Source organism: Miscanthus floridulus, chromosome 8 (assembly GCF_019320115.1).
Source record: "Miscanthus floridulus cultivar M001 chromosome 8, ASM1932011v1, whole genome shotgun sequence".
Lineage (NCBI taxonomy): Eukaryota > Viridiplantae > Streptophyta > Magnoliopsida > Poales > Poaceae > Miscanthus > Miscanthus floridulus.
In genome coordinates this window covers 103,296,829-103,368,917 of record NC_089587.1, presented here as the reverse complement: position 1 = coordinate 103,368,917, position 72,089 = coordinate 103,296,829, and the positions used below count along the sequence as shown (strand labels likewise).

Genomic DNA, 72,089 nt, shown 5'->3' with positions numbered 1-72,089 from the left:
TCCCCAAAGGTGATGGACCGATCAATCTACCCAAGTGGCACAGCCTGCTTTCTAGGCATGATGACATGGAAAGGCGCTCCAGTCAGTCAGATACGTGATCGGTCGATGCCCATGGCATCAAGTGTTTCGGCATACATGATGTTGAGGCCACTGCCTCCGTCCATCAGTACCTTGGTGAGATGCTTTGTGCCAATGATCGGGTTGACCATGAGCGGATATCTCTCTTGTTGTGGGACGCTCTCTGAGTGGTTGGTCTGATCAAAGGTTATGGTGGACTCTGGCCACCAGAGGAAGACAGGCACGGCCAGTTCAGCCGTATAGACCTCATGGCATGCGAGCTCCTAGCGGCGCTTGGAGTCGTAGGTTGCCAACCCTCTGAAGATCATGAGGCAACCATCTAGTGTTAGAAAGCCGCTGTCCCTCCCTTGGTGTTGTCTACGGTTGGCTCAGGGTCCTTCCCATGCCCTCCCTTATTGAAGCCTCTAGACAAGAACTGCTTCATGAGGCCAGAGTCCTTGCATAGATGCTTGACGAGGATGGAATGGTTTAGGCATTACCCTTTGAGCAGCTTCTCGAAGTGGTTCGGGGTACCCTCTATGGGCTTCTGGCCCCCCTTGTGGTTGGCGATGGCCATGAGTGAGCCCTCGTGCCGCTGCTTGTTCTTCTTCTTGATGGGACGATTGGAGGCGCCTTCGCCGACGTCCTCATCCCGCTTTGCCTTGCCTTTGAGGCGGTCCCGTGGCATGGCTGATGATGATGTTGAGGAGCTCCTTGGTGGTTTGTGGGCCCTTACATCCTAGCTTGTGAACTAGGGACTTGTAGGTGATCCTAGACAGGAAAACTCCTATAACATCGACATCGGTGACATTAGGCAGCTCGTTGAACTGCCGGGAGAAGCACTGGATGTACCCATGGAGGGTTTCTCTGGCCATCTATCGGGAGTTTTTTAGATCCCATGAGTTCCCAAGACGCTTGTACATACCCTGGAAGTTCAACACGAAGATCTCTTTCAGGTCCACCCAACTTTGGATTCTGTTGGGTGGAAGGTGTTCCAACCATGTTCATGCCGAATCAGCCAAGAACAATGGAAGGTTGTGGATAATGAAGTCATCATTATTTGCTCCACCGGCTTGGCAAGCAAGCTAATAATCTTCGATCCATAGTCCGGGGTTTGTTTCCCTAGAGTATTTTAGGATGTTGGTTGGAGGTTGGTACCGTGGTAGGAAGGTGGCGTTAAGGATGTGTCGGCCGAAGGCCTAAGGTCCCGGTAGGCCAATGAAAGGTCCTAATGGCTAGAGCGGGGGTGAATAGCCTATTAAAATTTTTTACAACCATACAAAGACAAATGATTAGTCAATAAAATGGCGAAGCAAATTTTGCACTAGCACTATGCTTGGGGTTGCAAGCCACCTACCCAATTCTATTTTGTATAGTCTCTATCCACACAATTGCTATGTTGCTACACTAAGTTAGTGTGCTCTCAAAAGCTAACTAAAGAGCCACACTAACCAGACTAACAAGCTATCATGACTAGCTACACTAAAGAGCTTGATAACTAGTTTGCGGTAATGTAAAGAGATAGGGCAAGATGGATATACCGCCAAGTCAAGGAATGAACCAATCAATCACAAGGATGAATACCAATCACCTTAGAATAAAATGATGACACAATGATTTTTTTTTATCATGGTTCACTTGCTTGCCGCAAGCTAGTCCTCATTGTGGTGATTCACTCACTTGGAGGTTCATGCGCTAATTGGCATCACATGCCAAACCCTCAATAGGATGCCACACAACTAACACAAGATGAGGATCACACAAGCCACGAGCAATTTACTAGAGTACCTTTTGGCTCTCCGCCGGGAAAAGGTCAAGAACCCCTCACAATCACCACGATCGGAGCCAGAGATAATCACCAACCTCTACTCGATGATCCTTGCTACTCTAAGCCATTGAAAGCATCTAGGCCCCTAGTTGGATTTCGGTGATTAATGTCAATACAAGATTACTATGACTAACATGTGTTTTGCAGAGGCAATTATGTTAGGTCATGGTAATGGAGATCGATTGGGCAATCGAGGTTGTCATGCCCCTACGATGGAAATCGTTTCGGTTTTCAAAGGATGGACGACAAGGTTAAGGATGACTAGTTCTAAGTGTCGATTGGAGTTGGAGAGACACTTAGAGTAGTTTAGGACTTTGTTTTTCCTTTGGCCATACTATGAAGGGGGGTATGAACGGGTAGCTTGACCTAGTTGAGTCTAGTGAGTTAGGTGTGGTGCACACTTGTTAAAACTAGCTCTAGGTAGCTCCTATGAATGCCTAAGATCCTTTGGAGCAAACTTCATTCACATATGTTCGGAAGTTGGAAGTGAATGGAGGGTCAAATACTGACCGGACGCTGGCTCCGGTGCGACCGGACGCTGGCCGCAGGGTCCGGTCAGTTCATTTGACCGAGAAGATCAAGTCTGGTGTGACCGGACGCTGGGAGGTCATGTGACCGGACGCTGAGGGCCAGCGTCCGGTCAACTCCAGTAAGGGTCCAGACTTGGAAAAGTGTGACCGGACGCGTCCGGTCAGTGTGACCGGACCCTGAGTATCCAGCGTCCGGTCGTTTATAGTAAGCATCCAAGAGCGACCGGACGCGTCCGGTCGGTACTGACCAGACCCTGACAGCGTCCGGTCATCACTTGAATGCTAGTTCGCGGGTTGAACTGACCGGAGCGTCCGGTCATCACGACCGGAGCGTCCGGTCATCCCGCAGAAGCTCATAACGGTTAGTTTTTCAGGCTGGCTTATAAATAGAAGCTCCACTCGTGAGTGGAGCATCCTTTGCTCATTCCAACAGCTGAGAAACACATTTGTGAGTGCCAAGAAGAGCAAGATCCTAGTGAGGTGTTTGTGATTTGAGAATCCAAGAGAGTAGCCTCACTAGCAAATCAAGAGTAGCAAAGTGTGCATCCATCTTCTCATTAGGCTTCGCGTGGTCAAGTGAGAGTTCGTGCTTGTTACTCTTGGTGATCGCCATCACCTAGACGGCTTGGTGGTGATTGGGAGTTTGGTGTTCACCCGGCGGAGTTTGTGGGTGACCCAACTCAAGTTGTGAGCGGCTTTGGGTGATTCGCCGCGACGGAGTGTCGAAGAATCAACCCGTAGAGAGCACTTGATCCTTGCGCGGATCAAGGGGGAGCTACACCCTTGCGCGGGTGCTCCAACGAGGACTAGTGGGGAGTGGCGACTCTCCGATACCTCGGCAAAACATCGTCGCGTTCCTCTCTCTCTCTACTTACTTTGAGCACTTACTTTGAGTATTTACTTTGAGCAATTCAATACTTGTTTTACATCCATAGAATTGCTTGCTAGAGTAAGTTTGGAACATAGGTTGAGAGGTTGTTGTGCATTAGTTTGATATAAACACTTTCCTAGGCACAAGGGGTTAATTGGGCTATCCGTAGGATTTGATTATTGCAAGAGAATTTAGAATTAGCCCAATTCACCCCCCCTCTTGGGCATCTTGATCCTTTCAATTGGTATCAGAGCCTCATGCTCACGTTTTTAAGCTTAATTGCTTAGAGCAAGATGTCTCACGGGGATGGACCTCCTCCTATCTTTGAGGGAGATGATTTTCCATATTGGAAAATCCGCATGGAGGCATACTTAGAAGCTCTAGATGTTGGAATTCTTAGAGCCGCCTCTCAAGGGTTCCCCGCACCTAGGAATGCCGCACAACTTCAAGGCGATGAAGTGAATTATGAGAAATGGAATGCAAAGGCTCGCAACACCATTTTTAGAGGCCTTTGCAAAGAGGTGTTCAATCGTGTAAGGAACCACAAAGACGCCCATGCTCTATGGTCGGACGTTTGTGCGCTCCATGAGGGAACCAAGAGTGAGCGTGAGGAACGCTATCATCTTGTGATTAAAAAGCTAAATTCTTTTGAGATGTTTCCCAAAGAAAGTGCTAATGAGATGTATTCTCGATTAAATGTTCTTGTAGAGGAAGTCAATGGGCTTGGACTTACTCAAATGTCACCATCCGATGTTGTGAGAAAAATCTTGAGTGTCCTCCCCATTGATAAATATGGGCACATTGTGACCATGCTACATCAAGGTGATCTTTCCACCGCTACACCGACACAAATCTTGGGAAAGATCAATGCTCATGAGATGTACATGCACATCACACCACAAGATGGCTCATCCTCTACAAAGAAGAAAGAGAAGGACCTAGCATTCAAAGCTAGCCAAGACAAGGGCAAAGCAAGACTTGAGTATGAGAGCTCAAGTGATGAAGATGATGAAGAAAGCCTTGCCCTCATGGTGAAGAAGACCACCAAGATGCTAAAAAGGCTAAACAAGAGTGGCATCAAGTTTGATGGTAAGAAGAAGAAGTTCTTCACTAGCTCAAGAAGAAAGCCAATCTCCGAGATGGATTGCTACAATTGTGGCGAACTTGGTCATCTAGCTCATCAATGCACAAAGCCCAAGAAAGACAAGTTCAAGAACAAGGGCAAGAAAGATGATTCAAGTGATGAAGATGAAAAGAAGAAGAACAAGCCATACAAGAAGAGAGATGGCAAAAAGAGGGAGTTCTACAAGAAGAAGAAGAGTGGCAAGGCCTATATTGTCGGTGATTGGCTCACGGACATTGATTCATCAAGTGGATCATCCGATGATGATAGTGACGATGAAAAGGTGGCCGCCATTGCTATTGATCTTGCATCTTCACCACCACCATCGCCATCATCCTCTACACACCTATGTCTTATGGCCAAAGGTGAACGCAAGGTAACTAAGAGTGATGATAGTAGTGATGATGAACATGCTAGTGATGATGATAGTGATAGCGATGATGATGACTCACCTACCTATGATGATCTTGTCAAAATACTAAGAAAATATACTAAGATCATTAGAAAGAGTAGAGCTACAAATGAAAAACTTGATGCTAAAAATGACTCACTCTTAGCTAAATGTGACACATTAGAAAAGGCTAATGATGAGCTCAAAGAAACAAATAATTCTATATCATCCAAACTCAAGGAGCTCAAATCTTCTAAGAAAGAGCTTAAAGATAAAAATGATAAACTTGAGTGGGTGCACAATGAGCTTATCACTAGTCACAATAAGCTAAAAGATGAATATGCAACTCTAAAGATCAATTATGATACCCTTATTATTGCACAAGAATTCTTACCAAATGAGCCACATGATGCTACTAACCATGTTGTTAAGATTGATATAACTACCTCATGTGATGATTTAATTGATGAAAGCATTGAGCATGGATCTAGTAGCAAGGGCAAGCAAGTGGTTGAGTGCAATGACTATGATGAGTATGTCAAGCTCAAGAGTAACAATGAGAAGCTCATGAAAGATCTTGAAGAAATGAAAAGTCACAACACCATTGTGCTAGAAACTCTTGATCATGACAAAGAGGTGATCCTTGAGAATGAGAAGCTAAAAGAAGAAATCAAGAAACTCAAGGAGGAGAAGAACAATGATATTCTCAAGGAAGAGAACAAGAAGCTCAAGATGGAGAAAGAGCATCTCAAAGTGGGATTGAGCAAGTTTGCTAGAGGCAAGCATCTCCAAAGTGAGCTACTCATGAATACCGTCATGAAGATGGATAGAAGTGGCATTGGATATATGGCAAGTGTAGAGAAGAAGAAGGCTCAAGCTCAACACCAACAATCAAAGCCAAAGCCAAAGCCAAAGAGATGTTTTGAGTGTGGACAAGAAGGTCACTTTGCTCATGAGTGTCAAACTCCACCACCACAACCCTTGCCCAAGCATGCTAGACCCTTTGCTTTCAATGCTCACTACATGCTTAGAAAAGATTCGAGTGGAAAGATGAAAGTCATGTTCTTAGGTCCCCCCAACAAGAGTAGGCCTAAGAAAGTTTGGGTGGCTAAGTCACTTGTTGAGAAGGTGAAGGGCCCTCAACAAGCTTGGATCCCTAAAGCTTGAATCTCTTGTGTGTAGGTGAACTACAAGACCGGTGGAAGTCATTGGGTTATTGATAGTGGTTGCACTCAACATATGACCGGTGATCCTCGTATGTTCACCTCACTAGATGAAGAGGTAGATGGACAAGAGAAAATAACATTTGGAGATAATTCAAAGGGCAAGGTTAAAGGATTAGGCAAAGTGGCAATATCAAATGATCATTCCATCTCCAATGTACTCTATGTTGCTTCATTGAGCTTCAACTTGCTATCCGTTGGGCAATTGTGTGATCTTGGCTTTCAATGCTTATTCACCGAGAAGGAGGTGGTTGTGTCCAAGGTAGATGACAATCAAGTGATATTCAATGGATTTAGATACAACAACTTATATCTAGTTGACTTCACCTCCGAAGATGCAAACTTGAAGACTTGCCTATTCACCAAAACAACACTTGGGTGGCTATGGCATAGAAGACTTGCTCATGTTGGGATGAGCTCACTCAAGAAGCTTATGAAGAATGATTTGGTGAGAGGGTTGAAGGATGTGAAGTTTGAGAAGGACAAGCTTTGTAGTGCATGTCAAGCCGGCAAGCAAGTTGCAAACACTCATCCAACCAAAGCTTTCATGTCAACCACAAGAGTGCTAGAACTCCTACACATGGATTTATTTGGACCAACAACATACAAGAGTTTGGAAGGAAATCTCTATTGTCTTGTGATTGTGGATGACTATTCAAGATATACATGGGTGTTCTTCCTTCATGACAAATCCGAAGTTGCATCTTGCTTCAAGAAGTTTGCCAAGAGAGCTCAAAATGAATTTGAAGTGAAGCTCAAGAAGATAAGGAGTGACAATGGCAAAGAGTTTGACAACACAAATATAGAAGCTTATTGTGATGAAGTTGGAATCAAACATGAAGTCTCCGCAACCTATACTCCTCAACAAAATGGTGTAGTTGAGAGGAAGAACCGGACTTTGATCACTCTTGCAAGGACAATGCTAGATGAGTACAACACCCCCGAAGCTCTATGGGCGGAAGCAATCAACACCGCATGTTATGCATCCAACCGCCTATTTCTTCAAAAGTTCCTTGTCAAGACTCCATATGAGTTGCTCAATGGGAAGAAGCCAGACGTCTCCTTCTTTAGGGTGTTTGGTTGCAAGTGCTACATCTACAAGAAGCGGCAACACCTAGGGAAGTTTCAAAGGCGTTGTGATATAGGTTTTCTTGTTGGTTACTCATTGAAGTCCAAAGCATATAGAGTATTCAATCATGCCACCGGCTTGGTTGAAGAAACATATGATGTGGAATTTGATGAATCTAACGGCTCCCAAGGAGCACATGAGAATCTTGATGATGTAGGTGATGAACCATTGAGGGAGGCTATGAAGAATATTCCGGTGGGAGACATCAAGCCAAAAGATGATAAAGATGATGTACAAGTCATTAATCAACCCTCTTCATCAAATGTACCACAAGATGGTGAAAAAGTTGGGAGAGTAGAAAATGAAGATACTCATATCTCCCATGAGCAAATGGTGGTACAAGCACAAGATGTTGATGCTCCACAACCTCCTCCTCAAGTGGTCAATAGAAGAAATACACCTCTCCTACAAGATCATCCACAAGATCTCATCATAGGGAGTCCAACAAAGGGGGTGATGACTCGATCTCAAAAACTTACTTCATTTATTACTCATCACTCTTTTGTCTCTTGCTATGAGCCTACCAAGGTAGAAGATGCTCTTAAAGATCCGGATTGGATCAATGCCATGCATGAAGAGTTGAACAACTTCACTCGCAATGAAGTTTGGAATCTTGAAGAGCGACCAAAAGATGCAAGAGTCATTGGAACAAAGTGGGTGTTCCGCAACAAGCAAGATGATCAAGGTGTTGTTGTGAGGAACAAGGCAAGACTAGTGGCAAAGGGGTTCTCTCAAGTTGAAGGTTTAGATTTTGGAGAAACCTTTGCACCGGTTGCAAGATTAGAAGCCATCCGTATCCTTCTTGCATATGCATCACATCATGAAATGAAACTATATCAAATGGATGTGAAAAGTGCATTCTTAAATGGCTTTATTAATGAACTAGTCTATGTTGATCAACCTCCCGGGTTTGAAGACCCTAGATATCCTAATCATGTTTATAGGTTGTCTAAGGCACTATATGGGCTTAAGCAAGCCCCAAGAGCTTGGTATGAGCGCCTTCGGGACTTCCTTATTGAGAAGGGCTTCACCATTGGGAAGGTCGACACCACACTATTCACCAAGAAGCTTGATGGGCATATCTTCATTTGTCAAGCATATGTTGATGATATCATCTTTGGATCATCAAATGAAGACTCATGCAAAGAATTTGGTGAATTGATGTCTAAGGAGTTCGAGATGTCAATGATTGGTGAGCTTACATTCTTTCTTGGTTTTCAAGTCAAGCAAATGAAAGAAGGCATCTTCATCTCTCAAGAGAAATACACAAAAGATCTTCTCAAGAGATTCAAGATGGATGAATGTAAGCCAATCAAGACCCCAATGCCTACCAATGGACATCTCGACCTAGATGAGGGAGGTAACTCGGTTGATCAAACTCTCTACCGTTCCATGATTGGTAGCTTGTTATATTTAACCGCATCTAGGCCCGACATCATGTTTAGTGTGTGTATGTGTGCTAGATTTCAAGCTAGTCCTAAGGAAACTTATTTAATTGCCGTAAAAAGAATCCTTAGGTATCTTAAGCACACACCAAGCATTGGCCTTTGGTATCCCAAAGGAGCTTTATTTGAATTAATTGGCTATTCTGATTCGGATTACGCCGGATGCAAAGTTGATAGAAAGAGCACATCCGGAGGGTGCCATTTGCTTGGTAGATCACTTGTGTCTTGGTCCTCCAAGAAACAAAATAGTGTGGCTTTGTCCACCGCCGAAGCGGAATACATTGCCGCGGGTGCTTGTTGTGCACAAATATTATACATGAAACAAACTTTACTAGACTATGGAGTAGTTCTAGAGAAAGTACCTCTTTTGTGCGACAATGAAAGTGCGGTAAAACTTGCAAATAATCCGGTTCAACACTCTTGCACCAAGCATATAGATATCCGCCATCACTTTCTAAGAGATCATGTAGCTAAAAATGATATATCACTAGAAGGTGTAAGATCCGAAGATCAATTAGCGGATATCTTCACTAAACCGCTAGATGAGGCTACATTTTGTAGATTGCGGAACGAGCTCAATGTACTTGATTTTAGTAACTTCACTAAAAATTGAGCTTGTGTTGTCCCTTGCATTCATTGTAATATACAACATGTTTAATTTGTGGCAATGCATATAGGGCTTGTCTAACATGGTTAAGATAACCGCCGAAAAGCGTGTGAAGAAGCTTAACCTTGGATCAAACTTGACAAGCAACTAGATTTACTTACAAGCATTACATATGCATGAATGTTTGTTTGTCGTTTTGTTCCATTTGCCCTCTTGTTGCCTATTTTCTTAAAAAGAATTATAGCCTAAGGAAAAATATTTTGAAAAATATGAGGGTTTGAGAGAGGTCACTCACATCAGTCCCAATTGGTGTTTATTTGGATCTTATTCAAGTTGGGACTTGATTGGGAACAGGCAGCGCAAAGGAAGGTTGAAGAATTGCTGAAAAAGGTGCACCGGACGCTGCACCGGACGCTGCTGTCCAGCGTCCGGTCAGTTCACAGGAGGTGAACTACTGTTGAAGGAGTGACCGGACGCTGCGTCTGTGCGTCCGGTCAGAAAGGGCTCAGCGTCCGGTCGATCGAAGGATGACAAAGTTAAACTGACCGGACCCTGCCTGTGTCCGGTCATGGACCACCGGACGCGTCCGGTCGTGATTTCAGAGGATTTGGACCTCTCTGGAATCGACCGGACGTTGGGTGGTAGCGTCTAGTCGTTACCACCGGAGCGTCCGGTCAGTGGATCTCGCGCGTCAAGGACTCTTTTCCCCTTTCCTTTTCTGTCGTGTTTTGGGGGTTATTTATCCGAACCTTCATTCTTCTTCCTGCCTCTCTCCTGACCTAGCCCCGCCGCCAGCCCAGCCACCGCGCCGCATCGCCGAGTCGGCCGTCGTCCCTCGCGCCACCCCATGCGCTCGGTCCCCCGCCCAAGTGCCACCCGACGACGTCCCGCGGGCCTCCGCGCCTGCTCAGTGCCGAGCTCTATAGCGCCCCAGGGCCCGCTGCCGAGTCTGCGCGCCCCTGCCTCGCGCGTCACCGTGCCCCGCGCCTGCTCGCCTCCATGCCGTGCTCCAGGCTTCTCGCGCCCTAGCTCATCGCTCCATCGTTGCCTCTTGCGCTGATCTGTTGATCATCAATTTGTGAGCCCTAGCCCTACTATCTCCTTTGTTTAGTACGAAATCTTTTTCTCAATCTTGATCTCTACAATGGTGACCTAGATCAAATTCTAATTACATTGATTCACCATTGCATTCAGGGCGTTTGACCTAACCCTAACCGGTTCCGAGATCCCCCACGTGTCGTCTTATCTATTCTCGGATCGCTGATCGTCAGGTAGAAAGCCACTCGATTCAATTTCGCATCTACATTGCTTTCTCTATTAGGGTTTCATATCTATTAGCAATATGGTATTTATTTGTATATCCATCTATTCTATCGTGCAGCGAGTCGATTCCGTTATGGTTCAATTGGCAGTTGGCAGTCAACTCGGAGCCAAGCTCGCGAGTAAGGATCGAGGCCAAGCCTCAAAAGCGACAGTTTGACAGTTGATCTTCATCAGCGACAGTTCACCATCTTGTCAATTCAGATGGCTCGCACCAAGAATGTTGGTGGTGGTCTAGGTGATGATGATCGGAGGCCCCCGCCTCGTCAGCCAGCCGGATCCAAGGGCAAATCAACCAAGCAAGTAACATCCAAGAAGCGGAAGTACCCCGACGCAGAGACAGCCAGAGCAGCAGCTGTTGCAGAGGCCGCAGAGCATGCCGAGAGAGGTGGCACCCGTAGGGGAATTGTCATTGCAGATCAGCCAGTTTCACCCGCAGTCAGAGCTGCGATTGAGGAGGTTGAGCATCATCATGGTAGTCTAGCTGGGACTGCCACGTTTGTAGGACGACGGGTTGCCATTGAGGAGGGTCCGTCAGCACAGCAGCAGCCTCCACCAGCAGAGCCTCAGCTAGCCCAGGAGACTCAGGAGAGTTAGGAGACCGAGCCGGCACCTCAGCTACACCGCTCGAGTCGTACCAGTGCTTCAGTTCCACCGAGGCTAGGTACACGGCGCAGGGGTTCACGCCCTCCGCCCAGACCACAGGGTCCGCCTCTAGTGGTTCACCTCGACTTGAGGGCCGCTACAGCCAGGCAGGTTCAGCAGCTGCGGTTTGTTGAGTTTGAGGTTTGGTTCCCTCCGAGGAGGGATGAGAGAGTAGCTGAGGGGTTCTACACGCCACTGCAGGAGGATTTCTATAATGCATATCTAAACAGTGGGGCAGTGTTCAGATCACAGAGGGTCTGTCCGATAGAGTCCATTGTGGCAGCAGCCGGAGAGGGCATTCGGCAATACTTGTCATATTTGCCAGGACTGTCAGATCTGATTGGACGGACAGGGATATATGTACCTTCTTGGGTTCGTCAGTTTTATGCCTCGCTCTACATCGATCCTCATCACAGATTCATTCACTTTGCCTTCAACGGCAAAGACTATAGAGTGACGAGTAGCAGGGCCAGAGAGATACTGAGACTACAGGAGCAGCCTGTAAGGATGCATGAGGTTTGCTATGGACATCAGGAGCCTCCCAGGCGTCCTCATGGAGGGTTGGTGCCCCCTACAGACTTAGTGCGCCATTGTTTCAAGGAGCCGTTTGGTGAGGGGTCAAGCAGGAACCCCAGTGACTTGACTCCTACAGCGAGGATACTAGAGGCCATCATCAGGAGGACATTGCTTCCCAGGTTGGGATACAGGGAGGGCCTGACTCGCTTACAGCTCTGGCTTCTCAATGCCATCATGCAGATGACAGTGTTTGACATCTAGGACCTCCTTCTTTCAGAGATGGAGGATACTATAGCTGAGGGATTCAAGGGTCACAGGTAGCTTCCCTATGCTCACTGGATCACGTTCCTCATCCGCAGAGTTGTGATTGATAAGCCCCCTGGCATGATGGATGAGTATACAGGTGCCACTACAGAGTTCCCAGCTTACAACCTGTCACAGAGGATCAGACACGCCACTCCTTAGGCACCCAGTCAGCCTAGCCGTCGCCCCGATGTGCCAGAGTCTGCAGCTCAGCAGGATGAGATCATCAGAGGGATTGCAGCCACTGAGGAGGCGGAGCTAGAGGCACAGCAGGAGGTGAGTGAGTACAGTGACAGCTCCGACGACGACTACCAGCCTATACCTTAGATGCCTCCACGTAGACACGATGCAGAGGCCGGTAGCTCCAGTTCTGCTCCACCTGCTCCACAGACAGACCCCGCTCTCATTGCTATTCTTGAGCGGATGCAGCAGGATCAGACACGACAGGCACAGGAGACAGCTACAAACTTCGCACAGTTTCAGGCTCGTCAGGACGAATTTCAGCGGCAGCAGCAGCTCCTTCAGCACCAGCAGTTACTTATGCAGTAGCAGCTCATGGGATTCATGCAGCATGTAGTGACAGCCATTGGGATCCCACTGCCACAGACTTCGCCTCAGCTTGCACAGCCTCCTACCACTTCGACGACTCCAGCAGTACAGCCCATCGGGCTTCAGAGTCAGGGACAGCCTCCAGCTCAGTTTACTTCACCTCCTGTACAGGTGTCCTAGTGGTTAGCTTCACCTGGTGTAGCCCCGCAGTTCACTCCTTATCACACGGGTTTCTCACCAGAGCAGACTTCCTCGCTATTCGTGCCTGAGTCGTCAGTCTCCAGGAGTCTTGGAGCATCATTCAGCGAGTTGACCGGCATGCCTACTCCTCCTCACATGCATACTGCCGGTCCATCTACAGCAGCTCCAGCTATCATGACTACTCAGAGGCTCCCCTCGTCTGTCGCCTCGTCAGATCCTACGACAGACATTCTTGCAGCTTCACAGGCAGCACCAGCTCAGACCCAGACCGCTTCAGCGACACTTCCTGCTTCAGAGGGTCAGTCAGTTTAGAGCTCAGGGTCAGATGATGATGGCGCCCAGTTCCACCTTGCTCCACGTACTTCAGCGCCTGACTCGTCCGCTGCAGCCCCGCCGACCGACCCTTAGGTTTTGGTGTTTGACGCCAAAGGGGGAGAGGGTTTGAGTATGTAGACTTAGGGGGAGCGAGTTTTAGGGGGAGCTAGTTATCTAGTATTAGCTTATTATATACATTTGGAGTTTTATTTGTGTGATACACTATTTCTTATGCATTCGTGTGTTTTCTTTCATGCATACTATTATATATACATGTGATAGTGCTATCTACTTGATTGTGATATTTGACATGTGTGATTTCTACTTTGCTTTATCTATATGTCATATCACTTGTGGAATGCTCATTTGCTTTTGCTTCCGCGTTTTTACTTCGAAGCAAATGAGCCTTTGTTATTTGTACTCATGCTTAATTCATATCCTTTGAGTACATTATGTTGGCTTGGGTCATATAAGCTTGACTAACTCTTTTGTTCTTATTGACAAAAGCTTATATGAACCAAGCCCGTCAAAAACCTCAATCCATAACATACTCGAGGTGGTATTGTCATCAATCACCAAAAAGGGGGAGATTGAAAGCATCTAGGCCCCTAGTTGGATTTCGGTGATTAATGTCAATACAAGATTACTATGACTAACGTGTGTTTTGCAGAGGCAATTATGTTAGGTCATGGTAATGGAGATCGATTAGGCAATCGAGGTTGTCATGCCCCTATGATGGAAATCGTTTCGGTTTTCAAAGGATGGACGACAAGGTTAAGGATGACTAGTTCTAAGTGTCGATTGGAGTTGGAGAGACACTTAGAGTAGTTTAGGACTTTGTTTTTCCTTTGGCTGTACTATGAAGGGGGGTATGAATGGGTAGCTTGACCTAGTTGAGTCTAGTGAGTTAGGTGTGGTGCACACTTGTTAAAACTAGCTCTAGGTAGCTCCTATGAATGCCTAAGATCCTTTGGAGCAAACTTCATTCACATATGTTCAGAAGTTGGAAGTGAATGGAGGGTCAAATACTGACCAGACGCTGGCTCCAGTGCGACCGGACGCTGGCCGCAGGGTCTGGTCAGTTCATTTGACCGAGAAGATCAAGTCTGGTGTGACCGGACGCTGGGAGGTCATGTGACCGGACGCTGAGGGCCAGCGTCCGGTCAACTCCAGTAAGGGTCCAGACTTGGAAAAGTGTGACCGGACGCGTCCGGTCAGTGTGACCGGACCCTGAGTATCCAGCGTCCGGTCGTTTACAGTAAGCATCCAAGAGCGACCGGTCGGTACTGACTGGACCCTGACAGCGTCCGGTCATCACTTGAATGCTAGTTCGCGGGTTGAACTGACCGGAGCGTCCAGTCATCACGACCGGAGCGTCCGGTCATCCCGCAGAAGCTCATAACGGTTAGTTTTTCAGGCTGGCTTATAAATAGAAGCTCCACTCATGAGTGGAGCATCCTTTGCTCATTCCAACAGCTGAGAAACACGTTTGTGAGTGCCAAGAAGAGCAAGATCCTAGTGAGGTGTTTGTGATTTGAGAATCCAAGAGAGTAGCCTCACTAGCAAATCAAGAGTAGCAAAGTGTGCATCCATCTTCTCATTAGGCTTCGCGTGGTCAAGTGAGAGTTCGTGCTTGTTACTCTTGGTGATCGCCATCACCTAGACGGCTTGGTGGTGATTGGGAGTTTGGTGTTCACCCGGCGGAGTTTGTGGGTGACCCAACTCAAGTTGTGAGCGGCTTTGGGTGATTCGCCGCGACGGAGTGTCGAAGAATCAACCCGTAGAGAGCACTTGATCCTTGCGTGGATCAAGGGGGAGCTACACCCTTGCGCGGGTGCTCCAACGAGGACTAGTGGGGAGTGGCGACTCTCCGATACCTCGGCAAAACATCGCCGCGTTCCTCTCTCTCTCTACTTACTTTGAGCACTTACTTTGAGTATTTACTTTGAGCAATTCAATACTTGTTTTACATCCATAGAATTGCTTGCTAGAGTAAGTTTGGAACATAGGTTGAGAGGTTGTTGTGCATTAGTTTGATATAAACACTTTCCTAGGCACAAGGGGTTAATTGGGCTATCCGTAGGATTTGATTATTGCAAGAGAATTTAGAATTAGCCCAATTCACCCCCCCTCTTAGGCATCTTGATCCTTTCAGCCATCTAGGTGGTAGCAATCACCAAGAGTAACAAACAAATCCCACAGCAAAACACAAACACCAAGTGCCTCTAGATGCAAACACTCAAGCAATGCACTTAGATTCTCTCCAAATCTCACAAAGATGATGAATCAATGATGGAGATGAGTGGGAGGGCTTTGGGTAAGCTCACAAGGTTGCTATGTCAATGCAAATGGCCAAGAGAGTGAGCTTGAGCTGGCCATGGGGCTTAAATAGAGAGCCCCCATGAAATAGAGTCGTTGGCTCCTCTGTCCACTGAAAATCGAGGTGACCGGATGCGCCGGTCAGATCGATCGGACGCACCCTACCAACGTCCAGTCAATGGATGGCTACCACATCATCCCTTGCTTCAAATGCTGAGCACTCGATCTCAACGGTTAAGTCACGACTGGATGTAGCATAGTGCCAACACCGGACGCACCTTTGCCGAGTCCGATCGTTTCCAGAGAGGTTCCATTCACGACCAGACACGTCAGTTAGATCATGATCAGATGCAGGACCCTAGCGTTCAATCACTTCTAGTAAGGGTACAAAGGTGGAAATTTGTGACCGGACGGGTCCGGTCACCCCTAACTAGACTCACTCAGCGTTCGATCAACACACAGACCAAACCCCCGAGCACCACATCATTAGCACCAGACACGCCAAAGTAGCGTCTGATCAGTTTTATCAGCCAACATCCTGTGCAACTCAGAGAGAGTCTAGAGAGCTCTCTAAGCGACCGAACGCTTCTAGTCATACATGATCGGACTTGCTCAGAGTCTAGTTAGTATCTGTTGACTGACCGATGCCTAGGTTTAGCCACCAGACATGTCCGGTCCCACGAGGACAGCGTGTGGTGCACTCTGTGAAACCCTGTCTTTTCTGTATACTCCATCAATGAAGTTTTGAACCCTTGCTCCCAAGTGCTAAACACAATGTGTATCACCTTTGTGCATGTGTGTTAGCATATTTTCACAAATGTTTTCAAGGGTGTTAGCACTCCACTAAATCCTAAATGCATATGCAATGAGTTAGAGCATCTAGTGGCACTTTGATAACCGCATTTCAATACGAGTTTCACCCATCTTAATAGTATGGCTATCGATCCTAAATGTAAACACACTCGTGAAGTGTCTCGATCACTAAACTGAAAAGCTCCTATCAATTTCACCTTTGCCTTGAGCTTTTTGTTTCTCTCTTGCCCCTTTTCCATGTCCAAGCACTTGATCATCACCATGGCATCACCATCATCAAGTTATGATCTTCATTTGCTTCACCACTTGGAGTAGTGCTACTTATCTCACAATCACTTTGATAAACTAGGTTAGCACTTAGGGTTTCATCAATTCACCAAAACCAAACTAGAGCATTCAGCTGAGGCTCAGGCTTCGGTCCTCGCCGCTGTTATAGCGTCCACCACGACGAGGGTGGTAGCCGTGGCTAGCCCCCTCCCCCACATTGCCACAGGTACACTTGTGGGCGTCGAGGGTGTCGCGCGTCACAATTACAGCCGAGATGCTCATGCACAGGGACCGCGGTGCACTGTCTGCCTCCTTGCGATGCCTGGTGGACTGATGCGTCATTGTCGGGTTGCTCCATGGGTGTGCACTGGCTGTCGTCAAACTCGCATCATCGGGACAATGAGCTTTTGACTTGCTACACCACTGCATGCTCGAGTAGCGTGCGAATCTCATGATGGGCCCGATGATCCTCAGCCGTTACGGGCCCTAGAAGCCCACAGAGCAAGGCCTCGACAGCAACAATGTTCTGGCTTGCCCGGGCAAAGTGTGGGAGGGCTTCATCATCCTCGATGATCCTCCGGTTCACATAGCGGGCCATGGCGCATGTGCCCACTGTGTCCATGGTGCTCGATCTCTCGATCGAGCTCCGCGCGTTCCTGCTCGAGCTAGAGTCATGCTTCCTTGAGCTCTTGGTGCTAGGCCTTCAGCTGCTCCATCCACAAGGGGGGTAGAGCCTATATACCCCCCTCGACCTCATCATCGAGGTCATTTGTCAGGGTAGCCTCCTCCTCATAGATGCTTTCGACATGTTCCTTAGGGGTACCTGCCATAAAACATTCATGAGACATGTGATGGCTACCCCTGCTGGAGTTAGAGGCAAAGGGCGACTCTATTTCTTCCGCAAGGAGGTCATGGAAAGACTCTATGACATATTCGGTCATTCCTACAAACTCTATGACATACAAGGTGGCCAACGGTCTCTGCGGCGTTACGAAGACCGAATGGGAGCACTATCGGGGTGCTCCGGATGGGGTATTCTAGAGAGAGTGGCTCCCTTTCGGCAAGCTGCGCCATGACATTGGCGAACGAGAAGGTGAGGTGGCGTAGGTCCTCTCGGGATGATCGGGGTCCTAAGAAGACGCTGAGCTGGCGCTCTAACCTCCCGTAGTTGAAGTCAAGGAGCTGGTTGCTTCTAGGGGCGCGGGCCTCTGGTGCGTGCAACTGTAGCTCCTCAAGTGCCTTGGCGATCGCATCGAGGCTGACGAAGTGAAGAGGTCAGACGGTGGTGGGAGCCATTGCCAACTCTCCCTCCATCGTGACATGAAGTCTAGGTCCCCGAAGCACACATGCGCGCCTAGGAGCCAGCTGAGGTTGTGACTAGCCATCCAAGGCCTGGTGTGGATGTCAAGACGCGCAAAAGGCCCCTACCTAGCACACCAACTATCGGTGTTTTGAGTTGCCACTAACTTGTAAATTTCTAATATTGTGTGTCTAGCTCGGATGGTGTGCTAAGAGGACATGAGGTTTATACTAGTTCGGGTAGAATGTCCCTACGTCCAGTTCGTTGCTGCTGCTCGTGTTACTAGCATCAAAAGTTCATAGTAGGGGTTACAAACGGTTGAGAGAGGGACATGTCCCAAGTCTCTAGTGAGAGGAGTGAACGGGTGCCGAGAGCTCAATCGCTTCCCAGTTGTGTGCTTGTGTGTTCTAGTCAGTTCGGGGTTTGATGGATTTGAGTACCATTTGATGCGATGTGTTGCGATGATCCTTATGGGATGCCTTGCTTTCCCTTTTATAGGTCAAGGGAAAGCATGGGTTATAGTGGAGGGAAAAGAGGAGAATGAGAAGGAGAAGAAGTCCACCAGGATCGTCGAGTCCTTCTTTTCCTTCATGTGGGTCCTGCCAACCCTATAGACGTCAACAGGGATAGCTCTACATCACGGCCCTATCCGTCATTGGTGCCATGCTCAGGCGTCGTCTCCTGGTCATGGCACTCCACTCTGTCCTGGCGGACATCGTGGTGAACTGATCCGCCTATTAGTGCTCGTACGAGGGTTAGGCAGAACAGCACCGGTATGCCCGATGCTGTTCTTGATGTGAATCCCTAGGTATGGCCCGTCATGGCCACGGGTTATATCTGGGCGTGCCAGCCACCTCCTTGGTGTCAGAGCTTTGACCTAGGCCCATTCGCTTGGACTTGTAGCGGTTGGCGGCGGTATGGGTCTTCGTCGTGCGAGACGGATTCCCTGGCCTCGGGGTCGGTCGAGGCGGAGTCCCCCCAGACGTCGGGCGAGGCAGAGCGCAAACCCAAGGGTCAGGTAGGTGGAGCTCGCCCCCAGAGGTCGGGCGAGGCGGAGCCCGTGGCCTCGGTGTCGGGGAGGCGGAGCCTGCCCTCATAGGTCGGGCGAGGCGGAGCGCAAACCCAAGGGTCGACGAAGTTGAGCCCGCCCCCAGAGGCTGGGCGAGGCGGAGCCCGCCCTCAGAGGTCGGGAGAAGCGGAGCCCGCGGCCTCGGTGTCGGGCGAGGCGGAGCTTGCGTACCTGGGGGTCGGTTGGAGCTGTAGTCACGCTCTTGACTCTTCGGGTACCCTAGCATTGGTCCCCGACACTCCTCATGTACGATTTTACGAATGGGTCGAATGAGTTGTATCCTTGTTCTTGAGTGAGTAAAACTTATACATGTCTGCAAAGTCTTGAATGCGATTACTATTCAAATACCGCGCTCTCGGTTATGAGCACGTTCTATGACTACTACTTGAGAGTAGTGTGTGCAATTTAAAGGTCTCGTTTAAGATCAAGCTTCACCATTATGCTTATGTTCATGCTAATGCTTAAAGTTATGCTATGTTTAGATGTAGTTGATAGACGACATCTACTTTATACACAAAATACTTTTTATGCAACACAACTTATTATACCTTGCTAATGCCAAATGCATAACCCTTTGTATATTGTCTAGGTGAGTCCTGCGAAGTACCATCATGGTACTCACGGTACTGCCTCCAAGTTGTTTTACAAGTACCTAAAGGACTATGGTGATGCTATGTCATCCCACCAGAGTTGGCAAAGTGAGTGAATAACAAGAGCCATATGAAATTATGATGGCAATGTCCATGGACAAGGTGGCCACTAGTTACTAGTTAGACTTTAGTTCGCAACGTAGCTACTTGGGTGAAACATGATAGGATAACCATTCAGTTTACAAATCACATTTAGATTAGCTACTAGTCCCAATTTTGTTTTGTGCGCCTAAACTTATTAATTTAATAATATTTGTAATATATGTTTCGGACGATTGTGTAATTTTGTCGATCGAGTCTTGAGTTGTGACGGCTATAAATGTATATTACGCAACTGGCATCTTGTGTCTTGTGCTCGTGAAGTATGTAGATGGTATTTTAGAATTTACTAAGTTAATTAATTAATTTAAGCTTGGTTAGTCAAGAGAATGGCACTTAAATACATTAACTTAGTGTATCCTCACAGAAGCAGAAGGTTTCTACATTGATTTTTATGTTGCTGCCGGCGGCGCATGAATAAAAGATATTGACCGCCTCGATTACTTTTTAAGGTCTGTTGGTTTGATCCCAAAACTAAGGTGATTGGGAGGGTTTGAGGGAGGTTAAATCCCCTACAAATTAAAAACCCCTTGAATTCCTCTAATTTTGAAAACAAACGAACAAGGCCTTAGAGAGTGAAAACAATAAGAACAATATGCTAGTTGTTTCTTAACTTAATGGATCTTACATTCGATGCTCAAACACGATGGCATTTTAGAGTGACATATGTGACCCTCCGTTTTAAAGGATAAGTCGTTTTGATTTTTTGATACTACATCGATTTTACTATATATATCTAAATATATAATGTATGCCTAAATATAAAATAAAATAAATGTACTAAAAAGTCAAATCAACTTATAATTTAAAATAGAGAGTATACTTTTTTTTTTAACGTCGACGACCACCGTGACACATCTAATTTGGAAGGGAGGGAGTTAACGAAGAAGCTATTAGCATTTATAGCGAGTTAATAACGAGTCTTGTTAGCCACGTGGGATTACGAAGAAGCTGCGGATTTGGATGACCATGTCGTGCGGGAAGGAATAGATCTTATCCGAAAGTAGCCAGCAGCGGATGAGGTAAAATAAGGCGGCTGGACGTCCTGGCTGGCGGGGGGCAGTTTCGCCATTGCACCCACGCACAGCTATTGTTGGCGTGGAGGTCGGACCAAATTTTTTGTTTTTCAGCCTTTTTTTTTAGATTTTCACAAATACTTCCCTCGCATTATCCTTAAAAAAAAATAGACCCTGATCTCGGCGCCATGATAATTGGCGCATAGCTTACACGTCTCGGCGTCAAAGGTCCAGGGTCATTTTCTTCTTGTCATTGACATGACTGTTTGCGTGGCATAGACGTGGCATGAGCTCAGCACCAATTACTGCGGCGCGCTATGGAAATTGATAAATTTTAATTTTTACCATGACTTGAATATTGAGAAATGTGGCTAACTCTAGATTTTTTACAGTGACTTGTTGTTTGATCACTTAAAATAGTCTAAAAATACTTCAGATAAAAAATGATCTAGGGTTTATGTTCATGAACTAACCTAAAAATGCTTCTAAGTGTTGGATCAATAGTTAACTCTTTTTTCATGATGCTGTTTTGACCAGGGTAAAACTATAGTTTCTGTTCTAGATATAAAGTTCGACCTTTAATAGAAGTTGTAGTTTGAGTTGAGTACAACAAACTTTGCTTTTTGACCTAAACCTAAATCAGTCTTTAACATGGCCAGTTATTGGTCGGCCGCCAAAACAGCGTCACAATTCGGCCATGTTAAAGACTGATTTAGGTTTAGATCCAAAAGTAAAGTTTGTTGTACTCAACTCAAATTACAACTTCTATTAAAGGTCAAACTTCATATCTAGAAAAGAAACTATAGTTTTACCCTGGTCAAAACAGCATCATGAAAAAATGAGTTAACTATTGATCCAACACTTAGAAGCATTTTTAGGATAGTTCATGAACATAAACCCTAGATCATTTTTTATCTTAAGTATTTCTAGACTGTTTTAAATGATCAAACAACAAGTCTCTGTAAAAAATCTAGAGTTAGCCACATTTCTCAATATCCAAGTCATGGTAAAAATTAAAATTTATTAATTTTCATAGCTCGGCATCGTAGTAATTAGCGTCGAGCTCGGCGCCAAGATCCACGGCGCCGAGCTCATGCCACGTCCGTGCCATACAAGCAGCCACGTCAACGACACGAACAAAATGACCCTGGACTTCGGCGCCAAAGCAATTAGCGCCGAGACGTGTAAACTCAGCGTCAATTGTTACGGCGCCGAAGTCATAATCTATTTTTTTTAAAAAGATACTGCCAAGGGCGTATTTATGAATTTTTTTTAAAAAAAGGCTGAAAAACAAAAAAAAAAAATTCGGGAGGCTAGAGGCCCCCGAAATCCACACCTCACGACTGTTTCCAACAACCGTCCAAAATACAAGACCCATACAAGTTCAATACTTTTTTTCCTTCACCAACATGACGGCCCCAGGATTAGTGGGGTTGCTTGATTCCGAAGCTTCGAGCTCGTGGGATTCAATTGTTTGAGGCCCCCAGGATCGCAATTATAGCAGCGGGTTTGGTTTATTCCTGCTTGGTGTCGCTGATTGGAGTAAGCTTCGCTTCGCTTGTGGTGGTTGGTTGAGAGGCTGCTCGGCTTCCGACGATGAGATAATTGAAATTTTGCCATTATGAAATGTGGACTTCGTTCTTTTGCCATCCCGCAAAAGGGATTCGCTCGTTTGCCACTATAAAACTGAACACAACTATAAAACTGAACACACTCGCTAGAATGCCCTTCTTGTATTTTGTTGCAATTTTTTTTTTATTTTTGCGACCTCTTTTCTTTCCCGTTTTGCCCCTGCTCACCAGCAACCATATCTCTCCCATTCGATCCCCCATTCGTTCGGTCATGGGATAGACCGACGCCGCTAGGGCTGACGCGTACTCGCCGAGAGCCCCCCGCCGCGTCCGTGCCAGCCCACCTCCTTGGTTGTATCCCCGTAGCTAGCCAGGGTTCCTAGCACCGTCGCCCACGCCCGCGCTGCTCCAAGTGCTGGATAGACAATCACTAGCCAGATCTCATCCTAGGGTACACATTCTTGCTAGCATGTAGATTAGCCTCTATTAGTGTAGATGCGGTGGTAATCTAACTTTGGAGATCTCCTAACTATACCACTTTTTTTCCTGTACTAGGCTCGATGGAGAGCCTAAACTTAGCTTAGCAGCGGTAGAACCTCCTGCACAGCAGCTGCGGACACCTCTTGTTGATTGTTATACGCTATGCATTGAACAAAGTTGAGATGAAGTGGGAAGAATAGAGATGGTTGATGATGTGGTGATGTATGCATTGTTGGGACTTAGGCTTGAGGATGACAAGGCTGATAAGGCAAGGGAGGCAGCTAGGAAAGTTTGTGGTGAACAGAACGATGATACTTGGAAAGTTGATACAACTGGGGCAGCCATTGATGTTGATGACTATTTACCAGGGGAGAGGACTATGGTGCATGATCCAAATTGGCCTAGAATGGATCTTGGCACAGTGTATCATAACATGAAGGAGTTTAGATTGGTTGTGAGACAATTTGCTATAAATGAAGAGTTTGAACTACACATTGTCAAAACAGACCCAACTAGATACATTGCTGATTGCAAATGAGAAGATTGTCCTTGGCATCTTGTTGGGCGTAGACAACCTGATGGGTGCACCATTATGGTACTAACTTGCATTTTTTGTCCTTCTATTATTGTTTGCATTCACTAATTAATTTTTTTGTAGGTGACAAAGCTTATTGGTGACCACACATGTACATCAAGTGCTAGGAGGAAGACTACGACACCAACCAGTGCTTGGGTTGCTACAAAGGCAATACATCACCTTAGAAAGAGAAACAAGTATGGGCTTGTAAGGAACTACAAAAAACTTTACAGGATGAAGCAGAAGTGCCAAATTCATTATGGACACTGTATTGGAAAAGGTAGGCAAATTGCTTTGAGAGAATTGTATGGCAAATGGGAAGATAGCTTTCAGCTACTATTCAATTAGAGGGCAGAGGTACTAAAGAAGTCTCCAGGCAGTGTTATTGAGATTGACATTAAGAAGGTAGACGTCATGTTCTATTTCCATAGATTTTTCTGTGCACTACAACCTTGCATTGAAGGTTTCTTAGAAGGATGCAGGCCATACCTTAGCATAGACTCTACTGCACTTAATGGTAGATGGAATGGTCATTTAGTTGCTACTTGTGGTATAGATGGTCACAACTGGATGTACCCAGTTGCTTTCAGGCTTCATTGATGGCGAGACAACAGATAACTGGACTTGGTTTATGACTCATTTGCATAAGGCCATAGGAGATCTTCCTGTTTTAGCTATCTCATCAAATGCATGCAAAGGTCTAGGAAAATGCAGTTCAAAAAGTGTTTCCTAAGGCTGAACATAGGGAGTGCTTTAGACATCTAATGAACAACTTTATTAAAAAGTATGGTGGTGATGTATTCTCTAAGATGTATTCCTGCAGCTAGAGCTTATAGACAAGAAGTTTGCGGTTACTTTTTCAATTCAATTGTTGAAGCTACTCCTGATGTGTTGGTTTGGCTAGGAGGCTCACCATTATAAGCTATGGATGAGATCTGCCTTCAATCCTGACACTAAATGTGATTATATCACTAATAACCTTGCTGAAGTGTTTAACAATTGGATCAAGGACTGGAAAGACCTTCCTATTGTGGAGCTCACAGACAAACTCAGAGAGATGATAATGGTGTTGTGGGCGAAAAGGAGAAGAATTTCAGAAAGGCTTCATGGGAAGATCCTCTCAGCAGTCATACATCAGCTGAAGGCAAGAACAAGAGGACTTGGACACTTGACTGTTGTAGACTCCGATAGTTCTGCATCATAAATTTGGGACACCACAAACACTAATAGTAGACATGTTGTGAAGTCATATCTTCATGAGTGCACCTGCCTTGAGTGGCAGCATACTGGTAAGCCTTGCCGACATGCTTTGGCTTTGATAACAAGTGTATAGTCCGCTAATGTAAATATGGAGGATTTTGTGCACGAGTATTACTCTGTTGAGAGGTTCTAGGCAGCCTATAAGAGACTTATAGAGCCATTGCCTGATAGGTCACAAGTGGTCAGATGTTGATTTGCCGTTTGTGCTTAGGGCACCCCTTGACAAGAAGGCAGCTGGTAGGTACAGAAAACTCAGGATGAAAAGCTTCCTTGAAGGTAGTGGAAGCAAAGGAAAGAAGGCAGCCAAGGAAGCAGCAAACGAGGCAGATAAACAAGCTGCGAATGAGGCATAAAACGACAGGAAAACGATGATTAGAGGCAAAAGGAAGTGCAAGAGATGTGGAGAATTGGGCCATGGTGAAAGCAAGCTACAAATGCCATCTTAATGGGACTAAGAAAAGGCAAGACCTACTATATTCACTTGCTGTCCTAAATTGTTGTGCTCATTAACTTGAATATTTGTCTCTAAACTTGTAGGCAAAGGAAGCCAAGGAAAAATACAACAAAGTATGGTGAGAATGCAAAGATCCCAACAAAGAGAGCAAAGAAAGGAGGGGACAGTGCTGCTGAACCAACACTACAAGAAATGGCACCACCAGCCCCAAATCCTTCCAATGACCAAGTCTTGGCACCAGCAGCCCCAAATCCTTCCAATGCCCAAGTCTTGGCACTAGCAGCCCCAAATGCACTCTCCAGCCCCACAAGGCTCACAAGAGAGAAGATAATATAAAACAGCCCCATAAGGGTGATAAGAGGGTATGCAACATATTAATTCTCATTGTTTTATACTTGTACACGAGCAAAAATGACTCATAGTGGTACTTTTATTGCAGCCAACTCCACACACTGCTAGGTGAAGGTGTGGATCCCATCATTGCTGCCTCACCAGACAAGACAATCCAAAAGAGGAGCCCAACAAAAAAACTGAAGCCAAGAAAACTGAAAACCAATTGATGCTCTGTGTCTGGAATGTTATTGTGGCCATGAAATTGTATCTGGACCTTATCCTATGTATCTAAACATGTATTTGGACCTTAGTTAATTTATCTAGACCTATGTTATTGTAACTTAAATGGTGTGAACCTTTATGGAAACTACTATGTTATCTGGACCATGAAATTATGTGAACCTTTATGTTATTGGAATGTTATTGTGATTATGAAATTGTGTCAAAATTCTGTCCAAATTGTGTCAATGCGTTTATAACCTGGCCCTACCATGCTTACAGTTGTAGTTGCTGCCATTATGGTTAACATTCTATGATTCCTGGCATCAATTATTCCAAGTAGTTTTGTGCTTCTCTGTTGGAATGGCCTCACACACACAGGGAAGCCTGAAGAGATTTGGGACAGCTACCTAATTGGTAAGTAGAAAAGGTATTTCAGTTAATAGTTAGTCTACTTGACAATTGCTCATGGTGGAAAAATGAAATCGTGCACCAGTTGTTCATTGGCTCATTACTTGGTACATATTTGCACTAGAACATGCAGTAAACAGTGTTTATTTCTGCAGTTATGGAACATGCACTGCATCTCTATAAGATGAAATATCCAGGCTTCAAATATTTGAGAAAATAGTAGTACACTTATCAGCTTTTAATTATGCCTTTTATTTAATCATGTCTGCATCTCTACGCTTTTGAGTTGCCCTCCAAACAAATTATAATGAATAGCTTAAATGTTAAGTATCTAGGTTCTTAAATATTTCGCACATATCATCTTGTCAGGCTCTTAATAAATCTTCAAAAGAGGCAACGGAGAAGATCTGGACTTCATAAGGAACTATTATTAGTGAAAGGTCTTTAGTGTACAGGATACATATGCTAATAAGCACTACCACACCTAAAAGAACATAAAGGTTCACACAATTTCATGGCCCCACCAGTACTGATACAACACAGTTCTAGAACACAATTTTGCTTCACTTGCTAATAAGCACTACCACACCTAAAAGAACTATGACAGTCATGACTAAACAGAGCACCACCAATAGCTGGACTAGATTGATAAGCTTGTCCATCTTGAGATAGATCCTATCTTCATAAAAATTGGCCTTTTAAGCTTCATTTCTTCTTGACATTTAGTTTCACCATGACCTTCTAATGGCACTGCAGCTAGCAAATCTTCTTTAAGCTTCTTTGCGACTACTTTCTTGTACTCTTCCAATCACCTAACGAATGGACATTTCTTCACTGCCTGTGGAAATGACAATACATAACACAATTTATTTATCCAAACCTTGACACAGTACCTAGTTCATCCAGTTGTATATGACAATAAACAACAGAGCAATATATACTCACAAATTCATTGTAGTTTACGCATTTGATGAAAATTTTGTCGTTGTTCTTCCAGGATTTGCATTCCACTATTTTATCACCACATTCTGGGCATGGAATCAGGGGATCCCACTAGGGCCAAGTGGATATAGAGAAACGACAGCTGTTGGGATGAACGACGAACTAGATGAACCCTCACCCATAGCCTAGCATGTGCGGCGGTGGCCTGGGGAAGAACACCCGGACGGGTAGGACCAGCGTCCGCAGATCCAGTGACGAGGAGAGTGGGGACCTGCTCGTGGTGGCGCCCTCCTAGAGTTGCGGCGGCGGCGGCTGTGGGTGGAAGAGAGCCGTCGAGAACCTAGAGTTGCGGTGGCAGCGGCCGTGGGTGGACCTAGAGTTGAGCCAGCAGAGGTCGTCTCCTGGTTAGGGCTCTCCGTGAACTCCCGTGAAGAGACCGTTAACGAGTGAAACGAAGAGATAAGGCTCAGGGGCAAAACGGGAAAGAAAAGAGTTCGTGAAAATAAAAATAAATAAATTTGACAACAAAATACAGAAAAGATATTCTAGCGAATGTGTCTAGTTTTGTAGTGGCAAACAAGCCAATGCCCTTTTATGGGATGGCAAAAGATGAAGCCCACGTTTCCTAATGGCAAAATTCCAATTATCTCTCCAGCGACCATGTCCGTGCCAGCAATAGCCGTGTACACCAGCCCACCGGGCGCCACCGTCCACGCGCCGCTGGAGCATGAGTCTAGCTCGCACGGCTCAGCGTCGTGCGCGGCCGCAGCGTTCCCATCGGCGTCGAGCTCCCACCTCCACGCGACAGCCATCGCGAGCGGCCTGTCCTGCCTGTTCCCTGTCCATGGCCCCATGGGCGATGGCACACGAGGAGCTCGGCATGCTCTGGCACGATAGATCTAACGAGCCGCCCGTCGTCGTCGCCGGGGGCTACTCGTACCCCTAGTCGTCGTCGTCGTCGCTGTTCAAGCTGTGGGACCACCTCCACTGTAGCCTGGTGTCGCTGTTCCACAGCCCTGCCACCTCCTCGCTGGCATCCATGACCCTGTTGGTTTCCTAGCTCGCCGGCCACGAGCGCTACCGGCTCTTCTCTAGCTTCGTCCACAACGCGCTTGGCTCTTGCATTGACTTCGCACCGGTCACCAGCTTGCCATTGGGTGTGTTGGATATATTATGGGCTTGGCCCATATAATATTTAATAAATCAAATAAAACTCTATGATACGTAACATTAAGCATTGTATGGTTTATACCGTATGGGATTTTGACTGAACGTTTACTCAGCTTGTATGGTTGAAAATTATTCATCTTAATTGAGAAGCTGAGAAAAGGACAAAGGGGTGCCACACGCGTGCGCGCTGCTGCCGCCGCTGGCCGGGCTGTGGCCGTGGCGTGGTGTGGCAGGAGGGTGGCGAGCGAGCAGGTGGGCGTGGCCAGTCTTTTGCCACTTAAATCCACATAATCATGGGAGTTTCTCTCCTTGATGGTGGAGGCAAATTGATTGCACCTGTTACCATCCCTTCCGCTTTATGTCTCCTAGGATTTCTCCGCTGTCTTTCTCCCTTCCTGTTGCAGCCATATATCCATAGTCCTCCATCAGTTCTTCTGACTTCCGTAACCTCTCCCGAGAGAAACCACATCTCAGCAGCCCTCTAGCTTCCTCGTCTCATACCTCTGTGCGCATGGAGTAGCGAGAGAGCAGGTGCCTCTAGAACCCTCGTCCGCTTGAGAACCTTGCACGGGGTGAGTGGCGATTCGGTTTTTGGGGAGCGATCCACGACTACTCGTCCATGTATGTTTTCTTCCTGGTGGTGATCACTCTCGAAACCCATCTTCTTCCCGGTGATTGCTTGCGGAACAGCAAGGCGTCTTCTTCCTGGTGACTGTTCGTGGGACTGCACTGCGAACATCTTCCTACATCGACTGCGGTCCACAAGTTCAAGCAACACACTATATCAACTAGTGTGAATGGAGCCTCCGATGCCCTCGGCATGGGACCCTCCACTAGGTACATTCTAATCTCTGCGATTTCTGTATTTTGTGCTTTTACTGTATCCATCTGTATGTCATGTATGCATGCTGTAGCGTTCATTAGAGATATACACATGCACATATATGCCGTCATGAACCTGCTGATGTTATATTTCTATATTAAATTAATCATGAAAATGCCTAAATTTCTAACAATTCAAAAACCTAATATTAGGCAATTTTCTGTTAGTGGTTTTGCTGCTGCTTTGAAGTCAAATAATTTTGATAGCAAGAATTTCATGATATGGCGTGCCAAGATGGTACTGTGGTTGACTACGATGAACTTCTATCACGCTATGTAGGGGAAGCCTGAATAGTTTACTCCTAAGGAGGAGCAAAAGTTCATGGCTACTGATAACCTATTTTGAGGCACCATGATTAGTGCACTTCATACTAAGTATAAGAAAAAGTATATATCTTGCACATTAGGCAAAGAGTTATGGGATGCTCTTGAGGCAAAGTTTGGAGTTTCTGATGCTGGTAGTGAGCTGTACCTTATGGAGCAGCTGTATGACTACAAAATGGTTGAAAACTGTTTTATAGTCGAACAGGCTCATGAGATACAGGCGCTAGCAAAGGAACTAGAACATTTCCCTTGTTTGTTGCCCGACAAGTTTGTGGCCGACGGTATAATCGCTAAGCTACAACCTTCTTGGATGGATTTTGCTACTTCTCTAAAACACAAGAGACAAGAGTTTAGCGTGGCTGAACTTATTGGATCTCTTGATGTTGAGGAGAGGGTGAGAGCAAAGGGCAACCGTGGAAAAGAAGTTGAGTCTTCCGCTGCCAATATGGTTCAGAAGAAAAACTCATTTGCATCCCGTAATAAAAAGAAGAAGAACATGCAAGAGAACAACAATGCAAAGCTTAAGTAGACTGCTCAATTTAAGAAGAAAAAAACAAGAAAGGTGGAGGTTGCTTTGTTTGTGGGAGTGATAAGCATTAGGCAAGTGCGTGCCCAGACCGCAAATATAAGCAAGAAAAGAAATCAACAAACATGATGATTAGCAAGACTGGAGGAGGAGCATCTAGGTATGGTAAGTCTTTACCTTTTGTTCTTTCAGTTTGTCTTTCACCTGAGTGGTGGATGGACAGTGGGGCTAATATTCATGTGTGTGCTGATGTTTATTTGTTTACTTCCTATCAGGCCGGCATGACTGGAGCCTTGCTGATGGGAAACGGTTCGTATGCGTGTGTTCTTGGTACTGGTACAGTCGTTCTGAAGTTTACTTCGGGAAAGATGGTGCTATTAAAGAACGTGCAACATGTCCCCTCATCAAGAAGAATCTTGTTAGCGGTTCTCTAATGTGTCGTGATGGCTTTAAAATTGTGCTCGAGTCCAATAAATGTGTTGTGTCGAGACATGGAACATTTGTTGGAAAAGATTATGATTATGGAGGCTTGTTCCGCTTATCTTTGCTTGATGATGTGTGTAATAAAATAGTGAACAATGTTAATATTTCGGATGAGTCGAATATATGGCATTCACGACTTTGTCACATTAATTTTGGCTATCTCACGCGGCTTGCAAATCTGAATTTAATCCTGAAATTTAACTTTGTCAAAGATTCTAAGTGCCAGGTGTGTGTGCAATCGAAGCAACCGCGCAAGCCTCACAAGGCTGCTGAGGCGAGGAACTTGGCATGATTAAAACTTGTTCATTCTGATTTATGCGAAATGAATGACGAATTGACTAAAGGCGGTAGACGATACTTCATGACATTTATAGATGATTATACTAGTTTTTGCTATGTGTATTTATTGAAAACTAAAGATGAAGCGTTGCATTATTTTAAAGTCTATAAAGCTGAGGTAGAAAATCAAATTGAGAAGAAAATCAAGCGTTTGCGGTCCGATCGTGGGGGAGAATATTTTTCAAATGAATTTTTTGAGTTTTGCACGGTGCATGAAATTATTCATGAGAGGACGCCACCATACTCACCACAGTCCAATGGGATTGCAGAGAAAAAGAACCGTACTCTAACTGATTTGGTTAATGCCATGTTAGAGACTGCGGGACTATCTAAGAAATGATGGGGTGAGGCTATATTGACAGTATGTCATGTCCTGAATAGAGTGCCCACAAAGGATAAAGAAATTACACCATTCGAGGAATGAGGGAAGAAGAGATTAAATATCTCTTACCTGCAAACTTGGGGTTGTTTGGCAAAGGTGAATGTGCCAATAAACAAAAAGCAAAAGCTTGGACCAAAGACTGTTGATTGTGTTTTTCTTGGTTATGCCATTCGTAGCTTGTGTTATAGATTTTTAATTATAAATTCTAGTGTTCCTGAGATGGCTGTTGATACAATCATGAAATCTAGAGACGCTACATTTTTTGAGAATGAGTTTCCCATGAAAAATGCACCTAGCACGATTGGTCATGAATTTATAATTCCCCATGAGCATGAAAATTTTACTCCAATAGAATAAATTGAGGAACCCTATATGCAAAATCCTGAGGAGGATGACACTATAGTCACTAGAAAAAGTAAGAGACAAAGGACTACAAAGTCTTTTGGTGATAACTATATTGTGTACCATGTGGATGACACACCAACGACCATTGAAGAGGCATATTCCTCTCCTAATGTTGACTTATGGAAGGAAGCAGTACAGAGTGAGATGGATTCTGTTATGTCTAATGGAACTTGGAAAATTGTTGATCGTCCTTATGGGTGCAAGCCTATAGGATGCAAATGGGTGTTCAAGAAAAATCTTAGGCCTGATGGTACTATCGAGAGGTACAAGGCAAGGCTTGTGGCCAAGGGTTATACTCAAAAAGAAGGTGATGATTTCTTTGATACTTATTCACCGATTGCCCGATTGACCACAATTTGAGTTTTGCTTTCCCTGGCAGCCTCTTATGGTCTCATCGTTCATCAAATGGATATTAAGACAGCTTTCCTAAACAGAGAGTTAGAGGAGGAGATCTACATGGATCAGCCAGATGGGTTTGTAGCAAATGGTCAAGAAGGCAAGGTGTGTAAATTATTAAAGTCATCATATGGCCTAAAACAAGCTCCTAAGCAGTGGTATGAGAAGTTCGACATAACCTTAACATCTGCTGGCCTTGTTTTGAATGAAGCTGACAAATATGTGTACTATCGGTATGGTGGGGGTGAAGGAGTCATTTTGTGCTTATATGTTGATGACATACTGATCTTTGGATCTAGCCTCAAAGTGATTGAGGAGGTGAAGGAATTTTTATCTAATAATTTTGAAATAAAAGATTTGGGAGAGGCTCATATTATTCTTAATATCAAGCTTCCGAGAGAAGGTGATGGTGGGGTAACTCTATTACAATCCCACTACGTGGAAAAGGTGTTGAGTCGCTTTGGGTTTAGTAACTGTGAACTTGCTCCTACACCTTACGACCCTAGTGTGCTATTAAGGAAAAATCAGAGAATAGCAAGGGATCAGTTAAGATATTTCTAGATCATTGGTTCACTCATGTATCTTGCTAGTGCAACAAGGCCTAACATCTCATTTGCTATGTGCAAGCTGAGCCGGTTTGTATCAAACCTGGGAGATGATCACTGGCATTCTCTTGAGAGAGTGATGCGCTATCTAAAGGGCACCATGATCTATGGTATTTGCTATACCAGACATCCTAAAGTGTTGGATGGCTATTGTGATGCCAACTGGATCTCTAATGCTGATGAGCTTTATGCCACAAGTGGATATGTGTTTTCGCTTGGAGGTGGTGCTGTTTCCTGGAAGTCTTGCAAGAAGACTATCTTAACGAAGTCTACAATAGAAGCAGAACTCACAGCATTAAACACCACTAGCTATGAGGCCGAGTGGCTTCGTGATCTCCTTATGGATTTACCAGTTGTTGAAAAACCCATACCGGCTATTTCTTTGAACTGTGATAACCAGACTGTAATTACGAAGGTTAACAATTCTAAGGATAACATGAAGTCAACAAGGCATCTTAAGAGATGATTAAAATCTGTCAGAAAATTGAGAAACTTCGGAGTAATTGTAACACCCCTGGTGTTACGAGCTCGTTTAGCACCACGATTTAGGCCTGAGTAAAATTTTTGAAATGAGTTTCTCGAATTTTTGATTTAAAACGTACTTGGTGCGATGAGTGAATCCGGTGACTCAGTTTTATGGACTCAAATAAACGTTCAGGTGAAATTATTCAGCACGTAGAGATATTTAGGAATGTCTGACAATAATTCTGGCAAATAAATAGCGAACGATTTGTTCTATCAGATTAAGCATGAAAAGTAATTTTTATAAATAAAATAAAATCCATTAATAAATAGGATGATATATATATATAGCTTTTGAACCTAATTTAAATTTGAACTTGTTGAAAATCTCTGTCGTGCTCACGTCCCGCTAGGTGCCACCGTTCGACTGCTTGTTTCATCGCATCATCTCTACTACAATGAATGCCGCTGTCTGCGTGTTTGTTTCTCTGCTTGAATGTCTTTGCTGTCTCTATCTACCTCTGCTCCTCTAATCCCCATTTTCCCTTCTACCAGGCATGCAGCCATAACCATTACCACCAGACCAAAGCACGTATGCAATCCTTGTCGTGTATGTCGTGGCCCACTGCCGCCGTGTCATTCCAAGCTGGCCGAGCCTCACATTGCTCCCCTCCCTCTATTTTTCTACTGCCTCGGTCTTGTCCTTGCGTACCTTGTTGTCTCTACGGCCGCGATCTTGTCCATGCCAACCGGCATGTCCTGCTGGCCCACTGTGCCACGTGTGTTTACTTTCTCACGGCCGGGAACGTCCTATAGGAAGACTCCAGAGCCGCTCCTTGCTTTTCCTGCCTCCGTCCATCCTCTTTCTCTACTTGCCTCATGCTAAGCTGTTGCCTGTCTTGGCCAGTGCTGGGCCATGGTCGCCATCGCCGCCCTTCATGCTGCCAATCCCAGCGTGATAGCCACCACGCCTAGGAGTGTCGTCACCTGTTTTCCCCTCCTGCGTGCGCGCTGAAGTCGTCGTGCCGTGCTTCTGCTTGCCGTCGCTGGGCCACTGCGCGCGAGCACGCGCACGCCCTTGATCAGCGCTGTGTCTCTGTCATGGCCGCGCACCACAGCGCCGCCACTCCTTTCCTACAACCGCTCCTCTGCCCCGCAGCACATGCCATGGCCAAGGCCGAGCCACCGAGCACCGCGACTGCCTTCTCATCTTTCAGAAAATTTATAGTAAATCATAGATAAATCATAAAAATGCCAAACCAATTTTGTTGAGTTCCTAAAATCATGATCTACCTAGTAGTGTATTTTGTTTACATAGACTCGGTATGTTTTTAGGGTTGCTCCAATTATGTCAAAATGCTTAATATTGGTAAAAGGAAAACTTGTAGGAATTTCCATGGTAAATTGGTAATAGTGTTGGATCTAAAATTTGTACAGTAGGCTCCTAGCAATATTAGGTACTCATTGTAATTTTTTTGGCTCCAGAATAATCAGTTTGCTAGGCAGTTAATGATGCCCTATTTTGAATAAAGATTAAATCGATAGGATAAAATAAAAAAACAACTTGGGTTTGTATAACTAAAATATTTGTTGGGAAATAACGCCTTATTCGACAACTTGGATACGTAGACCAGCGTTAGAGCTATCTCGTTAGCTTGTGAGGCACGATCGGATTTCTAAGCATTTCGGCTGTCGTTGATTATTTACATCTATGCATTTGCATCAATGCATTTCATATAGGTACGATGATGGAGCAACGGATCAATTGAAGGATGATTGGGAATCAGAAGATGGTGTAATGGTATTCTCTCTAGGAGATGATGCAATGGGCTTTCTATCTAGTTGATGGTGGATAATCTGAAGATGTAGATACTAACTTTTTAACATATATCTTACCCAGGCTAGCCCCGGTGCATAACCCCTACTTCTCTACAGCTTAAATTATATTTGTGCATTAAGTTTTAAGGAGTTGAATGAAACCCACTTGCATATATATCTTTATCCTATGAGTCTTACTAGTATGATAGGATCATGTAGATGCTATGCTATAGGACTTCGGTAGAAGTCGAGTGATTGCCTGTCACGCGCGAGAGATAGGAAATATATTACTATATTATTATCACTTGGAAAATATAAATGGTGGAAAGGAAAAATAGTGACCGGGCAAGGATATGGTTTGGGTATTGGTGGGTGCAAGAGGTTATGTCACCGCGAACGTGGGACATGGCTTGGTTACACTGTTTTCCCTGTCTGTGTCGGTTAAGGACCGACCGTTGCATAAGACGCTAGGCAAGTCACATATTTATTATCCCGAGCACATACTTGTGTATGGGCGCTTGGAAGACTTGTTGCTCCCTTGTCATGGATCTGGCTCTTGTCGGACCGACTGTCTTGGTGATTTTTCTTTTGGGTTAGGAGGTCCTTGCACTGCACTAAGTCTGGGACTCAGGGGCGGGGGCTTGGAGTCCTAGTTTGGATGGGGACCTAGACACCTAGGACAGAAGGGTGATGGGTTGGTCCTGCTTGTGCCTTGGGTGCAAGCGGGGCATGTGCTTTCGGGATACCCAGCTGGGGACATTGGTTCGTGAATCGCCGTCGAGTCGGTACGACTTGTCTTACCTCTAGCACCGTAGTAATAACTGAAAGATGAAAGATGGAAGAAGAAAATTCTGATTACTTACCACCTCCTTGAAAGTAGCACATGTGCTTACATAGAATGGTTAGTTAATGAACCAATGTGGCTATTAATGAAAATCGAATATAAGGACACACGCTTAGTAATGCTTCCTGCAAATTCAAATAACCTATAAGCCAGATAGCCTTGCATATCCTTGGAGTCTTTTCTTTTCTCTTGTCAGGTAATTCTTGCTGAGTACAATTGAGTACTCAGGGTTTTATTCCCCCTGTTGCGGGTGACAGGTGGTTGCTAGAGCTGACCCTTGTGTGTGGATTCCTCCTGGTGGGCTCAGAGAGGATTTCCTTACGCTGCGATCATAGTTTTTATTTATAACTCTCACTAAATGTTTTTATAAATGAAAATTTTATAATCTATTGTCATAGTTTACATATCAATGTTCTATCATGCCATGAATAGATAATTATTTCCGCTATAACTCTGTTCATATGTTTATATTCCGCTGTTCAATTAAATTGTTCATAACTCTGATAATATGTTTATATTCCGCTATTATAAATGATAAATATTATACTCTGATGTTATTTTAAAAGTGATGTAAGAAATGGTTAAGAATGATGTAAGCTTTATTCTCTCATTTGTGATCCTGATGGCAAAAATATGGATTTTCTAGTTCTCCCCTAGGGTGTGCCCGATGGAACTAAGTAATTTAGTGCTCTCCCTTTGGTGCTTAGTGTCTAATGGAAGACAAGCACTCCTAGGAGGCATTAGATTAGGCGGTTCTGCCACAGGTGGTATTAGAGCACAAATGAGGAAATAAGGCTTTGAAAACCTTTTCTAAACTAAAATTTGACAACCTATTTTTGCAAAAAGTTAGGGCATTCAACTACGAAGTTATATAAGTAGCCCCATTACTACGGTTATGTTTCTAGGATAGATGACACTCTGCTGACTTAGGTAGGCTTAATCAAGTTTTTTGCAGGTACACTGACTCAAGCATAGTCCGATAGTATCGACTAGCTACAGGGAGAGAACGATGTGCCAAAAATCTAAGAACGGTTGTCCTATATGTTGGCAACAGTGAAAGGACGTATAGGACGTGCATTTATGCATATCCTATTTGTGCATTGTAGTGCTCGTATTGCTTGTAGATACGCCATACATAGGTGTCACGTGTGTCATATTGTGCACGACTGGCTCGTTCCTATTCCGGAGTTAGGTCTGCACTGTGGCTTCGTGCTGCGCGTTCGCCCAAGGTTCATGCCGATCATGACCCATGTCTCCCCATACCCCTTTTTCTGCGCTCTTGTCAGACACCTGCCCTGTAGTCATACCAGTCAGTAATGGCATCACACGTCGCTTGCCTTGAACGCGTGAAATTTGGTCGATTCAGTAGTATTGACCCTGCATGGGAACCCTAGTGGACCACGTCTGGACCACTGAATGCTTTGCCTTTATAAGTAGAGCCTAGCTTAGCCATTGGTACCACCACTCGGTGCACTTTAGCTCGCTTAGCTTTTCCTTTGAGCCAGCTTTTCGCTTAGCCTTCCTCACAACCACCGCCAAAAATGGTAGGAGCCTGGGTTAGTAGTTACTGCCTTAATGTTGAGGGTTTTCCTAGAATCCTGCATGCCACCCTGCAAAAGCTTGGAGTCAAAGATCGTCCCAAGTATGAGGGCCGTGAGTATGAGGAGCATGGCACCGAGCGATGTGAGGTTACCGTCTACATCGGAAAGAGTAAGGAGTTCTCCAACCTTACTAAAGCCTGGAGTGTGACCGCAACTGGGTTTAGCTTCATCGACACCTACCAGGTTGTGGCCCCGCCAAAGCCTTGCGGTACCTCTGCCAGATCTATGAGGAGCCCATTGCCCATACCCCCATGAGGTTCTTTCCACCTTTGGACAAGAATTGGCGAGCATGGAGGGCTCACATGGAGGCTTTGCTAGGGCGAGATGCATAAGAGGATAGTCCTACTATGGTGCACTTGACCACATACCTGCTTGCTCTGGATGAGCAGTATGACCGACAAGCCTTGGAACTGAGGATCTGCCTTTGGCGAGCTGAGGAAGCCAAGATCTTCACCCAGATGCTCCAAGTGTAGCTCACTAAAACACATGCCAGTGCTGCAGCTGCTGAGAGCAGGAGACTGCCATGTCAGAAGCTCTGAAGGAGGCCGAAGATCGGCATATCCATCAGCTGCGTGAGGCCTATCTTGTCACCGGGGCCAAGCGGAGGACGTTGGCTGCTAAAAGGCTGGATGCCCCGATCTTAGAAGGGATCCCTATCCACCTGCCAGAAAGAAGGAGAACCAGTGTGGTAGTGCTGCTAGCACCCCCACCCTTGGAAGTGTCAGAAGTAGAGCCCTTGATTCCTCTCACTCAGCCATTGCCCTAAGAAGATGCAGATCTATAGCCAGGGCGGTAGAAGAATCCACCAAGCTCGTGAATGAAGATGCATGGCTAGAGTAGCTTAGTTGCCTTGGGATACTGTACCGTAGTAGTAGTGTTGTTCGTCGCTGTCCTCCGGTATTGTACTCTTGCCGTTGTATTCTGTCTGTAGTGTTGAGATCGTCAACCGTAGGGAAGGTGAATGTTGTGTCGTGAATGGGAGACTAGATGCTTGTATGATGTACCCATATAAGACCATTGGAACATGCATTTTAGTTATTTCGCTGTGTTTATTGTGTTCATCTACCCTAAGTTCTTTAGACGTGCTTAAAGTTTTCAAGGGCGATGTTAGTTGGATTACAAGAGAAGTTGCCATTCATATACTAGCAGATCAGCCGTGATTGGATAATTTAGGACACTGTATCGACTAATTGTGGATGTCTCAATAGAACACTTGAATCTCTTCAAAACAAATCCACCACTAGATTTGAATTCCTTGTCCCTTGTTGTGAAGGGAACCTTTGTTGTTTGAACCTCCCCTTGAAATACTCCCCTTACTCTGTGGTCTATGACCCCACCGCCTTCATGGCATGTAAGTTGATAGTAGTTGCCTGGTTAATAGCTTATGGTGTCGTGATGAAACCGAGGGCTCCCTGTGGAACAGCTGCCACATGGTGACGCTGCTCGGCACGCGCTGGTATAAAGGTTTTTAACCAAGTACCTTTACCAAGTTACACCTCCATACCACCTTTGCTACAAAGAATTTCCTTGGAAATGTTTAGGTGTTCAAACAGGAAATCCACAACAGGTTGATGACATAGTGTTCTATCAAGGTAAGCAAGAGGAGGCGGTTTTGGAGGAAGAACGTATGACATGGTATTAGTCTACATGAAAGGTTGATGTGGTCAGGTAAGGGAAAGAAAAAGAAGAGTAGTAAGAAAAGTTAGCCTTGGATAGTCGGGAGTGATTGTAGAAGTCTGAGTTGATGTCATGTCCCAAGCCCTATGTTTAGTTGACCGTGCTGGGTCATTTCGCTGCGTGCCCTACGAACGCTGTCTGTATCGGGCCTTTAGCTCCCCGTTCTCATGTGACCGCGGCATCATGCCATGCTCGCTATCTTTGTGCACTGTGTGTTTCTCCTTTTCCCAGCATCCGGTCAGCTCTTGACCCCCACGCCTAGCCCCCATAACAAACCCCCCTTCCCCCTTTCTCTTTTCTTCTTCTTTTGGAGACACGACCACTCACATGCCTCCCTCATCGAGCGCACTCTCTTATCTCATCTCCTTTATTTCCCATCCGCTCACTTGTGCAGGGAGCGCACCATGGCTGTGTTATCCCCATTGCATCAATCGTCCATGTATCCCATTCATGCCACCTTCACTTCCGGTGTGTTGCTCCCCACCTCTGTTTGCCTATATAATATGCCCTTGGTCCTTGCTCTTCTTTTTCATCCCCCCGCATTTGGAGTAGAGCTACGAGATCTAGTCATCATCCGAGGAACTAGGTTCACCAGTCTGAGGTGATGATGTAATCTGAGAAGAAGAAAAGGTCTGCTTTCGTCGAAGAAGTTCAAGTCTACCGTTGGTTGGTTCAGTCTTAGGGTTCACAATGTTTGAGTTCTAGGAGTCCTATTTCTAGATCGTTTGGTACTATGCCATATTTTAGATAATCATTATCTTGTTGTTTCTCCATTGTCCTCATCTCTCTTGACTTTTGGATTAAGTCTCAGTTGTACCAGGTTGCTCTTGACCATGTATCCCTAGATCCCCGTGTGGTTTAGTATTCGAAGTCGTGTAATCTTTTATGTAATTCCTGACCTATGAAATGTAATCACGTTTCTCCTCTTCTGGTTCTAGGTTCGAATCTCGGGACGAGATTATTTTTAAGGGGGTTTGGTTGTAACACCCCTGGTGTTACGAGCTCGTTTAGCACCACGATTTAGGCCTGAGTAAAATTTTTGAAACGAGTTTCTCGAATTTTTGATTTAAAACGTACTTGGTGCAATGAGTGAATCTGATGACTCAGTTTTGTGGACTTGAATAAACGTCCAAGTGAAATTATTCAGCGCATAGAGATATTTAGGAATATCTGACAATAATTCTAGCAAATAAATAGCGAACGGTTTGTTCTATCAGATTAAGCATGAAAATCAATTTTTATAAATAAAATAAAATCCATTAATAAATAGGACAATATATATATAGCTTTCGAATCTAATTTAAATTCGAACTTTTTGAAAATCTCTGTCGTGCCCACGTCCCCACTAGGTGCGACCGTTCGACTGCCCGTTTCATCGCATCATCTCTGCTGCAGTGAATGCTGTTGTCTGCATGTTTGTTTCTCTGCTTGACTGTCTTTGCTGTCTCTGTCTACCTTTGCTCCTCTGATCTCCATTTTTCCTTCTACCAGACATGCAGCCAGAACCATTATCACCAGAGCAAAACATGTATGCAATCCTTGTCACGTACACCGTGGCCTATTGTCGCCGTGTCATTCCAAGCTGGCCGAGCCTCGCACTGCTCCCCTCCCTCTATTTTTCTACTACCTTAGTCTTATCCTTGCCTACCTTGTTATCTCTATGGCCACGGTCTTGTTCGTGCCAACCGGCACGTCCTGCTGGCCTGCTATGCCATGTGCGTTTGCTTTCTCGTGGCTGGGAACGTCCTATAGGAAGACTCCAGAGCCGCTCCTTGCTTTTCCTACCTCCACCCATCCTCTTTCTTTGCTTGCCTCGCGCTGAGCTACTGGCTGCCTTGGCCAGTGCTGGGCTAGGGCCGCCATCGCCGCCCTCTGTGCTACCCCTCCGCGCTGCCCCTCCTAGCATGACAGCCACCACGCCTAGGAGTGCCATCGCTAGTTTTTCCCCTTCCGCGTGTGTGCTGAAGTCATCGTGCCATGCTTCCACCCACCATTGCCCAGCCACTGCGTGTGAGCACGCATGCGCCCTCGGTCAGCGCTGCGTCTCTATCGTGGCTGTGCCCCACAGCGTTGCCGCTCCTTCTTTCCTGCAGTCGCTCCTTCGCTCCGCAGCACATGCCATGGCCGAGGCCGAGCCACCGACCACCATGACCGCCTCCACCTCTTTCAAAAAATTCGTCTATGCTAGTGACTTCCATTCCAATTCCTTGCAGCCGTGAGTGCTCCCGCTTGTTATATAGCCCTGGACAAGACCTTGTTGCCATCCGTCAATGGTACGTGATGAAATTTTGGAATCACGTGCTCGCGGTCCGCCATGGTCGCCGGAGATGGAGCTCTGCAATTGCGCTACTCTGTTTCCTCTCTGTCTTGTTCAAGCTGAGTTTTAGCATCGCCTTAATACCTCTTGGGTTTCCTTTTGTATAGTTTGGTCTGACATTGTCGTTCACCATGAACACCCTCAAACGCGATAGCACTGCCACCACCGCGGCTCTGCTCATAGATGGCCTTGCCCAGCCACGTCCTGCGCACTGCCGCCTCCACTTCCTAGCCGTGCGGGCCTATGAAACTCCCATGTGGCTGTCGCGCCTGCCGCTCGGGCTAGCATGCCATCACCAGCCTAGGTCAGCGGGGCCATCACCGTCGGTCGTCGTTCTGTTATGAGCAGAGAAGGAGAGCAAGGTGAGAATATGTAAATAGAGATAGAAGTAAGGTCCTAGGTGCGATAATCGTGACTCAAAGAAATAGTAGAAATGGTAGCATATTAAATAGATAGAAGTTCGGGGAGGTTCTTGCAAAAAACTATCACCGCGCACTGGGCTTGCCTAGCTAGGCTAGCCTGCTGCCCCGCGCCTGGCCCGCATGTGCGCGCTGTGCGATTGGGCCACTCCCTCTTCGTGCGAGGGCCGTCCGTTTTGGTTGTTGGGTCACCGGTCACGCACCACGCCTGGGCTATCGCACGCCCGTCCGCCAGGGCTGCGGCTACTTGCGCGCCTATGGGCCATCCGTCGCCTACGCGCCTGGACCACTCGCGCGTGCTGTTGGGCTAAAGTGGTTGGTGCCGGCCCGTTTCAATTTGTAGAGCAGTTTCTAAGTTAGCTTTTAAGGTAAATTGTAAAATTTGTAGTAAATCATAGATAAATCATAAAAATACCAAACCAGTTTTGTTGAGTTCCTAAAACCATGATCTACCTAGTAGTGTATTTTGTTCACATAGACTCGGTATGTTTTTAGGGTTGCTCCAATTATGTTAAAATGCTTAATATTGGTAAAAGGAGAACTTGTAGGAATTTTCGTGGTAAATTGGTAATAGCGTTGGATCTAAAATTTGTATAGTAGGCTCCTAGCAATATTAGGTACTCATTATAATTTTTGTGGCTCTAGAATAATCAGTTTGCTAGGTAGTTAATGATGCCCTATTTTGAATAAAGATTAAATCGATAGGATAAAATAAAGAAACAACTTGGGTTTGTATAACTAAAATATTTGTTGGGAAATAATGCCTTATTCGACAACTTGGATACGTAGACCAACGTTAGAGCTATCTCGTTAGCTAGTGAGGCATGATCGGATTTCTAAGCATTTCGGCTGTCTTACATCTATGCATTTGCATCAATGCATATCATATAGGTACGATGATGGAGCAACAGATCAATTGAAGGATGATTGGGAATCCGAAGATGGTGTAATGGTATTCTCTCTAGGAGATGATGTAATGTGCTTTCTATCCAGTTGATGGTGGATGATCTGAAGATGCAGATACTAACTTTTTAACATATATCTTACCTAGGCAAGCTCCGGTGCATAACCCCCTACTTCTCTGTAGTTTAAATTATATTTGTGCATTAAGTTTTAAGGAGTTGAATGAAACCTACTTACATATATATATATACTCTTTATCCTATGAGTCTTGCTAGTATGATAGGATCGTGTAGATGCTATGCTATAGGACTCCGGTAGAAGTCGAGTGATTGCCTGTCACTCGCGAGAGATAGGAAATATATTACTATATTATTATCATGTGAAAAATATAAATGGTGGAAAGGAAAAATAGTGACCGGACAGGGATATGGTTTGGGTATTGGTGGGTGCAAGAGGTTGTGTCACCACGAATGCGGGACATGGCTTGGTTACACTATTTTCCCAGTCTGTGTCGGTTAAGGACCGACCGTTGCATAAGATGCTAGGCAAGTCATAGATTTATTATCCTGAGCACATACTTGTGTATGGGCGCTTGGAAGACTTGTTGCTCTCTTGTCGTGGATCTAGCTCTTGTCGGACCGACTGTCTTGGTGATTTTTCTTTTGGGTTAGGAGGTCCATGCACCGCACTAAGTCCGGGACTCAGGGGCAGGGGCTTGGAGTCCTAGTTTGGACGGGGACCTGGACACCCAGGATAGGAGGGTGATGGGTTAGTCCTGCTTGTGCCTTGGGTGTAAGCGGGGCATATGCTTTCGGGGTACCTAGCTGGGGATATTGGTTCGTGAATCGCCGCCGAGTCGGTACGACTTGTCTTACCTCTAGCACCGTAGTAATAACTGAAAGATAAAAGATGGAAGAAGGAAATTCTGATTACTTACCACCTCCTTGAATATATCACATGTGCTTACATAGAATGGTTAGTTAATGAACCAATGTGGCTATTAATGAAAATCGAATATAAGGACACACGCTTAGTAATGCTTTCTGCAAATGCAAATAACCCACAAGCTAGATAGCCTTGTATATCCTTGGAGTCTTTTTTTTCTCCTGTCGGGTAAGTCTTGCTGGGTACAATTGAGTACTCAGGGTTTTATTCCCCCTATTGCAGGTGACAGGTGGATGCTAGAGCTGACCCTTATGTGTGGATTCCTCCTGGTGGGCTCAGAGAGGATTTTCTTACACTGTGATCGTAGTTTTTATTTATAATTCTCACTAAATATTTTTATAAATGAAAGTTTTATAATCTATTGTCATAGTTTACATATCAATATTCTATCATGCCATGAATAGATAATTATTTCTGCTGTAACTCTGTTCATATGTTTATATTCCGCTGTTTAATTCAATTATTCATAACTCTGATAATATGTTCATATTCTGTTATTATAAACAATAAATATTATACTCTGATATTGTATTAAAAGTGATGTAAGAAATGGTTAAGAATGATGTAAGCTTTATTCTCTCATTTGTGATTCTGATGGTAAAAATATGGATTTTTGAATTCTTCCCTGGGGTGAGCCCAACGGAACTGAGTAATTTAGTGTTCTCCCTTAGGTACTTAGTGTCTAATAAAAGACGAGCACTCCTAGGAGGCATTAGATTAGCCGGTTCTACTACAGTAATAGCGTTGGACTATGTTCATATGTCTAACAATCTGGTAGATCAATTCACGAAGGGTCTGTCATGCAATGTGATAGAAAGTGCATTGAGAGAGATGAGTTTGAGACCCACATGAAATTTACTCTAGTGGTAACATGTTCTATGTGATCAGAGATCCTGTGAAATAGGATGGTGAAACAAGTTAGTAGTAAATTATGATGAAAGATCCTTAGTAAGACTCATTTTCTGATGCATATCTTTCCTTTCTGTAAGGCAGGTTAGTTTTTACCTCAATGTGTTCCAAGTGGCTTGATAAAGCAAAGATGTCGTACAGGACATCTTTTGAGGAGCACACCTATATGAGTCAGACTGCTGGTCACAGTCTATGAGATTTGGGTGATCTCTAAATACTCATGAAAGGTACTGGAGTATGACTTATACGCTTCAAATAGAGGGGATGTCTTTTGCAGACAAATATTAACTAAGGACTTTAGTGACATTCACCTCACACAAAACTGTCAATTCAAGGTTTAGTCCATTGTTCAGTTGTGACTGAGTGAAACTATTGCTCTAGATGGATGTTCAACTTAACAGTCTCCATCGAAACACTGGTATATAAAAGAAATGTGGTTCTGAGATTACTTTGTTACAAACCCTAGAGTTTGGTGAGGATTGTTGGATATATTATGGGTTTGGCCCGTATAATATTTAATAAATTAAATAAAACTCTATGGTACGTAGCATTAAGCGTTGTATGGTTTATACTGTATGGAATTTTGACTGAACGTTTACTTAGCTTATATGGTTGGAAATTATCCATCTTAATTGAGAAGCTGAGAAAAGGACAAAGGGGTGCCACACGTGCGCGCGCCGCCGCCACCGGCCGGGCCGGGCCATAGCTGTGGCGTGGCGTGGCGTGGCAGGCAGGTGGGCGTGGCCAGTCTTTTGCCACTTAAATCCCCATAATCATGGGAGTTTCTCTCCTTGATGGTGGAGGCGAATTGATTGCGCCAGTTACCGTCCCTTCCTCTTTCCGTCTCCTGGGATTTCTCCGCTGCCTTTCTCCCTTCCCGTCGTAGCCATATATCCATAGTTCTTCCGACTTCCGCAACCTCTCCCGAGAGAAACCACATCTCAGTAGCCCTCTGGCTTCTCTGTCCTGTATCTCTGCGCGTACGGAGTAGCAGGAGAGCAGGTGTCTCCGGAACCCTCATCCGCCTAAGAACCTTGCACGGGGTGAGTGGCGATTAGGTTTTTAGGGAGCGATCCGCGACTGCTCGTCTACGTACGTCTTCTTTCTGGTGGTGATCGCTCTCGGAACCCGTCTTCTTTCCGGTGATTGCTTGCGGAACAGCAAGACGTCTTCTTCCTGGTGACCGTTCGTGGGACTGCACTGCGAACATCTTCTACATCGACTGTGGTTCATGACTTCGAGCAACGTACTATGTCGACTAGTGCGAATGGAGCCTCCGATGTCCTCGTCATGGGACCCTCCGCTGGGTACATTCTAATATCTGTGATTACTGTATTTTGTGTTTTTACTGTATCCATCTATATGTCATGTATGCATGCTATAGCGTTCAAGATATACATATACACATATATACCGTTACGAACGTTATATTTCTGGATTAAATTAATCATGAAAATGACTAAATTTCTAACAGGGTGTGCGCCCCGCGGCCACTGGTGTGGACGCCGCCGAGCTGGCCTTCGAGCTTGACGAAAGCCTCTCTGAGGCGGAGCCGTCATGCGAACCTGGTGCTCATGAACTCCTCGCCCGCGTCCAGGCTCGCCACCGCATCTTCCGCGACGAGCTTGTCGTCAACGCGTTCTTCGAGGCTGAGCGGGCACACCGTGGCCAGGTAAAACGTTGATCCCCAGTAAGATTCACGGAATCCCAATCTTCACTTCTCTCTGTTCATTTGCATGGCATCTTGATCTTGTGCTTTTGTTAAACCTCATGCTGATTTGTGTATTGGTTGTGTGCCATCAGAAGCGGGCTAGTGGTGATCCATACTTGCAGCATTGTGTGGAGACTGCGGTTCATCTGGCCAATATTGGTGCAAACGCAACCGTTGTGTCTGCCGGCCTTCTCCATGACACAATTGATGATTCGTTCATGGACTATGATCATATCTTCACGATGTTCGGTGCTAGTGTGGCCGATCTTGTTAAAGGGGTAGGCACTTTTTTATTCACTCTGTCTTGATCATTATTTCAAATGGGAATTGGATAATTTCTCCCATAGTTTACTAAAGGTTTTATCTGGATACGCTGCTAGTTTTTCAAGTTATCTAGATTACCTGTTTAACTTTTGAAGTCAATGGGCCATGTGCTCTTTTTGCGTAACATATGGATATCCTTACTACTAAGTAAACAAAGTCCTCAGTGACACAAAGTCTAATGTTTTGACCGGTGGAAGCTTCTATTCTGAGCTACTGATTTGTTTATAAACTATATAGGCAGTAGCAATCAACTGCCGATGAAGTTTCTCAGTTACCAAGTTCAGTGAGTCCATTCTTTAGCCATTGTTTTGTTGATAATATTAGTTCTAACATCGGAAATTAGACATACTTCCTGAACTCACTGCCAAGAACAGAGACAAGAAATACATCCTTTAACATTTTTTTTGTTTGTCTTTGGAATGGTCACCAAAGTTAGTCAGCATCTTTGACCAGCCACAACTCAACTGTTTTGGCCTCCATTATCTGCAAAAGTGAAAAATGCACATGTGGAGTTGCTTCTTTCCTGATAACTATTTGAAAGAAATTTCTTTTCCTCTTTTATATATCCTTGCCGCAAAAGTGGATAAAAGCCATCAAAGCAATCTTTGACTTCTTTTTCTTTATGAATACAATTTTTTTATATAGTTTTGATAACATCCTGTTCATAAAAATCATGTTATTGGTACTGCAAGCTCAAGAATAAATAATTATCTGTTCAGGTTTCGAAGTTAAGCCATTTGAGCAAACTTGCTCGGGACAACAATACTGCAAGTAGGACTGTTGAAGCTGATCGCCTGCATACAATGTTTCTTGCAATGGCTGATGCACGAGCTGTTCTTATAAAGTTAGCAGATCGTCTGCACAACATGAAGACGATAGAAGCTTTGCCTTTGGTTAAACAACAAAGGTTTGCTAAAGAGACTATGGAAATATTTGTGCCATTGGCCAACCGATTAGGAATTGCTAGCTGGAAAGACCAGTTGGAGAATATTTGCTTCAAACACTTGAACCCAGAGGAGCACAAGGAGCTTTCCTCTAAACTTGTGATGTCTTTTGATGAAGCACTTCTTACATCTACGCTTGATAACTTGGATAAAGGACTCAGAGATGAAGGCATTTCATATCACAGTCTTTCTGGAAGGCACAAGAGTGTGCACAGTATATACTCCAAGATGATAAAGTATGTCTTCTTTTTGTTTACATTATCTGCAGTTCAGTAAAATGGCAGTATAGTAGGCATTCAGAATACATGCACTTAACCGTGCTTGTGATTACTTACAGGAAGAACTTAACAATGGATGATGTCCATGACATCCATGGTCTACGGCTTGTGGTTGACACAGAGGAAGATTGTTATCGAGCACTTGACATAGTGCACAAGCTGTGGCCCCGAGTCACTGGAAGATTTAAAGACTATATTTCTCATCCGAAGCTGAATGGGTATGCATCATAAAAGCCTGATAGTCTTTTAAAGGACTACTGAAATCGTTGCTAATTTACTATTTGCAGGTATCGGTCGTTGCACACTGTCATCATGTGTGAGGGTGTCCATCCATTTGAAATCCAGATCCGAACAAAGGAAATACATCTACAGGCTGAATATGGATTTGCTGCGCACTGGAGGATACAAAGAAGGTGGCTGCAGGCACTCCTTTGTGCTCCAAATGGTGGAATGGGCAAGGTGGGTGCTCACATGGCAATGCGAGGCAATGAGCAAAGAGTGTCCCTCATCTTTGAGCAGCTCTGTTGGCATGAGGCCACCACGCCCTTTTCCCCTGCATTCGGAAGATTGCCCCTATTCTTACAGCCGGCAGTGCAACCATGAAGGTCCTGTATTTGTGATCATGCTTGAACATGACAAGGTAGGTCCCCATCTTGTGAATTCATCTGAACTTATTTACTGAAAACTGCCATAATAGTTTGCGGGTAAAACCATCGTTACTTTTATTGTCTAACAAAATTATACCTGATAACTCAGATGTCTGTCCAAGAGCTCCCCGCGAACTCGACTGTAGTTGATCTAATGGAGCGAGTCGGGGCCAACAGTCCGAGATGGAGCCCATACAGCTTCCCACTGAAAGAGGAGCTGCGACCGAGGGTTAACCACAAGCCCATAAGCGACCCAAATAGGAAGCTCAGCATGGGCGACGTGGTGAGCTGACGCCTGCGCACCCTCACAAGTCGCTGACTGAGTACCGGGAGGAGACCCAGCGCATGTACGAGCCGGGAGGGTTTGCGCTCGCCACCACCCCTAGAAGCTGACACCGTCACCGCCATGTTAACCTGCTGTTGTACAATACCCTGTAAATATGAACTAATCCTTGCAGCAGAGAAAGCCCAGATGAACAAACCCCCCAACTGAATTGGCTAATGGTGCAGGGTTTGATCCAGGACGCTGCTGTGTGTAACACTTTTTACATGATGAAATGTGGCCATGTTCCTCCAAAGATTCAGGGGAATGTTCCAAGTACTTGTGTCCTTATGCCTCACCTGTCACTTGGAGATCTTTCTTTGTGCTGCAATGGCGCTGTTTCTGAACTTCTCCGGCGAAGGATGGCAGATACATTGTGTTTTGCATCGGAAGCATGGTATCCATGCGTGTAGTACGTGGAGGAGGATTCCGGATTCTTTCGGCAGAATATTCTGGGTGTGTGGCCTCTCGTGTGTGGCTGTTTCTGTTGAGCAAATTGCAGCAGTGTGTCACCTAGGATTGTTGGCTCTGAATGGCAAGCTCTCCAGACAAGAGACAATGCTGTGGTCTGTGGACAGCAACCAACCAAGGCCGGTTCTCCAACAGGACAAAAACAAGGAAAGCTCTGGAAATTTATGGTGAATTGGAGGCATCTTCTTATATACGAAGTATATGAAAAAAAAAACCTTTGGAGCTATCCAGGTACAGGTACACATGGCAGGCGCTATCTGCTCGACGAATAAAAAATTTTCAGCCTAAACCAATGAACCATCAGCCATGCCCCGTGCGATTTTTTTAAACACGTTTTTTAATCTATTTTTAATTCTAACACTGTTTTTTTTTCTTCAAAAGTAACACTTTTGGACGTGCCTGTTTGCATGGCGTGGCAAATTCACGTTGCCCCGCCATGCATGGTGGCGCGACATGAGGCGGTCAACAGCCGCGGCGACCGCTGACGTGGCGGGGCCCGCACCACCTATCATGGCGCGGCGAGGCTTTACTTACCCGTTGCGGCGCTGGCTCCCTCCCTTTGTCTGTCTACCCGACTCGAGGTGAGGCCGCTCGTGGTGCCCACGTCATTGCCTCATGGCTCCCCCACGATCGGCCGTCGACTTTCCCTCCCTTGCCGACCTCCTCCCTACCTTCCCCGAAGCTCCTCCTCGGCATTGTTAAGGTAATGAAGCTCCTCCTCGGCCTCCACGGTGGATCGAAGGATTTGAATGAGTAGTTAGGGTAGGGAGGAAAATATGAGTTCGTTAGAACGTTGAATTGAAGAATTAAGATTAGGATTGCCAATGTTAAGGTTAATTGGTTAGTTAGAATTATGATTACCATATATTCTAACTTCTAAGGTTAATTTTTATATGAATTTTGATTGTTTGAGTTTGCATCTCAACTTTTATATGTGAATAAATATATGGAGACTCTGTTAATGTACCAAATTTTATTTTTTAGTGACCAAAGTATAGTTTTTATATAGTTTGCATATTTACATCTAAGATAGAGTTTGCACCAAAGTGTAGGTTATATTTTATTTGTTGCAATGCAAATGGTTCTCATTGATATTAATTTATGATGTTTTGATTTTTGTTTATTAAATTACAACCGTTTTGTTAGATGCAAGACATGTATCGGGAGGAGTTTTGGCGAAAACAGGGTCGTCCTAGAGAATTATACCCCGACGCGTCTAGCAAAGATGCCCCCGTCCCTCCTAACCTGGGTTTCTCGGCCGGCGTGTTTCAATTGAGACATCTAGACACAGCGGCACGTTGCTTCTACACATGCAGTCATTTTAATGTAGGTAATTATTTTCACTATCTTTTTTTCTTTATTTGTGTAAGTAGGCTACTAATATTTATTGGAATCTTGTTGTGTAGGGCCATGAGAGGTGCTTTTCCTTTCAGTGGATCGACGGTGCAGACAAGTTTGACCCTAGGTGCCTCCTTTTCGACGATTGGTGTAGAGGGAGACATCCACGTGAGCACTTCGAGCGGTGGGTTCCACCCCCCTTAACCCTCCGCCAATGACGGCTAAGGAGAAGCACCTAGCCGTAGTTAAATGACTCGAGGAACCTCCTCTGTGCAAATGCAGAGATCGAGTTGTGATAAACTTTGAGAATATGTTGGAGTTTATGTGTTCGGACAAGCATGAAGTAAGTGGGAAGTGTATCTGTTTAAATGTTTATCTCTATATTTGTGCGTGTACTAATGTATTCTCTTGTAGCGTTATGGATTTGCAAAGTGTTGTTTCAATGAGTGGCTCTACGGTCCTAAGAATCAATGGCCAGAGCCACCAAAGGCAAAGGAAAAGAAGAAAGAAAGATTAATTTACAAAGCACATCCAGTCATGTGCGAATGTGGTGTTAAATCCAACTATGGTTTAGTCCCTTCGGAGTTTAGAATGGGCCATTATTGCAACCATATGGTTGACTATGATGAGATTGGTTATTTTTATGGTAAACATAAAATCGTATTTTGTTTCTTTTGCTAAGACATACATGATATAATTTTTCGTTTGAATAGAGCACTAGGAAATGCAGGTGGGAATGTTATGATGGTCAAGCTAAGTTCTTGGATGAACTAAAGGGGAGACAAGTAATTGCATGAAAGAGGGGATATGGACCTGACTATGTCAACCTATTCGTTAAACATCACAAAAAGAAGATGCGTGAGTTTGCTAGACAACACGGTATTCATAACCCGATCAATGTTAGTCTTGATAAATGGGGGTTGGAGAGACGGAGAGTGTTGAGGAGGAGAGGGTAAGTGAGGTGACAAGAGTACAGATGTAGGTCTTGAATGACCATGTTGTTGCATTATGTGCCAGTGGGTGCTTGAAAGCCTTTTTATTTTCGTTGCCTGATTTTAAATGTAATATAATCGTGTTGCTAACTGGTTGCATTTTATACATGAAGGGATTGGATGCAGCGAGGACCATGCCACAGAGGTGGTCCATGCAAGGTATGAGGAAAAGAAGTTATATGAGCACAAAACGCGAGCTGGTCGCATCTTCCAATCTTTGATTGTGTTGGCCGATGATGGAGACAAGGATGAGGATGACACTGCCAGATTGAGCGATCTCATCGCTCTAGGGGAGGCGGGCTTGCAGGCGGAGGAGGCTGAGGAAGACACTGGCAGACTGTAAGGAAAATGGATCCTAGGCCCATTTACTTTGGATTTTGGTGTTTGATGACCAACACAACCAAATTGGACTAATGAATTTGCAAGTCATTGTTTTGTAGTTCAAAAGGATGCAAGACGTGACTTGGACAAAGGCGACGTGATGATCTGATGATCAACACCTCAAGCAAGACCTTAGGAGCACAAGAGAAGACCCAAGATATCAAGCAAAGTCCAAGCATTAAGATAGGAACCAAGCCGCACGCAAGATCACGAAGAAATAAGCTCACAGAAGCGACTGGACGCTGGACCGGATGCTGGAAGAAAGTGTCCGGATGCTCCGATCAGTGGCTCAGCAACAGCAGGCGTCAGCAGCAGCGACCGGACACTGAACAAGTGAATCGACCGGATGCACCGATGGCACTGTTCATCAGTCCGACAACACACTCAGCAAGTGACCAGACGCTGGCGGCAAACCGACCGAACATAGGACAACAGCGTTCGATCGAGTACAGAGAGGTTCTAGAGCGGCGAACTTGCAACCAGATGCGTCTGGTGGCAAGTGACCCGACGCTGGCAGTGTCCGATCAGTTGTTCGTGGCTCCAACGGTCGGGACGACTGGACGTGTTCGATCAGGACGACTCCAGCATCCGGTCAGTAGCAGAAAAGTGGGATTTCATCCCCAATGGCTACTTTCTCAGTGGGGCTTATAAATACAACCCCAACCAGCCATTAGGCATGAGTGGAGCTGAGAAAACATACCAAGGGTGTTGATACACCATTTTAGTGATCTCTACTTGTATAATGCTTAGTGTTTAATTAGGTGATTAGTGTAGGTGCTTTGCGAAGAGCTTAGGTTGATTAGACCACCGCTTATGCGCTTGCTCTAGGTTTAGGCCTAGTGTTTAGTGAGGTTTGCATACCTCTTACCACTCGGTGCTTGTACGCACCATTATTGTACATCGAAGGCACTTGTAGTCTTGCGAGATCACACCAACCACGTTTGTAGTGTGGGCGCCACCATGTACCAGAGGGAACAAGGCCCACGACATTTCAACTAGAAGCTTGATAGTGAAGACGGTGGGGAGCATCCAAGAGAGGCTTGCCCGAAGGCACGTCAAAGACCCACTAGCACGTGGGGAAGGCCCGAGGCTATCCACGGAGTTACCCGACCGAGAGGTTGGCCCTTGCGAGGGATTTCTTGCGAGGGGCTCCAACGAGGACTAGGGAGAAGCTTGTGCGCTTCTTGATACCTCGGTAAAAATACCAGAGTCGTCAACCGGAGTTTGCATATCTCTATCTTGCTCTTTAACTTCCACATTTACATTATTTGTATTACTCCTTTTGCGGTAGAGATAGCAACACACTAGCAAAACCGTAGTTGCATATTTAGATAGTTTATCTATTGCATAAGTTTTACTAGGGTTAGAACAAGAGGCCATAGTTTAGAGTTAGATTTTTAAGTTGCCAAATTCACCCCCCTCCTAGGCATCATAGTCCATTTCAATTGGTATCAGAGCCGACTGGCTCAATTTAGACCTTTGGCTTAACCGCCGTTGAGCCGACGCTATTTAGAGTGGTTGGGATGGATATCTCTAGGCCTCCGCACTTTGACGGCACTAACTTCCTACACTATAGATCTAAAATGGCTTGCTACCTTGAGGTGGTTGATTTGGGAGTTTGGAGAGTCACTCATGATGGGATAAAATCTATTAAGAATCCTAATAAACCCACGAAGAGTGATGAAAAGGAAATTCATTTCAATGCTAGAGCAAAAAATTACTTGTTTGAATCTTTTAGCATGGATGTGTTTAACCAAGTGTCCACTTTAAATACGACACATGAAATTTAGTTAAAACTTCAAGAGCTCCATGACGGCACAAGTAATGTCCATGAGCAAAAATACTGTCCAGCTAAACAAAATTATGATTCCTTCGAAATGAAAGATGATGAGCTTGTTCGTGATATGTATTCTCGTTTGAATCTAATTATCAGTGAGCTCCATTCTATAGGATTAACAAAGCTAGATGATGCGGACATCGTGAGGAAGATCATCTCTGTGCTACCACAAAAGAAATATGCAAGCATCATCACCATCCTTCACAATATGGAGGACTTTAGTACCATGACCTCGGCCATAGTCATTGGCAAGATAGTGGCATTTGAAATGTCACACAAAATGGGTCAAGAAGAAGCCTCTTCATCAAGCAAAGGCAAAGCTCTTGCATGTGACAAGAAAAAGAAGATGAAGGGAAAGCAAGTTGAGACAAGCTCAAGCTCAAGCTCCTCAAGTGAAGATGAAGAAGAAGATGAGGATGAGGATGATGAAGATTCAAGTGATGATCAATCTTCCTCCTCCATCTCCGACCTTGATGAAGAATCAATCAAACGAATCAACAAGGTGGAGAAGATGATCCAAAAGCTCAACGTCAAGGGTGTGCCCATCCAAATTCAAGATCTCATTTTCACTAATCAAAGAAATGAGCAAAGAAAGAGAGGATGCTATGGATGCGGCGAGATAGGGTACTTTGTGGAAGTTTGTCCAAATAAGCCCACAACCAAGACAAATAAGAAGACATGCAAGAAACAAGGCCTCACATCAATAAGGACATGGGATGATTCTTCAAGTTAAGAAAAAGACCATCACAAGAGGTGAGGGCGCAAGCACTCATCATCAAGCTCTTCTCGTGTGTGCCTTATGGCATGAGGTAACGAAAGCTCGTCCTCTAGTGAGAGTGATAGTGATGATGAAATGCCTTCTTATGAAGAAATTGTGCAACAAAACCTTAATTGCTAAAGTTTACACTAGTCAACAAAAGAAGCTCGGGAAAATAAAAGGAAAGCTAGATAGTTCACAAGAAGCATACAAAACTTTGCTTGAACAATATGAGAATTTTGCTAATCTTAATGTTCAACTATCTACTAAAATTGAGCAACTTGAGGCTAGTGCAACAACAAATGCACGCACAATCAATGATGAGCAACTTGTAAAGAAAAATGAAAAATTAAAAGAAAAGTTAGCTAGCTCACAAGATGCTTATAAAAGTTTGCTTGCTAAAATGGAAACCATGTGCAAACATTGTGATGAGCTAACTAATAAAGTTGCTAATCTTAAAGCCGTTAGTACAACACCCACTAAGGCATCTAAAAGGAAAAGTTCTAACATGTCTAAAAAGGATGCCTCTACTTCTTGTAATGATTTATGTTTAGACTCACCTTTGTGCAACCAAGTTTGTGTTGAGAAAGTTGTTGTAGATACATGCACACAAGAGGTTGCAAAGGAGAATGAGCAACTCAAGCAAGAAGTAGCTTGCCTCACCAAGGACTTGACTCAAGTGAAAGGCAAGGCGAAGCAAGCCCAACTTCATCAATATAACACCGTCAAGGGAGTGAAGAAGCTTGATGAAGGACAAACCATGGTTTGCTACGTGTGCCACAAGAAAGGTCACAAGTCCTATGAGTGCAAGGTGAAGAATAGGGGAGGAGCAAAGAAGAAAGAGAAGAAGCAAACAAGCAAGCTCTCCAACACCTACACCAACAAGGTGGAAAAGAAGGCCTCCACACCATACTTGCTAAAGAAGAAGAAAAATGACAAGGTGGTGGCCATCAAGGTAAACAAGCAAGCCAACAATGGGGATGGGGTCACAAACACTTTTGGGTGCCAAAGGAAATCATCTCTAATATGAAGAGCACCAAAAAGATTTGGATCCCGAAAGGGAAGTGAGAAGTCCTATGGACTTTGGGGAATTTGGAGACTTGGCAAAGTATGGATGCATTTCATGGGGTGCATCATGATGGACAAAATCATTGCCAAGTGGGTTAGTGAATACTATGGACCCAAATTCCCCTTCCCATGATAGGTAACTAGATTCAATTTACTTCAATTGGTATTAGATTTAAATTTTCCTACAATTGGTATCTTTTAGCATCTAGTTACTCTTCATGCCTAGGTTTGCATTTGCATTCTTATATATTTGGTCATGCATACACTAGGTATTTCATATGGTAGGCTTGCTCAGTTTCATTCTTATTCCTTGGAGCAATTCTACGTGGTTTAAAATTGTTTAGGAGCACGACACATAGCTTGTCCTTCAATTGTTCATCTAATATGTGCCAAAGTCCAAATTATAGATAATCTCTCCCGAATATCGCTTTCAAAAATGACTCTCACATTCATGTGATGTCATCTTTCAAGTGGTATTTTTATTCTAAAATCAATGTGCATGTTTCCTACAAGTATTACATACTTGTGTGCACAAATTTAGGGGGAGATCACTGTACAAGTTGGATGCTTTGAGACTAACACCTTTTTAAGCTTATCATGTGTGTAGTAGTCTCATTGCAAAGGAAAATGGAGTCCCTGGAGTGAAGCATCATACTTCAAATATCCACCACCGATTGCAAGTGGTAGAAATCAAATTGATTTCTACATGAGGTATTTTTAAACCAATATCATCATGTTGATTTCATTTTGATATTTATATGCTTTCTCCATGCATTATATAGATTAAATTCCCTTGTGCAATACTTTGCCAATTATGCATATGTTTTGACTTCTATCATATGTGAGAGTCAAATTTGTGATCTATTTCACTCTACACGAAGGGTCACAAAGTTTGACCGTCCCTTGTGCTACTAATGTCTTCCTTTTTCATGTTTGATTCCAAAGGGGGAAAATTTAGAGGACCAAAAGCAAGCATTAATTTGTAGTAATGGTCCGAGAAAGGGATGATAGTGGATTATGGATTAGCCTATGTAATGGGGAGAATTTGTAGGAAGCAAGGCTTAAATCCATAATACCACATGGGGACATTTGCAAGGACAAGATAAGTTTTTATTTAGTCTTACTAGTAGTATCTTTTAGCATTATATAATCTTGCCCATTGCATTACATCCTAGCAAGTAGGTTGTTTTTAAATTTCAAAATTCTATTATTTGCTTACTTTGGTCGTGTTGTCATCAACCACCAAAAAGGGGGAGATTGTAAGGAAAATGGGCCCTAGGCCCATATACTTTGGATTTTGGTGTTTGATGACCAACACAACCAAATTGGACTAATGAATTTGCAAGTGATTGTTTTGTAGTTTAAAAGGATGCAAGACGTGACTTGGACAAATGCGACGTGATGATCCGATGATCAACACCTCAAGCAAGACCTTAGGAGCATAAGAGAAGACCTAAGATATCAAGCAAAGTCCAAGCATGAAGATAGGAACCAAGCCACACGCAAGATCACGAAGAAACGAGCTCACAGAAGCGACCGGACGCTCCGATCAGTGGCTCGGCAATAGCAGGCATCAGCAGTAGCGACCGGATGCTGAATAAGTGAATCGACCGGATGTACCGATGGCATTGTTCATCAGTCCGACAACACACTCAGCAAGTGACCAGACGCTGGCAGCAAACCGACCAGATGTAGGACATCAGCGTCCGATCGAGTACAGAGAGGTTCTAGAGCAGCGAACTTGCGACTGGACGCGTCCAATGGCAAGTGACCGAATGCTGGTAGCGTCTAATCAGTTGTTCGCAGCTCCAACAGTTGGGACGGCCGGACGCATCTAATCAGGACGACTCCAGCGTCTGGTCAGTAGTAGAAAAGCAGGATTTCGTCCCCAACGGCCACTTTCTCAGTGGGGCTTATAAATACAACCCCCAACTGGCCATTAGGCATGAGTGGAGCTGAGGAAACATACCAAGGGTGTTGATACACCATTTTAGTGATCTCCACTTGCATAGTGCTTAGTGTTTAATTAGGTGATTAGCGTAGGTGCTTTGCGAAGTGCTTAGGTTGATTAGACCACCGTTTATGCGCTTGCTCTAGGTTTAGACCTAGTGTTTAGTGAGGTTTGCATACCTCTTACCACTCGGTGCTTGCGCACACCATTGTTGTACATTGGAGGGACTTGTAGTCTTGCGAGATCACACCAACCGCATTTGTGGTGTGGCTGCCACCGTGTACTGGAGGAAACAAGGCCCGCGGCATTTCAACCGGAAGCTTGATAGTGAAGACGGTGGGGAGCATCCAGGAGAGGCTTGCCTGAAGGCATGTTAGAGACCCACTTGCGCATGGGAAAGGCCCGAGGCTATCCACGGAGTTACCCGACTGAGAGGTTGGCCTTTGTGAGGGATTTCTTGCGAGGGGCTCCAACGAGGACTAGGGAGAAGCTTGTACGCTTCTCGATACCTCGGTAAAAATACTGGAGTCATCGACTGGAGTTTGCATATCTCTACCTTGCTCTTTAACTTCCACATTTATATTATTTGTATTACTCCTTTTACGGTAGAGATAGCAACACACTAGCAAAACTGTAGTTGCACATTTAGATAGTTTATCTATTGCATAAGTTTTGCTAGGGTTAGAACAAGAGGCCATAGTTTAGAGTTAGATTTTCAAGTTGCCTAATTCACCCCCCCTCCTAGGCATCATGGTCCCTTTCAATTGGTATCAGAGCCGATTGGCTCAATTTGGACCTTTGGCTTAACCGTAGTTGAGCCGACGCTATTTAGAGTGGTTGGGATGGAACTTTCTCGGTGCTGCATTGTATTTCATTTGAACTATTTATGTATTGTACCCATGTAACAAACACTGTTTAATTTTTGTAACGGACATTGTGTTATCTCATAAAACTTTCACCACAAAAAATGGTATTACAATGCAGCAATTTGTAGGGTTATGAGGATGCTACGCTAGCCAGAAAGCAAAAAAAATTCAACCTCATAAACCTGGATCTACTGCTAGTTATAAATCTTGGGATTACCACTAGACGCGCAGGTGCAGCAGAAGTGACTCGATGTAGTCGTACGTGTTGTAGCAGTGCCGTGCAGTTGCCAGGTCATCTGTACGTCCGTCCCCTTTGTGCGATTCATCCTTATGCTCCAGATGTAGCACCTCCGAGGTATCCACACGTATAGGGAGGAAGAGTCATGCCTCCGGACTGCTAGGTCCGCGAGGAGCAGCAGGTGTGGCATAGGATGTGCAGCAACGGCTACCAAAATGGCATGGATACCTAGCCCCGTTGCCCACCCCACTTATTTATAGGCGTCCCTAATGAGCTCCTAAGTTGGAGGCCCATTAGTAACCCTAAGCCTTGTCTAACTCGGATCCAATCCAAATTAGGATTTCAGCCCCTTAAGCGTGTGACCCTATGGGTTCACACACACATAGACATGGCCTGAGTACTCCTACTCTGCCATTAGTTGATAGCGGCCTCTAGCAAGGCATGTCAACTCCTATGCGTACGCAAAGATCATATCAGACGAACCACCACAAAACCACATAGTTGTTATTCCCTTGCCTCACGATATTTGGTCCAACTCATAGGTTAACACTTAACCCAAGCACGACCATGCATTTCTTGATCTAATCATTAGAGTGATCTAGTGATATCTCTCTCATATAGAGAGGGGCAAATTTCATCTTGATTGTCTATGTCTCATAGCATGTTTCCTGACAAACCCGAAAAACCACCTTTATAACTACCCTGTTATGGAGTAGCGTTTGATAGTCCCTGAGTAGGTCGTTTCACATCTTGAATACATACAACAATATCAGGTCTAAGGACATAACGTACATGATGTGAATAGAGATAATAACAACATCTCATGTTGGGTCAGTCCAGCCCCATATCATACATGTGCCCACATTATTAGTTTGACATCTCCATGTCTATGACTTGTGAAACATAGTCATCAACTAATAATGTGCTGATCCATTATTCATGTATGTCCTCACACGAACTCCGACCAGGGACAACATTAGAATAACTATACAAGTAAAAGAGTTTCACAAACAATTCACATAATTGCTAATCGATACAGGTTGTCTTTAATGGAAATTCAATGAACTCATAATATATCATGGATACAAGGCAATATAATCATCTCTATGATTATCTCTAGGGCATACTCCCAACAATCTCCCACTTGCACTAGAGTTAATCTCGAAGATATCTAATACCCATAGCTCTCATGTGTACCTCATGCTTAGGCTATGGAAGAGCCTTTATCAAAGGATCTGCAACATTCAAATCTGTGTGTATCTTGCACATCTTGATCTCATCTCATCTAACGAACTCTCGAATGAGGTGAAATTTCCACAGTACATGTTTGTTCTTTTGGTGATTCCTTGGCTCCTTAGCCTGCGTAATTGCCCCATTGTTGTCACAATGTAGATTCAATGGGCTAGACACATTTAGAAACACACCAAGTTCAATGAGGAACCTCCTCATCCAAACACCTTCCTTCACAGCTCTAGAAGCTACAATGTACTCGGCCTCTGCTGTAGAATCGGTCACCATCTCCTACTTGGAACTTTTCCAACTTACAACACCACCATTTATTGTGAACACAAAACCTGATTGAGACTGTGAATCATCCATGTCAGTTTGGAAGCTAGCATCGGTGTAACCATTTACAACGAGCTCCTCCTCACCTCCATAGATTAGGAACACATCTTTAGTCCTTCTCAAGTACTTAAGAATGTTTTTAACATGTGTCCAGTGACTCTCTCCTGGATCAGCTTGGTACCTGCTCACAACACTTAGAGCAAATGAGACATCTGGGCGAGTACATATCATGGCGTACATGATGGAACCAACTACCAAGGCGTATGGAACCATACTCATGCACTTCCGCTCATCAGCTGTCGAAGGACACTGTTTATCGCTAAAGCGCATACCATGTGACATAGGCAAGAACCCTTTCTTGTACTATTCCATGTTGAATCGTTTCAACACCTTGTCAATGTACATATCTTGGCTTAATCCTATAAGCCTCTTCGATCTATCTCTATAGATCTTGATGCCCAAAATGTATGCTACTTCTCCTAAATCCTTCATAGAAAAAATATTATTCAGTGAAGTCTTTACGGATTGCAACATAGGAATGTCATTCCCAATCAATAATATGTCATCCACATATAAGATCAGAAATACAACAGCGCTCCCACTTTCCTTCTTGTAAACACAAGGTTCTTCTTCATTCTGACGGAAGCCAAACCCTTTGACCACTTCATCAAAACGAATGTTCCAACTCTGAGATGCTTGCTTTAACCCATAAATGGATTTCTGAAGCTTGCAAATTTTTCCAGCATTGTTTGGATCAACAAAACCTTCGAGCTGTATCATATACATGTCCTCATCCAAATTTCCATTTAGAAAGGCTATTTTAACATCCATCTGCCATATCTCATAATCAAAATAAGCAACTATTGCTAGAATGATCCGGATAGATTTAAGCATCGCTACCGGTGAGAAAGTCTCGTCGTAGTCAATTCCTTGAACTTGCCAAAAACCCTTTACAACAAGTCGAGCTTTATAGATGTGAACATTTCCATCCATATCCTTTTTCTTTTTATAGATCCATTTGCACTCTATGGGTCTAACCCCATCAGGCGGGTCAACCAAGTTCCAAACTTGATTGTTTCCCATGGAATCTATCTCGAATCTCATGGCACTTTGCCATTTCTTGGAATCTAGGTCCATCATTGCTTCTGCATAAGTTGCAGGTTCATCATCATTTAACAATAACAAATCCCCATGCAACTCATGGATTCTTGCTGACCTTCGTGGTTGTGGCGGTGTTTCTATTGCCACGGGTATCTCAACTTGTTCTGCTATATTAGCATCACTCGTAGAGTCCTTCCCAACTGGCTCATCTTGAACTTCTTCAAGATACACCTATGCACTTTTCTCTCTTTTGAGAAACTTTTTCTAAGAAAACACTGTTCCAAGCAACAAACACTTTGCCCTCTGATCAGTTGTAGAAGTAATACCCTAAAGTTTCCTTCGGATATCCCACAAAAAAGCATTTGTCTGACTTGGGTGTTAGTTTATCTATTATAAGTCATTTGGCATAAACTTTACAACCCCAAATTTTTAGAAAAGACAAACTGGGACTCTTACCAGTCCACATCTCATGTGGTGTCTTAACTACGGACTTAGACGGTACCCTATTCAATGTGAAAGCGACTGTTTCTAGAACGTATCCCCAAAATGATAACGGTAGGTCTGACTAGCTCATCATAGACCGAACCATGTCCAACAAAGTCTGATTATGTTGCTCAGACACGCCATTTCTTTGAGGCATTCTAGGTGGTGTAAGTTGTGGAACAATTCCACAACTCTTTAGATGATTGCTAAACTCGTGGCTCAAATATTCGCCTCCACGATCAGATCGCAAAGCCTTAATTTTCTTGCCACATTGATTCTCTACTTTATTCTGAAACTCCTTGAACTTTTCAAATGTCTCAGACTTATGTCCCATTAAGTAGACATAGCCATATCTACTAAAGTCATCAGTGAAGGTTATGAAGTATTGGAATCCGCCTCTTGCTGTCGTACTCATTGGTCCGCACACATCAGTATGTATGAGTTCTAGCAAGTCTGCTGCCCTCTCAGGAAAACCTATGAAGGGCGTCTTGGTCATCTTGCCCAGCAGGCAAGCCTCACATGTCTCATATGATTCAAAATCAAACAAAGTTAAAAGCCCATCAGAATGGAGCCTCTTCATGCGATTCTCACTTATATGACCTAAACGACAATGCCACATATAGGTAGGACTTAACTCATTAAGCCGAGGCTTTTTAGCACTTATATTATAGATAGGGGCATCTTCAAGATTTAAAATAAATAACCCATTCACAATGGATGCAGAAGCCACAAACATGCCATTTTTAGAGATCACACAACTATTGTCTTTACTCACAAATGAATAACCATCCTTCATCAAACATGAAGGTGACACAATGTTTTGACTTAAACTAGGAACAAAATAACAATTATTCAACTCCATAATAAATCCTGACGGGAGGTGGAGTTGCATCATCCCGACGTTCAATGCAACAACTCTTGCATTATTGCCCACGCGGAAATCAACTTCTCCCTTTTCCACGCTTCTACTTCTTATCATTCCCTACATCACATTCAAATATGAGCAACCGATCCAGTATCAAATACCCAAGAATTAATATAAGAATTAGCAAGGAAAATGTCTGTAACATAAACAATAAGTGTACAAGCTATGGGAGTACCTTTACTACCGTGATCCTTTATGGATTCTAGGTACAGCTTGCAGTTCCTCTTCCAGTGACCTTTCCCATGACAATGAAAGCACTGAGCATTAGCAGGTGGTCTAGCCTTGGGCGCAGGTGGGTTTGTCTTAGAGATCTCATCTTTAGCCTTGCCCTTTTTCTTCTTCCAAGAATTGCCCTTCTTCTTAAACTTAGGCTTGTTTTGGACCACCATCACATGGCTACTGCCAACACCTTTCTTGATATTAGCCTCTACTGTTTTAAGCATGCCACATAATTCATTCAAGCCCTTCTCCACCCCATGCATATGGTAGTTCGCGACAAAATTTCCATAGCTGGGTAGAAGAGACGCGAGAATAAAATCAGTAGCTAATTCAGGGCCAATGGGGAAGCCCAGCTTCTCCAACCTTTGAGTGTAACCAACCATTTTGATCACATGTGGCCCAACTGCTGCACCCTCTACTAGCTTGGTTTCAGCAAAAGCCTTTGAGACATTGAACCTTTCAGTCTTGGCTTGAGTCTGGAACATATCATTGAGCGCCACGATCATATCGTGCGCTGCATGGTTATTATCAAACTGCAACTGCAGATCTGGTTCCATACAAGCAAGCATAAGTCAACTCACTTTAAGGTCAGCATCACATGCTCTCTTGTAAGCATTTTTCTCTGCAGCAGGTGCATTATCAGCAGGCTCTTCTAGTAATGTGGTGTCTAGAATTTCTTCCTTTTTCTTAGCCCTAAGAACAATTCTCAGGTTGTGGATCCAATCCACATAGTTTGTTCCATTCAACTTATCTTTCTCAAGAATTGAACACAAAGTAAATGGTTGGTTGCTAGGCGCCATTTATCTACAACAAAAGTAATGCAAAATACTAAGACAATGTATCTAAGATAGAGCAAACAATATTAAACCTTTAATAGAATCTACTCCCACTAAAATCAATATCCCTCTCTTGAAACTTAGTGATTCAAGACCCACAACTAACAAGTCTATTAGTGAGCTTTAGCATCACCGCTAGAAGACATGGTAGATTGGTAAGCAACTCTTTGCTAATCATATCACATATGACTCTTGTTGTTGGGTAGCATCTCTATGCTTTGGTTCCCAACTACTCATGCTCCAAGGTCCCTAACCGTTAGGATGACCTCGTCCAAGTAACCAACCCTTCTGTTGTAAGTATCCGATACGAACCTGTCTAGTCAAGGAAAATCAGTGGCACCCTAATTTCATAGACCCACCATCGATTGTACAAGACACATGACAGTGCAAGGTTTGGGGAAGCGTTTTAACTTAAACATTGTCGAGGGATTGTTCTACTTCACCATCGCATGTAGACAAAAACATTATCGCACGTGTAAGTAGAACATAGTAAGAACGACATTAACACAGATATGACATGGTATAGCCCATTGTTCCTTTGGGGATCTCCATCTCCATCGAACTGTTCCTCATGATGATCTCCATCTCCATGATCCATGTATGCCATCCTTCAGTGATGAGTCCACCAAGACAAGCTATCACTAACGCAAGGCAGTGAAGAAGATTACATAGTCACGGATAAGATCATCATAGTTTGGCACGCAGGCCATTACATCAAATTGACAATATCTTTGTGGCTCCAGCCATATTGTCATACTCATGACATGCAAGCCATGAATTAATTACATACATGCATCACATACACATAAGGGCTATACCAGTCATAAATTCCTGCAAAACAGAGTTAACTGATTCCAACGTCTAATCTTAAAACGCCAAAAACACCATCTTCCCGGCCGTTTTTCGCAAATCTAATTTTAGCGAAACTGCCAAAGGAGGGTGAGAATCGGATGTAAATTTTTTTCTCTACAATTTTTGTTTAGAGTTCGTCTCAATCCGAGGTCGTATGCAAAAGTTATGGTTGTTTTACCGAACAACACTTTTTCTTGCACCCCGACGCCCCATAGTAGATCCAATCTATCACCGCTGCGCATCACATGCGCTCGGCACTTGACCTAGGTTCGGTTTGATCAATCTGATTGATCTCCATCTTGCCATGACTGGATTTATATGTATCACTTAACTCAGATGACGGAATTCTGACTAGTACGAGTAGATCATTACAAGACCAACACGGTAAAATCACAAACCATGATCAGAGACTCATTTACAACCATGCATATCTCCATACGCACTCATCCGAACCTATAACAACATAGTAGCCTGGCTCTGATACCACTGTAGGGTTATGAGGATACTACGCTAGCTGGAAAACAAAAAAAATTCGACCTCATAAACCAGGATCTACTGCTAGTTATAGATCACGGGATTACCACTAGACACGCAGGTGCAGCAGAAGCGACTTGATGTAGTCGTACGCATCGTAGTAGTGCCATGCAGTTGCCAGGTCATCCGTACGTCTGTCCCCTTTGTGTGGTTCGTCCTTGTGCTCCAGATACAGCACCTCCGAGGTATCCACACGTACAGGGAGGAAGCGTCGCACCTCTGGACTGCTAGGTCCACGAGGAGCAGTAGGCGCGGGCATAGGATGGGTGGCGGTGGCTGCCAAAATGGTGTGGATACCTAGCCCCATTGCCCACCCCACTTATTTATTGGCGTCCCTAATGAGCTCCCGAGTTGGAGGCCCATTAGTAACCCTAAGCCTTGTCTAACTCGGATCCAATTTGAATTAGGCTTCCAGCCCCTTAAGCATGTGACCCTATGGGTTTACGCACACATAGACATGGCCCAAGTACTCCTACTTGGCCATTTGTTGATAGCGGCCTCTAGCAAGGCATGTCAACTCCTATGCGTATATAAAGATCATATCAGACAAACCACCACAAAACCACATACTTGTTATTCCCTTACCTCACGATATTTGGTCCAACTCATAGGTTAACACTTAACCCAAGCACGGCCATGCATTTCTTGATCTAATCATTAGAGTGATCCAGTGATATCTCTCTCATATAGAGAGGGGCAAATTCCATCTTGATTGTCTATGTCTCATAGCATGTTTCCCGACAAACCCAAAAAACCACCTTATAACTACCCTATTACGGAGTAGCATTTGATAGTCCCTGAGTAGGTCGTTTCACATCTTGAATACATACAACAATCTCAAGTCTAAGGACATAACATACATGATGTGAATAGAGATAATAACAACATCTCATGTTGGGTCAGTCCAGCCCCATGTCATACATGTGCCCACATTATTAGTTTGACATCTCCATGTCTATGACTTGTGAAACATAGTCATCAACTAATAATGTGCTAATCCATTATTCATGTGTGTCCTCACACGAACTCTGACGAAGGACAATATTAGAATAACCATACAAGTAAAAGAGTTTCAAAACAATTCACATAATTGCTAATCGATATAGGTTGTCTTTAATGGAAATTCAATGAACTCATAATATATCATGGATACAAGGCAATATAATCATCTCTAGGGCATACTCCCAACACAATTTGCATGTATTTGTTACGTTCTTGGTATATAATGCTTTTGCTTTTGTCATTGTAACACATTCGGGTATTACTTTTGGGTCTTAGTTTAGTGCCCATCTTGTCCAAACATTATCTAGAAGACTGTACCTATCACTAATGACCTTATGCCATGTCTATGCTCTGTTTAAAAAAAAAGATAAATAAAAAGTTGTTCTCACCATTGCAATCTTTCGAAACCCCCTAAATTATATGCATCAAAATCTTATTGCTGCTGATGCGCTCAGAAGGTGATGAGGACATCGCCACGCTGGACACACCGACGCCATGGTCTTCCCCAAGTTACAATTCGTTCCCAACTCAGCTGCCATGTCGCCCTCGGATTCAGCAGACACGTCGTCACTGTTTCGGTCATAACTTTCTCATACGACATCGAAACGGGCCGTTCTTGGATGCGTTGGAAAGGGGACGACAACGCCGTTGTTTTGGATCTGGTCCCAACTCCAGAAGGTCCGTGGATCATTCTGTGTGACCACGGCAAGGTGCTGCATCACCTATTTGGGCCAACTTGGCCATGTATCGTGTCGGGCCTTAAGCCCAAATTGTGGGCGCCCAACCCCTGGCCGTCCTCAACCCTAGGTCGAGTCTTAGACTATAAACACAGCCGCTGCCGCTGCTACACAATTGGGTTTTGTTTAGAGTTTAGTTTTCCATCGAGAAACTGAATCATTCATTGTAACTGTGGTGACAAATCCTTTTATAGTAATCCAGGGCCCCGTTCTTGATCTCCTCCACTGTGTCGATTAGTCCTTTGGAACCGAGTTCTTGAATCCTCTATTGATATTCGCATCATTCATATTTGCAATTTCAGATTGCGTGTTTTACCTTCTTGCTTGTGCTCTTCGATTCACTTGCAGGAAAAGCCTTCTTGGCGAGGTCAATCAAGTTGTGCTTGGTTGATAACCAATGGAGCAGTGGTGTAACGGTTGCAGGGTTCGAATCACGTCTGATTTGAAGCCAGATCACCAACGTCGAGATCTCCACAAAATCAAACTTACCGGCTACCTCTCGGAAGATCAGGCCTGTACTCATCAATTGGTATCAGATATTTCAGGTTTACCACGAGGTATAATCTCGTTTGCCTTAGATTCATATTTGTTCATTACCTAGAGTCCACAAAAAGCCCAAAAATATTTCAATTTCCGCTGTCCTATCGCCCTTTGTGCCTTTGCAATTTCGTTTCAGATTCATGTTGTTGAGTTTGTGTCCGTGGTCGAGTCTTGTTGCTGGTTTAGGATTGTGTTCATGGTTGTAGTTCAATCGCCCGTTGTTGTGATTTTTGTTTTCTGCCGCTATCCCATCCACCGTTCCCAAACAACAAGTCTAAGCCACCACATTACTCGACTTGCCCCGCTAGCCGCCTTGTGCAACTTCTCGCCACCGCGTAAACCCTAGATAGGTTGCCAGCCGCTCTTATTTTGCCTGCATCGCAGCCCTCCTTACATCATCAGGCGAATACCTACTACTGTTAGTCACAGTGATGATCCTGTGATCGGTGTTCGAGTTTAGGGACGCTTTGCCCTAACTGCCGCCGCCGTGTTGTGCCTTCCGGAAAACATACCTTGAGATACCTTCGGTAAAACAGGCATAACTTTTCACTCGTTTATCAGAAAAATCTGAAATTTTTTCAGCAGCTTCTTGACACCATTTGGAGCCGACCCAAACTCGGCTACGCCCTGTTTGGTTTCCTCAGAATTGCCAAAAAAATCAGGAAAATATAGAAAAAAATTGTCAAAGTTTTTGCACGCTTTTCAGAGAACGTGCTGAATTTCTGTAGACCACATCCCACCTCAGTTGTAGGTGCTAATTTTTGTAGTTGCGTCTTTTGTGATCCTTGTTCAGAGAAAAGTATAAAAAAATAGTAAGAAAAAAAATTTGTTTCCTACTAGTGCCTTTTGGAAAAATCCAGGAAAAAATTCAGGAAAAAGGAGAAATCCAGGCTATTTGCTTGTTCTGTGAGTTCTTTCGATCGTCCTTTGTTTTCACCTTGTTGCGCTACATCTCGACACGTCTTAGCCAGCACCTGTGATTTGTACTTTGGATCCGGATTGAACAATCATTACTCTACACTCGTTAATTGCTAATCCTTGCTGTCATATTGTGTGCCTACCCATAGCTCCACATATTCTTCTGTCAGCATAGGTTCATCTTGCAACTGTTACCCACGCTCAACAACAGATTGCTTTGCCACTTTGGTTTTGCTCATGTTTGGCGTTGGTAAGAATACAGGCAAGACGGTGGTAAGCCGCTTGTGATTTTGCATTCCACTTTCACCACCATCACCACCACTTGTTTCCTTTTAGTTGATAGGGATAATACTTTGGTGTTGTCTTTTTCTATCTTCTAACCATGGCAGGAACTCCGATGGACTTCAATGAGTGCGTGTCCAAGGGCGAGCTTGCAACGTTCATGACTGAACAACGCAATCTTATGACCGAGCTGACGTGCAACGTGAACAATCTGGTCACCCGCATTGAACAGCTTGAGCAACACCCTCCACTTTATCGTGCTGATGATGAAGATGCGGATGCTTTTGGTGATGAAGATGCGTATGCTGACGGTGGTGCCCATCGCCGCCTCAACTTCAATCGTCGTGGTATGGCAGGTAATAATCATGGTAATAATGATCCTTTTGCTAAAATTAAATTTAGTCTACCTCCTTTTGTTGGTAATGTTGATCCAGAGGCATATTTAGATTGGGAGCTTGCTGTTTAACAAAAAATTGATTCTCATAATGTTCCTGCTGAGCATAGAGTTAGACTTGCTACTAGTGAGTTTACTAATTTTGCTTTGTTCTGGTAGAGTGATCTTTGCAATGCTAATAATGCTGCTGCTGTGCCACAAACTTGGAATGTTTTAAAGTAACGTATGACATCTCGTTTTGTTCCTCCTTATTACCAACGTGATTTACGTTTGAAACTACAAACTTTAAAACAAGGTGATAAAGGAGTGGAAGCATACTATCAAGAATTGCTTATTGGTTTAGCACGTTGTGGTATAAATGAAGATGATCATGATGCTAGTGCTAGATTTTTTGGTGGTTTAAACCATGATATACATAACATACTTGATTACAAAGAATGGCGCAATTTTTCCCAATTGTATCATCTTGCTATTAAGGCAGAACGAGAAGTACAAGGACGCAAACAACACCAGCCTTTCAGGTCTAACAATGGGAGGAATTTTCAGCAATGTTCTAAGCCGGAGACGCCCAAGCTTCCTATTGCACCACAACCATCTACACCTCCATTTTCTTCCGGGGTAAGTAAATTGTCTAGTGTGCAGTTTCCACAGCTGAAGAAAGGTGGCACTCCGGGTGCTTCTACTAGCTCCTCCTCGTCTAGCTCTAAAATCATTTGCCACCGATGCAAAGGCATGGGACATGTCATGAAGGAATGCCCCAGTCGTCGCGCTTTCATTGCTACCGAGGATGGATATGTAAGTGCTAGTGATGTTGAAGATGATTTAGCCCTTGCTGCTAACATTGATACAGATCCCACCGAGGGCGATCAAGACAAGGAGGCCATCACCATTGACTCCGTGGCTGCTGCCGCGGACTACCCTAGCCTTCTTGTGCAGCGTGTGTTGAGTACACATGTGGGACATGAAGAAGAGATGAAGATCCAACGCCACAATTTGTTCCACATGTATCTCATTGTGCAGGGTTGTCGTGTTCTCACTATCATTGATAGCAGGAGTTGCAACAACTTGGTGAGTTCAGATTTGGTTGACAAGCTTGGCTTGACCACACGACAACATTCGTATCCATATAAACTTTAATGGTTCAATAATAGTGGTAAGACTAAGGTAACTAAATCAGCATGCATTAGCTTTTTCACAGGCTCTTATCATGATACTGCTGATTTTGATGTTGTCCCTATGCAAGCTTGCTCCATTTTGTTAGGTCGCCCATGGGAATTTGATAATGATGCTTTACACCATGGTAGAACTAATACATACACTATCCTACATAAGGACAAGAAAATTACATTGCTGCCTTTGTCTCCTACGGATATTATTAAACATGCTAATGAGATAAAAAATAAACCTCCAACAGACATTGCTAAACATAATGGGATTAAGTTAAAAGGAGGTGCTTTTCTTGCTACAACTTCGGCTACTGCTGAGTTATGTGATAATCCTGATGCACCATGTTATACTATGTTTTGTCAACCTTTTATGTCTCGTGCATTGCCTGCTGTTACTAACCTTTTGCAGGAGTTCGTTGATGATGGGATGGAGTCGAGGACGACTCCAATTCTAGAAGGAGGGGATGATGAGGACATCACCAAGATGGAGTCGAGGACGACTCCAATTCGAGAAGGGGAGGATGATGAGGACATTGCCACGCTGGACACACCGACGCCATGGTCTTCCCTAAGTTGCAATTCGTTCCCAACTCAGCTGCCATGTCACCCTCGGATTCAGCAGACACGTCGTCACTGTTTTGGTCATAACTTTCTCATACGACATCGAAACGGGCCGTTCTTGGATGCGTTGGAAAGGGGACGATGACGCCGTCGTTTTGGATCTGGTCCCAGCTCCAGAGGGTCCGTGGATCATTCTGTGTGACCACGGCAAGGTGCTGCGTCACCTATTTGGGCCAACTTGGCCATGTATCGTGTCGGGCCTTAAGCCCAAGTTGTGGGCGCCCAACCCCTGGCCGTCCCCAACCCTAGGTCGAGTCTTAGACTATAAACATAGCCGCCGCCACTGCTACACAATTAGGTTTTATTTAGAGTTTAGTTTTCCATCGAGAAACTGAATCGTTCATTGTAACTGTGGTGACAAATCCTTTTACAGTGATCCAGGGCCCCCGTTCTTGATCTCCTCCACTGTGTCGATTAGTCCTTTGGAACCGAGTTCTTGAATCCTCTATTGATATTCGCGTCATTCATATTTGCAATTTCAGATTGCGTGTTTTACCTTCTTGCTTGTGCTCTTCGATTCGCTTGCAGGAAAAGCCTTCTTGGTGAGGTCAATCAAGTTGTGCTTGGTTGATAACCAATGGAGCAGTGGTGTAACGGTTGCAGGGTTCGAATTGCGTCTGATTTGAAGCCGGATCGCCAACGTCGAGATCTCCACAAAATCGAACTTACCGACTACCTCTCGGAAGATCGGGCCTGTACTCATCAGAAGGGAGTCTGGCTAGTGCCCAGCATGGGTTTGTCGCGCCACCGTCCACGACGCAGCTAGGCTGATGCGCCAGCTGCCATGGTGCGGCAAGGCTGATGCGCCAACCGCCATGGCGTGGCGGTCAAATCGGCAGCAAATGGAACAAGGCACTTCTGTTATGTTCTCACATGTGCCAAGTTATTTCATCGTGCCGGTTTAATGAATTGGTCAGCAGAAAGGTTAAGTGCATGAGACAATCAATACACAAGTTCAGCAATACTAACTTGTAAACATCCCAAGTTCATTGCAAGTTTGACAATACCTCTATTCGACATAAGTTCAGCAAGTCATAACTACGACACAAGTTCATCAATACATAAGTTTGACATACTACATGTTCCATCAATATATGGGTGTCTGAGTACAAGTGCATCATGTCATCCTAAAGAACTCCTATGACCCAGGAGTATATGGGTACCGCAGAAGTCACTGCCTCTTCGGACATGAAGGGAGCACGTTAGGGGTGAACCCAATGTCAGTACGGTCTCGCTGGTGATACACCCGGTGGTACTGCTGAGTGTAACTAGGACCCTGCAATTACAATATAGGCATCGTTACTTACAATGTTTAAGTAATTGTGATGTATATGGTGAAGGGTTGTTTCAAGTACCTGTTCATTAAACTGTGTAGGAAATGGTGCATCACCAAGCTAAGACATCCCAATCTCATCGTAGTCCTCCTCCTCGGCCTCATCCTCCTCAATGTCGTGCTCCGCAGGACCCTTGCCTGCATTGCCGAGTGTATGAACATAAGAGGTCCCAACAACCATCATGTCAGAGGAACCTGCTCGTGTTGGCATAGTG

The 72,089-nt window shown here is 44.5% G+C and overlaps 2 pseudogenes; both read left to right on the top strand.

Moving 5' to 3' along the window:
* The first annotated feature begins 22,839 nt into the window (after nucleotides 1-22,839).
* LOC136469663 (uncharacterized) lies at nucleotides 22,840-25,488 on the top strand (annotated as a pseudogene).
* A 2,005-nt stretch (nucleotides 25,489-27,493) lies between these two features.
* LOC136473132 (probable GTP diphosphokinase RSH2, chloroplastic) lies at nucleotides 27,494-48,736 on the top strand (annotated as a pseudogene).
* Nucleotides 48,737-72,089: the final 23,353 nt, after the last annotated feature.